Below are 68,167 nucleotides of genomic sequence, written 5' to 3'. Positions count from 1 at the left end.
GGTGGGTGAGTCGGTCGGTCTTGCTCCGGTCGCCGTGAGCCAGGAGAGGGTGGCGGACGGTGAGCGAGCGGGCGGGACTTAGAAAATTTCTATTCCCCCGCGCTGGGGGGTGTCTTGGGAGGGGGAGAGTACGTCTGTGTGCGCCGTAAGGTGAGGTAAGCTCGAGTGTAGTATCCGCCCGGGGTCCTGTTTGAAGATCGCCTGATTAAGCAACCGCCTGGGATCGAATCCTTTGCTCCCTGGGACCCGGTCTGATCCAGCCCTTTTTAGGGCTTCTGACACCAAAACTCTGCAATCAACAGCCTTATTTCTAGGCCCCTTGGAAACCGCTCCGGAGCCTTAAAGGCTCCAGTTGTGTGCGGTTTCTTTTTTTTAGCCTGGAAGGGATTTAAACCCCTACCGCGGTTTTTCTGCCGGCCGCTCTACAGCTGATCTGCAATCAGCTGTTCAGGCCCCGCCCAGGCACGTCCTTTGAGACTGCCTATTGGCGGAGGCTCTTCTGTTGCCTTAAAGCAACAGCTGCTCTTTCCTTTTTGCTGCACTGGATCCTCTGCTATCGGCTGTGGATCTGCTCCGTTGGATCTGGATCTGGATCTGGATCTGGACATTTGCTCTGCGTCTGCCTGGTCTACTGGCCCCCTGCCGCCCCCCCCTCCCCCGTCTGCTGCCCCCCCAGCAGACCAGGGAGACTCCGAGCAATGCTGCAGGGAGCAAAGCCACTCCGCGTCTCCCTGGTCCGCTGGGGGGAACCCCCAGCGGACCAGGGAGACGCGGAGCGTACTTTCTCGCTGCGGCATTGCTCTGCCTCTCCCTGGTCTCCTGGGGGAGGTTTTTCCAAAGGCAGCATTGGCAAGCCGCCGCTTTTTTTCATTTTCATTTTCCTTTTTTTTTTTTTTAAAATCAGGAACGGGAGTGAGGGCTCGGAAGAGCAGAGGCAAAGACAAAAAGACTGTGGGGAGAGGGGGCGGAGCCTGTCTGCAGATGAGCCCCGGGGGCTGCCGGGAAGGGAGGAAGGCAGGAGGGAGGGCGGGAGGAGAGCTGGGCGCCGCCCAGAGGGACCCCGGCGCCCCACCACCACCTGGGCCTCCCTGGGGCGAGGGAGGGTAGGCCGGAAGAGGCACGCGGGGTGGGTGAGTCGGTCGGTCTTGCTCCGGTCTTGCTCCGGTCGCCGTGAGCCAGGAGAGGGTGGCGGACGGTGAGCGAGCGGGCGGGACTTAGAAAATTTCTATTCCCCCGCGCTGGGGGGTGTCTTGGGAGGGGGAGAGTACGTCTGTGTGCGCCGTAAGGTGAGGTAAGCTCGAGTGTAGTATCCGCCCGGGGTCCTGTTTGAAGATCGCCTGATTAAGCAACCGCCTGGGATCGAATCCTTTGCTCCCTGGGACCCGGTCTGATCCAGCCCTTTTTAGGGCTTCTGACACCAAAACTCTGCAATCAACAGCCTTATTTCTAGGCCCCTTGGAAACCGCTCCGGAGCCTTAAAGGCTCCAGTTGTGTGCGGTTTCTTTTTTTTAGCCTGGAAGGGATTTAAACCCCTACCGCGGTTTTTCTGCCGGCCGCTCTACAGCTGATCTGCAATCAGCTGTTCAGGCCCCGCCCAGGCACGTCCTTTGAGACTGCCTATTGGCGGAGGCTCTTCTGTTGCCTTAAAGCAGCAGCTGCTCTTTCCTTTTTGCTGCACTGGATCCTCTGCTATCGGCTGTGGATCTGCTCCGTTGGATCTGGATCTGGATCTGGATCTGGACATTTGCTCTGCGTCTGCCTGGTCTACTGGCCCCCTGCCGCCCCCCCCCCCGTCTGCTGCCCCCCCAGCAGACCAGGGAGACTCCGAGCAATGCTGCAGGGAGCAAAGCCACTCCGCGTCTCCCTGGTCCGCTGGGGGGAACCCCCAGCGGACCAGGGAGACGCGGAGCGTACTTTCTCGCTGCGGCATTGCTCTCCCTGGTCTCCTGGGGGAGGTTTTTCCAATGGCAGCATTGGCAAGCCGCCGCTTTTTTTCATTTTCATTTTCCTTTTTTTTTTTTTTTTTTTTTTTAAATCAGGAACGGGAGTGAGGGCTCGGAAGAGCAGAGGCAAAGACAAAAAGACTGTGGGGAGAGGGGGCGGAGCCTGTCTGCAGATGAGCCCCGGGGGCTGCCGGGAAGGGAGGAAGGCAGGAGGGAGGGAGGGAGGAGAGCTGGGCGCCGCCCAGAGGGACCCCGGCGCCCCACCACCACCTGGGCCTCCCTGGGGCGAGGGAGGGTAGGCCGGAAGAGGCACGCGGGGTGGGTGAGTCGGTCGGTCTTGCTCCGGTCGCCGTGAGCCAGGAGAGGGTGGCGGACGGTGAGCGAGCGGGCGGGACTTAGAAAATTTCTATTCCCCCGCGCTGGGGGGTGTCTTGGGAGGGGGAGAGTACGTCTGTGTGCGCCGTAAGGTGAGGTAAGCTCGAGTGTAGTATCCGCCCGGGGTCCTGTTTGAAGATCGCCTGATTAAGCAACCGCCTGGGATCGAATCCTTTGCTCCCTGGGACCCGGTCTGATCCAGCCCTTTTTAGGGCTTCTGACACCAAAACTCTGCAATCAACAGCCTTATTTCTAGGCCCCTTGGAAACCGCTCCGGAGCCTTAAAGGCTCCAGTTGTGTGCGGTTTCTTTTTTTTAGCCTGGAAGGGATTTAAACCCCTACCGCGGTTTTTCTGCCGGCCGCTCTACAGCTGATCTGCAATCAGCTGTTCAGGCCCCGCCCAGGCACGTCCTTTGAGACTGCCTATTGGCGGAGGCTCTTCTGTTGCCTTAAAGCAACAGCTGCTCTTTCCTTTTTGCTGCACTGGATCCTCTGCTATCGGCTGTGGATCTGCTCCGTTGGATCTGGATCTGGATCTGGATCTGGACATTTGCTCTGCGTCTGCCTGGTCTACTGGCCCCCTGCCGCCCCCCCCCCCCCGTCTGCTGCCCCCCCAGCAGACCAGGGAGACTCCGAGCAATGCTGCAGGGAGCAAAGCCACTCCGCGTCTCCCTGGTCCGCTGGGGGAAACCCCCAGCGGACCAGGGAGACGCGGAGCGTACTTTCTCGCTGCGGCATTGCTCTGCCTCTCCCTGGTCTCCTGGGGGAGGTTTTTCCAAAGGCAGCATTGGCAAGCCGCCGCTTTTTTTCATTTTCATTTTCCTTTTTTTTTTTTTTTTAAATCAGGAACGGGAGTGAGGGCTCGGAAGAGCAGAGGCAAAGACAAAAAGACTGTGGGGAGAGGGGGCGGAGCCTGTCTGCAGATGAGCCCCGGGGGCTGCCGGGAAGGGAGGAAGGCAGGAGGGAGGGAGGGAGGAGAGCTGGGCGCCGCCCAGAGGGACCCCGGCGCCCCACCACCACCTGGGCCTCCCTGGGGCGAGGGAGGGTAGGCCGGAAGAGGCACGCGGGGTGGGTGAGTCGGTCGGTCTTGCTCCGGTCGCCGTGAGCCAGGAGAGGGTGGCGGACGGTGAGCGAGCGGGCGGGACTTAGAAAATTTCTATTCCCCCGCGCTGGGGGGTGTCTTGGGAGGGGGAGAGTACGTCTGTGTGCGCCGTAAGGTGAGGTAAGCTTGAGTGTAGTATCCGCCCGGGGTCCTGTTTGAAGATCGCCTGATTAAGCAACCGCCTGGGATCGAATCCTTTGCTCCCTGGGACCCGGTCTGATCCAGCCCTTTTTAGGGCTTCTGACACCAAAACTCTGCAATCAACAGCCTTATTTCTAGGCCCCTTGGAAACCGCTCCGGAGCCTTAAAGGCTCCAGTTGTGTGCGGTTTCTTTTTTTTAGCCTGGAAGGGATTTAAACCCCTACCGCGGTTTTTCTGCCGGCCGCTCTACAGCTGATCTGCAATCAGCTGTTCAGGCCCCGCCCAGGCACGTCCTTTGAGACTGCCTATTGGCGGAGGCTCTTCTGTTGCCTTAAAGCAACAGCTGCTCTTTCCTTTTTGCTGCACTGGATCCTCTGCTATCGGCTGTGGATCTGCTCCGTTGGATCTGGATCTGGATCTGGATCTGGACATTTGCTCTGCGTCTGCCTGGTCTACTGGCCCCCTGCCGCCCCCCCCCCCGTCTGCTGCCCCCCCAGCAGACCAGGGAGACTCCGAGCAATGCTGCAGGGAGCAAAGCCACTCCGCGTCTCCCTGGTCCGCTGGGGGGAACCCCCAGCGGACCAGGGAGACGCGGAGCGTACTTTCTCGCTGCGGCATTGCTCTGCCTCTCCCTGGTCTCCTGGGGGAGGTTTTTCCAAAGGCAGCATTGGCAAGCCGCCGCTTTTTTTCATTTTCATTTTCCTTTTTTTTTTTTTTTTTTTTTTTTTAAATCAGGAACGGGAGTGAGGGCTCGGAAGAGCAGAGGCAAAGACAAAAAGACTGTGGGGAGAGGGGGCGGAGCCTGTCTGCAGATGAGCCCCGGGGGCTGCCGGGAAGGGAGGAAGGCAGGAGGGAGGGAGGGAGGAGAGCTGGGCACCGCCCAGAGGGACGCCGGCGCCCCACCACCACCTGGGCCTCCCTGGGGCGAGGGAGGGTAGGCCGGAAGAGGCACGCGGGGTGGGTGAGTCGGTCGGTCTTGCTCCGGTCGCCGTGAGCCAGGAGAGGGTGGCGGACGGTGAGCGAGCGGGCGGGACTTAGAAAATTTCTATTCCCCCGCGCTGGGGGGTGTCTTGGGAGGGGGAGAGTACGTCTGTGTGCGCCGTAAGGTGAGGTAAGCTCGAGTGTAGTATCCGCCCGGGGTCCTGTTTGAAGATCGCCTGATTAAGCAACCGCCTGGGATCGAATCCTTTGCTCCCTGGGACCCGGTCTGATCCAGCCCTTTTTAGGGCTTCTGACACCAAAACTCTGCAATCAACAGCCTTATTTCTAGGCCCCTTGGAAACCGCTCCGGAGCCTTAAAGGCTCCAGTTGTGTGCGGTTTCTTTTTTTTAGCCTGGAAGGGATTTAAACCCCTACCGCGGTTTTTCTGCCGGCCGCTCTACAGCTGATCTGCAATCAGCTGTTCAGGCCCCGCCCAGGCACGTCCTTTGAGACTGCCTATTGGCGGAGGCTCTTCTGTTGCCTTAAAGCAGCAGCTGCTCTTTCCTTTTTGCTGCACTGGATCCTCTGCTATCGGCTGTGGATCTGCTCCGTTGGATCTGGATCTGGATCTGGATCTGGACATTTGCTCTGCGTCTGCCTGGTCTACTGGCCCCCTGCCGCCCCCCCCCCCCCCCGTCTGCTGCCCCCCCAGCAGACCAGGGAGACTCCGAGCAATGCTGCAGGGAGCAAAGCCACTCCGCGTCTCCCTGGTCCGCTGGGGGGAACCCCCAGCGGACCAGGGAGACGCGGAGCGTACTTTCTCGCTGCGGCATTGCTCTGCCTCTCCCTGGTCTCCTGGGGGAGGTTTTTCCAAAGGCAGCATTGGCAAGCCGCCGCTTTTTTTCATTTTCATTTTCCTTTTTTTTTTTTTTTTTTTTTAAATCAGGAACGGGAGTGAGGGCTCGGAAGAGCAGAGGCAAAGACAAAAAGACTGTGGGGAGAGGGGGCGGAGCCTGTCTGCAGATGAGCCCCGGGGGCTGCCGGGAAGGGAGGAAGGCAGGAGGGAGGGAGGGAGGAGAGCTGGGCGCCGCCCAGAGGGACCCCGGCGCCCCACCACCACCTGGGCCTCCCTGGGGCGAGGGAGGGTAGGCCGGAAGAGGCACGCGGGGTGGGTGAGTCGGTCGGTCTTGCTCCGGTCACCGTGAGCCAGGAGAGGGTGGCGGACGGTGAGCGAGCGGGCGGGACTTAGAAAATTTCTATTCCCCCGCGCTGGGGGGTGTCTTGGGAGGGGGAGAGTACGTCTGTGTGCGCCGTAAGGTGAGGTAAGCTCGAGTGTAGTATCCGCCCGGGGTCCTGTTTGAAGATCGCCTGATTAAGCAACCGCCTGGGATCGAATCCTTTGCTCCCTGGGACCCGGTCTGATCCAGCCCTTTTTAGGGCTTCTGACACCAAAACTCTGCAATCAACAGCCTTATTTCTAGGCCCCTTGGAAACCGCTCCGGAGCCTTAAAGGCTCCAGTTGTGTGCGGTTTCTTTTTTTTAGCCTGGAAGGGATTTAAACCCCTACCGCGGTTTTTCTGCCGGCCGCTCTACAGCTGATCTGCAATCAGCTGTTCAGGCCCCGCCCAGGCACGTCCTTTGAGACTGCCTATTGGCGGAGGCTCTTCTGTTGCCTTAAAGCAACAGCTGCTCTTTCCTTTTTGCTGCACTGGATCCTCTGCTATCGGCTGTGGATCTGCTCCGTTGGATCTGGATCTGGATCTGGATCTGGACATTTGCTCTGCGTCTGCCTGGTCTACTGGCCCCCTGCCGCCCCCCCCCCCCGTCTGCTGCCCCCCCAGCAGACCAGGGAGACTCCGAGCAATGCTGCAGGGAGCAAAGCCACTCCGCGTCTCCCTGGTCCGCTGGGGGGAACCCCCAGCGGACCAGGGAGACGCGGAGCGTACTTTCTCGCTGCGGCATTGCTCTGCCTCTCCCTGGTCTCCTGGGGGAGGTTTTTCCAAAGGCAGCATTGGCAAGCCGCCGCTTTTTTTCATTTTCATTTTCATTTTCCTTTTTTTTTTTTTTTTTTTTTTTTTTTAAATCAGGAACGGGAGTGAGGGCTCGGAAGAGCAGAGGCAAAGACAAAAAGACTGTGGGGAGAGGGGGCGGAGCCTGTCTGCAGATGAGCCCCGGGGGCTGCCGGGAAGGGAGGAAGGCAGGAGGGAGGGAGGGAGGAGAGCTGGGCGCCGCCCAGAGGGACCCCGGCGCCCCACCACCACCTGGGCCTCCCTGGGGCGAGGGAGGGTAGGCCGGAAGAGGCACGCGGGGTGGGTGAGTCGGTCGGTCTTGCTCCGGTCGCCGTGAGCCAGGAGAGGGTGGCGGACGGTGAGCGAGCGGGCGGGACTTAGAAAATTTCTATTCCCCCGCGCTGGGGGGTGTCTTGGGAGGGGGAGAGTACGTCTGTGTGCGCCGTAAGGTGAGGTAAGCTCGAGTGTAGTATCCGCCCGGGGTCCTGTTTGAAGATCGCCTGATTAAGCAACCGCCTGGGATCGAATCCTTTGCTCCCTGGGACCCGGTCTGATCCAGCCCTTTTTAGGGCTTCTGACACCAAAACTCTGCAATCAACAGCCTTATTTCTAGGCCCCTTGGAAACCGCTCCGGAGCCTTAAAGGCTCCAGTTGTGTGCGGTTTCTTTTTTTTAGCCTGGAAGGGATTTAAACCCCTACCGCGGTTTTTCTGCCGGCCGCTCTACAGCTGATCTGCAATCAGCTGTTCAGGCCCCGCCCAGGCACGTCCTTTGAGACTGCCTATTGGCGGAGGCTCTTCTGTTGCCTTAAAGCAACAGCTGCTCTTTCCTTTTTGCTGCACTGGATCCTCTGCTATCGGCTGTGGATCTGCTCCGTTGGATCTGGATCTGGATCTGGATCTGGACATTTGCTCTGCGTCTGCCTGGTCTACTGGCCCCCTGCCGCCCCCCCCCCCCCCCGTCTGCTGCCCCCCCAGCAGACCAGGGAGACTCCGAGCAATGCTGCAGGGAGCAAAGCCACTCCGCGTCTCCCTGGTCCGCTGGGGGGAACCCCCAGCGGACCAGGGAGACGCGGAGCGTACTTTCTCGCTGTGGCATTGCTCTGCCTCTCCCTGGTCTCCTGGGGGAGGTTTTTCCAAAGGCAGCATTGGCAAGCCGCCGCTTTTTTTCATTTTCATTTTCCTTTTTTTTTTTTTTTTTTTTTTTTTAAATCAGGAACGGGAGTGAGGGCTCGGAAGAGCAGAGGCAAAGACAAAAAGACTGTGGGGAGAGGGGGCGGAGCCTGTCTGCAGATGAGCCCCGGGGGCTGCCGGGAAGGGAGGAAGGCAGGAGGGAGGGAGGGAGGAGAGCTGGGCGCCGCCCAGAGGGACCCCGGCGCCCCACCACCACCTGGGCCTCCCTGGGGCGAGGGAGGGTAGGCCGGAAGAGGCACGCGGGGTGGGTGAGTCGGTCGGTCTTGCTCCGGTCGCCGTGAGCCAGGAGAGGGTGGCGGACGGTGAGCGAGCGGGCGGGACTTAGAAAATTTCTATTCCCCCGCGCTGGGGGGTGTCTTGGGAGGGGGAGAGTACGTCTGTGTGCGCCGTAAGGTGAGGTAAGCTCGAGTGTAGTATCCGCCCGGGGTCCTGTTTGAAGATCGCCTGATTAAGCAACCGCCTGGGATCGAATCCTTTGCTCCCTGGGACCCGGTCTGATCCAGCCCTTTTTAGGGCTTCTGACACCAAAACTCTGCAATCAACAGCCTTATTTCTAGGCCCCTTGGAAACCGCTCCGGAGCCTTAAAGGCTCCAGTTGTGTGCGGTTTCTTTTTTTTAGCCTGGAAGGGATTTAAACCCCTACCGCGGTTTTTCTGCCGGCCGCTCTACAGCTGATCTGCAATCAGCTGTTCAGGCCCCGCCCAGGCACGTCCTTTGAGACTGCCTATTGGCGGAGGCTCTTCTGTTGCCTTAAAGCAACAGCTGCTCTTTCCTTTTTGCTGCACTGGATCCTCTGCTATCGGCTGTGGATCTGCTCCGTTGGATCTGGATCTGGATCTGGATCTGGACATTTGCTCTGCGTCTGCCTGGTCTACTGGCCCCCTGCCGCCCCCCCCTCCCCCGTCTGCTGCCCCCCCAGCAGACCAGGGAGACTCCGAGCAATGCTGCAGGGAGCAAAGCCACTCCGCGTCTCCCTGGTCCGCTGGGGGGAACCCCCAGCGGACCAGGGAGACGCGGAGCGTACTTTCTCGCTGCGGCATTGCTCTGCCTCTCCCTGGTCTCCTGGGGGAGGTTTTTCCAAAGGCAGCATTGGCAAGCCGCCGCTTTTTTTCATTTTCATTTTCCTTTTTTTTTTTTTTAAAATCAGGAACGGGAGTGAGGGCTCGGAAGAGCAGAGGCAAAGACAAAAAGACTGTGGGGAGAGGGGGCGGAGCCTGTCTGCAGATGAGCCCCGGGGGCTGCCGGGAAGGGAGGAAGGCAGGAGGGAGGGCGGGAGGAGAGCTGGGCGCCGCCCAGAGGGACCCCGGCGCCCCACCACCACCTGGGCCTCCCTGGGGCGAGGGAGGGTAGGCCGGAAGAGGCACGCGGGGTGGGTGAGTCGGTCGGTCTTGCTCCGGTCTTGCTCCGGTCGCCGTGAGCCAGGAGAGGGTGGCGGACGGTGAGCGAGCGGGCGGGACTTAGAAAATTTCTATTCCCCCGCGCTGGGGGGTGTCTTGGGAGGGGGAGAGTACGTCTGTGTGCGCCGTAAGGTGAGGTAAGCTCGAGTGTAGTATCCGCCCGGGGTCCTGTTTGAAGATCGCCTGATTAAGCAACCGCCTGGGATCGAATCCTTTGCTCCCTGGGACCCGGTCTGATCCAGCCCTTTTTAGGGCTTCTGACACCAAAACTCTGCAATCAACAGCCTTATTTCTAGGCCCCTTGGAAACCGCTCCGGAGCCTTAAAGGCTCCAGTTGTGTGCGGTTTCTTTTTTTTAGCCTGGAAGGGATTTAAACCCCTACCGCGGTTTTTCTGCCGGCCGCTCTACAGCTGATCTGCAATCAGCTGTTCAGGCCCCGCCCAGGCACGTCCTTTGAGACTGCCTATTGGCGGAGGCTCTTCTGTTGCCTTAAAGCAGCAGCTGCTCTTTCCTTTTTGCTGCACTGGATCCTCTGCTATCGGCTGTGGATCTGCTCCGTTGGATCTGGATCTGGATCTGGATCTGGACATTTGCTCTGCGTCTGCCTGGTCTACTGGCCCCCTGCCGCCCCCCCCCCCGTCTGCTGCCCCCCCAGCAGACCAGGGAGACTCCGAGCAATGCTGCAGGGAGCAAAGCCACTCCGCGTCTCCCTGGTCCGCTGGGGGGAACCCCCAGCGGACCAGGGAGACGCGGAGCGTACTTTCTCGCTGCGGCATTGCTCTGCCTCTCCCTGGTCTCCTGGGGGAGGTTTTTCCAAAGGCAGCATTGGCAAGCCGCCGCTTTTTTTCATTTTCCTTTTCCTTTTTTTTTTTTTTTTTTTTTTTAAATCAGGAACGGGAGTGAGGGCTCGGAAGAGCAGAGGCAAAGACAAAAAGACTGTGGGGAGAGGGGGCGGAGCCTGTCTGCAGATGAGCCCCGGGGGCTGCCGGGAAGGGAGGAAGGCAGGAGGGAGGGAGGGAGGAGAGCTGGGCGCCGCCCAGAGGGACCCCGGCGCCCCACCACCACCTGGGCCTCCCTGGGGCGAGGGAGGGTAGGCCGGAAGAGGCACGCGGGGTGGGTGAGTCGGTCGGTCTTGCTCCGGTCGCCGTGAGCCAGGAGAGGGTGGCGGACGGTGAGCGAGCGGGCGGGACTTAGAAAATTTCTATTCCCCCGCGCTGGGGGGTGTCTTGGGAGGGGGAGAGTACGTCTGTGTGCGCCGTAAGGTGAGGTAAGCTCGAGTGTAGTATCCGCCCGGGGTCCTGTTTGAAGATCGCCTGATTAAGCAACCGCCTGGGATCGAATCCTTTGCTCCCTGGGACCCGGTCTGATCCAGCCCTTTTTAGGGCTTCTGACACCAAAACTCTGCAATCAACAGCCTTATTTCTAGGCCCCTTGGAAACCGCTCCGGAGCCTTAAAGGCTCCAGTTGTGTGCGGTTTCTTTTTTTTAGCCTGGAAGGGATTTAAACCCCTACCGCGGTTTTTCTGCCGGCCGCTCTACAGCTGATCTGCAATCAGCTGTTCAGGCCCCGCCCAGGCACGTCCTTTGAGACTGCCTATTGGCGGAGGCTCTTCTGTTGCCTTAAAGCAGCAGCTGCTCTTTCCTTTTTGCTGCACTGAATCCTCTGCTATCAGCTGTGGATCTGCTCCGTTGGATCTGGATCTGGATCTGGATCTGGACATTTGCTCTGCGTCTGCCTGGTCTACTGGCCCCCTGCCGCCCCCCCCCCCCGTCTGCTGCCCCCCCAGCAGACCAGGGAGACTCCGAGCAATGCTGCAGGGAGCAAAGCCACTCCGCGTCTCCCTGGTCCGCTGGGGGGAACCCCCAGCGGACCAGGGAGACGCGGAGCGTACTTTCTCGCTGCGGCATTGCTCTCCCTGGTCTCCTGGGGGAGGTTTTTCCAATGGCAGCATTGGCAAGCCGCCGCTTTTTTTCATTTTCATTTTCCTTTTTTTTTTTTTTTTTTTTTTTAAATCAGGAACGGGAGTGAGGGCTCGGAAGAGCAGAGGCAAAGACAAAAAGACTGTGGGGAGAGGGGGCGGAGCCTGTCTGCAGATGAGCCCCGGGGGCTGCCGGGAAGGGAGGAAGGCAGGAGGGAGGGAGGGAGGAGAGCTGGGCGCCGCCCAGAGGGACCCCGGCGCCCCACCACCACCTGGGCCTCCCTGGGGCGAGGGAGGGTAGGCCGGAAGAGGCACGCGGGGTGGGTGAGTCGGTCGGTCTTGCTCCGGTCGCCGTGAGCCAGGAGAGGGTGGCGGACGGTGAGCGAGCGGGCGGGACTTAGAAAATTTCTATTCCCCCGCGCTGGGGGGTGTCTTGGGAGGGGGAGAGTACGTCTGTGTGCGCCGTAAGGTGAGGTAAGTTCGAGTGTAGTATCCGCCCGGGGTCCTGTTTGAAGATCGCCTGATTAAGCAACCGCCTGGGATCGAATCCTTTGCTCCCTGGGACCCGGTCTGATCCAGCCCTTTTTAGGGCTTCTGACACCAAATCTCTGCAATCAACAGCCTTATTTCTAGGCCCCTTGGAAACCGCTCCGGAGCCTTAAAGGCTCCAGTTGTGTGCGGTTTCTTTTTTTTAGCCTGGAAGGGATTTAAACCCCTACCGCGGTTTTTCTGCCGGCCGCTCTACAGCTGATCTGCAATCAGCTGTTCAGGCCCCGCCCAGGCACGTCCTTTGAGACTGCCTATTGGCGGAGGCTCTTCTGTTGCCTTAAAGCAACAGCTGCTCTTTCCTTTTTGCTGCACTGGATCCTCTGCTATCGGCTGTGGATCTGCTCCGTTGGATCTGGATCTGGATCTGGATCTGGACATTTGCTCTGCGTCTGCCTGGTCTACTGGCCCCCTGCCGCCTCCCCCCCTCCCGTCTGCTGCCCCCCCAGCAGACCAGGGAGACTCCGAGCAATGCTGCAGGGAGCAAAGCCACTCCGCGTCTCCCTGGTCCGCTGGGGGAAACCCCCAGCGGACCAGGGAGACGCGGAGCGTACTTTCTCGCTGCGGCATTGCTCTGCCTCTCCCTGGTCTCCTGGGGGAGGTTTTTCCAAAGGCAGCATTGGCAAGCCGCCGCTTTTTTTCATTTTCATTTTCCTTTTTTTTTTTTTTTTAAATCAGGAACGGGAGTGAGGGCTCGGAAGAGCAGAGGCAAAGACAAAAAGACTGTGGGGAGAGGGGGCGGAGCCTGTCTGCAGATGAGCCCCGGGGGCTGCCGGGAAGGGAGGAAGGCAGGAGGGAGGGAGGGAGGAGAGCTGGGCGCCGCCCAGAGGGACCCCGGCGCCCCACCACCACCTGGGCCTCCCTGGGGCGAGGGAGGGTAGGCCGGAAGAGGCACGCGGGGTGGGTGAGTCGGTCGGTCTTGCTCCGGTCGCCGTGAGCCAGGAGAGGGTGGCGGACGGTGAGCGAGCGGGCGGGACTTAGAAAATTTCTATTCCCCCGCGCTGGGGGGTGTCTTGGGAGGGGGAGAGTACGTCTGTGTGCGCCATAAGGTGAGGTAAGCTCGAGTGTAGTATCCGCCCGGGGTCCTGTTTGAAGATCGCCTGATTAAGCAACCGCCTGGGATCGAATCCTTTGCTCCCTGGGACCCGGTCTGATCCAGCCCTTTTTAGGGCTTCTGACACCAAAACTCTGCAATCAACAGCCTTATTTCTAGGCCCCTTGGAAACCGCTCCGGAGCCTTAAAGGCTCCAGTTGTGTGCGGTTTCTTTTTTTTAGCCTGGAAGGGATTTAAACCCCTACCGCGGTTTTTCTGCCGGCCGCTCTACAGCTGATCTGCAATCAGCTGTTCAGGCCCCGCCCAGGCACGTCCTTTGAGACTGCCTATTGGCGGAGGCTCTTCTGTTGCCTTAAAGCAACAGCTGCTCTTTCCTTTTTGCTGCACTGGATCCTCTGCTATCGGCTGTGGATCTGCTCCGTTGGATCTGGATCTGGATCTGGATCTGGACATTTGCTCTGCGTCTGCCTGGTCTACTGGCCCCCTGCCGCCCCCCCCTCCCCCGTCTGCTGCCCCCCCAGCAGACCAGGGAGACTCCGAGCAATGCTGCAGGGAGCAAAGCCACTCCGCGTCTCCCTGGTCCGCTGGGGGGAACCCCCAGCGGACCAGGGAGACGCGGAGCGTACTTTCTCGCTGCGGCATTGCTCTGCCTCTCCCTGGTCTCCTGGGGGAGGTTTTTCCAAAGGCAGCATTGGCAAGCCGCCGCTTTTTTTCATTTTCATTTTCCTTTTTTTTTTTTTAAAATCAGGAACGGGAGTGAGGGCTCGGAAGAGCAGAGGCAAAGACAAAAAGACTGTGGGGAGAGGGGGCGGAGCCTGTCTGCAGATGAGCCCCGGGGGCTGCCGGGAAGGGAGGAAGGCAGGAGGGAGGGAGGGAGGAGAGCTGGGCGCCGCCCAGAGGGACCCCGGCGCCCCACCACCACCTGGGCCTCCCTGGGGCGAGGGAGGGTAGGCCGGAAGAGGCACGCGGGGTGGGTGAGTCGGTCGGTCTTGCTCCGGTCTTGCTCCGGTCGCCGTGAGCCAGGAGAGGGTGGCGGACGGTGAGCGAGCGGGCGGGACTTAGAAAATTTCTATTCCCCCGCGCTGGGGGGTGTCTTGGGAGGGGGAGAGTACGTCTGTGTGCGCCGTAAGGTGAGGTAAGCTCGAGTGTAGTATCCGCCCGGGGTCCTGTTTGAAGATCGCCTGATTAAGCAACCGCCTGGGATCGAATCCTTTGCTCCCTGGGACCCGGTCTGATCCAGCCCTTTTTAGGGCTTCTGACACCAAAACTCTGCAATCAACAGCCTTATTTCTAGGCCCCTTGGAAACCGCTCCGGAGCCTTAAAGGCTCCAGTTGTGTGCGGTTTCTTTTTTTTAGCCTGGAAGGGATTTAAACCCCTACCGTGGTTTTTCTGCCGGCCGCTCTACAGCTGATCTGCAATCAGCTGTTCAGGCCCCGCCCAGGCACGTCCTTTGAGACTGCCTATTGGCGGAGGCTCTTCTGTTGCCTTAAAGCAACAGCTGCTCTTTCCTTTTTGCTGCACTGGATCCTCTGCTATCGGCTGTGGATCTGCTCCGTTGGATCTGGATCTGGATCTGGATCTGGACATTTGCTCTGCGTCTGCCTGGTCTACTGGCCCCCTGCCGCCCCCCCCCCCCCGTCTGCTGCCCCCCCAGCAGACCAGGGAGACTCCGAGCAATGCTGCAGGGAGCAAAGCCACTCCGCGTCTCCCTGGTCCGCTGGGGGGAACCCCCAGCGGACCAGGGAGACGCGGAGCGTACTTTCTCGCTGCGGCATTGCTCTGCCTCTCCCTGGTCTCCTGGGGGAGGTTTTTCCAAAGGCAGCATTGGCAAGCCGCCGCTTTTTTTCATTTTCATTTTCCTTTTTTTTTTTTTTTTTTTTTTTTAAATCAGGAACGGGAGTGAGGGCTCGGAAGAGCAGAGGCAAAGACAAAAAGACTGTGGGGAGAGGGGGCGGAGCCTGTCTGCAGATGAGCCCCGGGGGCTGCCGGGAAGGGAGGAAGGCAGGAGGGAGGGAGGGAGGAGAGCTGGGCGCCGCCCAGAGGGACCCCGGCGCCCCACCACCACCTGGGCCTCCCTGGGGCGAGGGAGGGTAGGCCGGAAGAGGCACGCGGGGTGGGTGAGTCGGTCGGTCTTGCTCCGGTCGCCGTGAGCCAGGAGAGGGTGGCGGACGGTGAGCGAGCGGGCGGGACTTAGAAAATTTCTATTCCCCCGCGCTGGGGGGTGTCTTGGGAGGGGGAGAGTACGTCTGTGTGCGCCATAAGGTGAGGTAAGCTCGAGTGTAGTATCCGCCCGGGGTCCTGTTTGAAGATCGCCTGATTAAGCAACCGCCTGGGATCGAATCCTTTGCTCCCTGGGACCCGGTCTGATCCAGCCCTTTTTAGGGCTTCTGACACCAAAACTCTGCAATCAACAGCCTTATTTCTAGGCCCCTTGGAAACCGCTCCGGAGCCTTAAAGGCTCCAGTTGTGTGCGGTTTCTTTTTTTTAGCCTGGAAGGGATTTAAACCCCTACCGCGGTTTTTCTGCCGGCCGCTCTACAGCTGATCTGCAATCAGCTGTTCAGGCCCCGCCCAGGCACGTCCTTTGAGACTGCCTATTGGCGGAGGCTCTTCTGTTGCCTTAAAGCAACAGCTGCTCTTTCCTTTTTGCTGCACTGGATCCTCTGCTATCGGCTGTGGATCTGCTCCGTTGGATCTGGATCTGGATCTGGATCTGGACATTTGCTCTGCGTCTGCCTGGTCTACTGGCCCCCTGCCGCCCCCCCCTCCCCCGTCTGCTGCCCCCCCAGCAGACCAGGGAGACTCCGAGCAATGCTGCAGGGAGCAAAGCCACTCCGCGTCTCCCTGGTCCGCTGGGGGGAACCCCCAGCGGACCAGGGAGACGCGGAGCGTACTTTCTCGCTGCGGCATTGCTCTGCCTCTCCCTGGTCTCCTGGGGGAGGTTTTTCCAAAGGCAGCATTGGCAAGCCGCCGCTTTTTTTCATTTTCATTTTCCTTTTTTTTTTTTTAAAATCAGGAACGGGAGTGAGGGCTCGGAAGAGCAGAGGCAAAGACAAAAATACTGTGGGGAGAGGGGGCGGAGCCTGTCTGCAGATGAGCCCCGGGGGCTGCCGGGAAGGGAGGAAGGCAGGAGGGAGGGAGGGAGGAGAGCTGGGCGCCGCCCAGAGGGACCCCGGCGCCCCACCACCACCTGGGCCTCCCTGGGGCGAGGGAGGGTAGGCCGGAAGAGGCACGCGGGGTGGGTGAGTCGGTCGGTCTTGCTCCGGTCTTGCTCCGGTCGCCGTGAGCCAGGAGAGGGTGGCGGACGGTGAGCGAGCGGGCGGGACTTAGAAAATTTCTATTCCCCCGCGCTGGGGGGTGTCTTGGGAGGGGGAGAGTACGTCTGTGTGCGCCGTAAGGTGAGGTAAGCTCGAGTGTAGTATCCGCCCGGGGTCCTGTTTGAAGATCGCCTGATTAAGCAACCGCCTGGGATCGAATCCTTTGCTCCCTGGGACCCGGTCTGATCCAGCCCTTTTTAGGGCTTCTGACACCAAAACTCTGCAATCAACAGCCTTATTTCTAGGCCCCTTGGAAACCGCTCCGGAGCCTTAAAGGCTCCAGTTGTGTGCGGTTTCTTTTTTTTAGCCTGGAAGGGATTTAAACCCCTACCGTGGTTTTTCTGCCGGCCGCTCTACAGCTGATCTGCAATCAGCTGTTCAGGCCCCGCCCAGGCACGTCCTTTGAGACTGCCTATTGGCGGAGGCTCTTCTGTTGCCTTAAAGCAACAGCTGCTCTTTCCTTTTTGCTGCACTGGATCCTCTGCTATCGGCTGTGGATCTGCTCCGTTGGATCTGGATCTGGATCTGGATCTGGACATTTGCTCTGCGTCTGCCTGGTCTACTGGCCCCCTGCCGCCCCCCCCCCCCCGTCTGCTGCCCCCCCAGCAGACCAGGGAGACTCCGAGCAATGCTGCAGGGAGCAAAGCCACTCCGCGTCTCCCTGGTCCGCTGGGGGGAACCCCCAGCGGACCAGGGAGACGCGGAGCGTACTTTCTCGCTGCGGCATTGCTCTGCCTCTCCCTGGTCTCCTGGGGGAGGTTTTTCCAAAGGCAGCATTGGCAAGCCGCCGCTTTTTTTCATTTTCATTTTCCTTTTTTTTTTTTTTTTTTTTTTTTAAATCAGGAACGGGAGTGAGGGCTCGGAAGAGCAGAGGCAAAGACAAAAAGACTGTGGGGAGAGGGGGCGGAGCCTGTCTGCAGATGAGCCCCGGGGGCTGCCGGGAAGGGAGGAAGGCAGGAGGGAGGGAGGGAGGAGAGCTGGGCGCCGCCCAGAGGGACCCCGGCGCCCCACCACCACCTGGGCCTCCCTGGGGCGAGGGAGGGTAGGCCGGAAGAGGCACGCGGGGTGGGTGAGTCGGTCGGTCTTGCTCCGGTCGCCGTGAGCCAGGAGAGGGTGGCGGACGGTGAGCGAGCGGGCGGGACTTAGAAAATTTCTATTCCCCCGCGCTGGGGGGTGTCTTGGGAGGGGGAGAGTACGTCTGTGTGCGCCGTAAGGTGAGGTAAGCTCGAGTGTAGTATCCGCCCGGGGTCCTGTTTGAAGATCGCCTGATTAAGCAACCGCCTGGGATCGAATCCTTTGCTCCCTGGGACCCGGTCTGATCCAGCCCTTTTTAGGGCTTCTGACACCAAAACTCTGCAATCAACAGCCTTATTTCTAGGCCTCTTGGAAACCGCTCCGGAGCCTTAAAGGCTCCAGTTGTGTGCGGTTTCTTTTTTTTAGCCTGGAAGGGATTTAAACCCCTACCGCGGTTTTTCTGCCGGCCGCTCTACAGCTGATCTGCAATCAGCTGTTCAGGCCCCGCCCAGGCACGTCCTTTGAGACTGCCTATTGGCGGAGGCTCTTCTGTTGCCTTAAAGCAGCAGCTGCTCTTTCCTTTTTGCTGCACTGGATCCTCTGCTATCGGCTGTGGATCTGCTCCGTTGGATCTGGATCTGGATCAGGATCTGGACATTTGCTCTGCGTCTGCCTGGTCTACTGGCCCCCTGCCGCCCCCCCCCCCCCCCGTCTGCTGCCCCCCCAGCAGACCAGGGAGACTCCGAGCAATGCTGCAGGGAGCAAAGCCACTCCGCGTCTCCCTGGTCCGCTGGGGGGAACCCCCAGCGGACCAGGGAGACGCGGAGCGTACTTTCTCGCTGCGGCATTGCTCTGCCTCTCCCTGGTCTCCTGGGGGAGGTTTTTCCAAAGGCAGCATTGGCAAGCCGCCGCTTTTTTTCATTTTCATTTTCCTTTTTTTTTTTTTTTTTTTTTAAATCAGGAACGGGAGTGAGGGCTCGGAAGAGCAGAGGCAAAGACAAAAAGACTGTGGGGAGAGGGGGCGGAGCCTGTCTGCAGATGAGCCCCGGGGGCTGCCGGGAAGGGAGGAAGGCAGGAGGGAGGGAGGGAGGAGAGCTGGGCGCCGCCCAGAGGGACCCCGGCGCCCCACCACCACCTGGGCCTCCCTGGGGCGAGGGAGGGTAGGCCGGAAGAGGCACGCGGGGTGGGTGAGTCGGTCGGTCTTGCTCCGGTCACCGTGAGCCAGGAGAGGGTGGCGGACGGTGAGCGAGCGGGCGGGACTTAGAAAATTTCTATTCCCCCGCGCTGGGGGGTGTCTTGGGAGGGGGAGAGTACGTCTGTGTGCGCCGTAAGGTGAGGTAAGCTCGAGTGTAGTATCCGCCCGGGGTCCTGTTTGAAGATCGCCTGATTAAGCAACCGCCTGGGATCGAATCCTTTGCTCCCTGGGACCCGGTCTGATCCAGCCCTTTTTAGGGCTTCTGACACCAAAACTCTGCAATCAACAGCCTTATTTCTAGGCCCCTTGGAAACCGCTCCGGAGCCTTAAAGGCTCCAGTTGTGTGCGGTTTCTTTTTTTTAGCCTGGAAGGGATTTAAACCCCTACCGCGGTTTTTCTGCCGGCCGCTCTACAGCTGATCTGCAATCAGCTGTTCAGGCCCCGCCCAGGCACGTCCTTTGAGACTGCCTATTGGCGGAGGCTCTTCTGTTGCCTTAAAGCAGCAGCTGCTCTTTCCTTTTTGCTGCACTGGATCCTCTGCTATCGGCTGTGGATCTGCTCCGTTGGATCTGGATCTGGATCTGGATCTGGACATTTGCTCTGCGTCTGCCTGGTCTACTGGCCCCCTGCCGCCCCCCCCCCCCCGTCTGCTGCCCCCCCAGCAGACCAGGGAGACTCCGAGCAATGCTGCAGGGAGCAAAGCCACTCCGCGTCTCCCTGGTCCGCTGGGGGGAACCCCCAGCGGACCAGGGAGACGCGGAGCGTACTTTCTCGCTGCGGCATTGCTCTGCCTCTCCCTGGTCTCCTGGGGGAGGTTTTTCCAATGGCAGCATTGGCAAGCCGCCGCTTTTTTTCATTTTCATTTTCCTTTTTTTTTTTTTTTTTTTTTTTAAATCAGGAACGGGAGTGAGGGCTCGGAAGAGCAGAGGCAAAGACAAAAAGACTGTGGGGAGAGGGGGCGGAGCCTGTCTGCAGATGAGCCCCGGGGGCTGCCGGGAAGGGAGGAAGGCAGGAGGGAGGGAGGGAGGAGAGCTGGGCGCCGCCCAGAGGGACCCCGGCGCCCCACCACCACCTGGGCCTCCCTGGGGCGAGGGAGGGTAGGCCGGAAGAGGCACGCGGGGTGGGTGAGTCGGTCGGTCTTGCTCCGGTCGCCGTGAGCCAGGAGAGGGTGGCGGACGGTGAGCGAGCGGGCGGGACTTAGAAAATTTCTATTCCCCCGCGCTGGGGGGTGTCTTGGGAGGGGGAGAGTACGTCTGTGTGCGCCGTAAGGTGAGGTAAGCTCGAGTGTAGTATCCGCCCGGGTCCTGTTTGAAGATCGCCTGATTAAGCAACCGCCTGGGATCGAATCCTTTGCTCCCTGGGACCCGGTCTGATCCAGCCCTTTTTAGGGCTTCTGACACCAAAACTCTGCAATCAACAGCCTTATTTCTAGGCCCCTTGGAAACCGCTCCGGAGCCTTAAAGGCTCCAGTTGGGTGCGGTTTCTTTTTTTTAGCCTGGAAGGGATTTAAACCCCTACCGCGGTTTTTCTGCCGGCCGCTCTACAGCTGATCTGCAATCAGCTGTTCAGGCCCCGCCCAGGCACGTCCTTTGAGACTGCCTATTGGCGGAGGCTCTTCTGTTGCCTTAAAGCAGCAGCTGCTCTTTCCTTTTTGCTGCACTGGATCCTCTGCTATCGGCTGTGGATCTGCTCCGTTGGATCTGGATCTGGATCTGGATCTGGACATTTGCTCTGCGTCTGCCTGGTCTACTGGCCCCCTGCCGCCCCCCCCCCCCGTCTGCTGCCCCCCCAGCAGACCAGGGAGACTCCGAGCAATGCTGCAGGGAGCAAAGCCACTCCGCGTCTCCCTGGTCCGCTGGGGGGAACCCCCAGCGGACCAGGGAGACGCGGAGCGTACTTTCTCGCTGCGGCATTGCTCTGCCTCTCCCTGGTCTCCTGGGGGAGGTTTTTCCAATGGCAGCATTGGCAAGCCGCCGCTTTTTTTCATTTTCATTTTCCTTTTTTTTTTTTTTTTTTTTTTTAAATCAGGAACGGGAGTGAGGGCTCGGAAGAGCAGAGGCAAAGACAAAAAGACTGTGGGGAGAGGGGGCGGAGCCTGTCTGCAGATGAGCCCCGGGGGCTGCCGGGAAGGGAGGAAGGCAGGAGGGAGGGAGGGAGGAGAGCTGGGCGCCGCCCAGAGGGACCCCGGCGCCCCACCACCACCTGGGCCTCCCTGGGGCGAGGGAGGGTAGGCCGGAAGAGGCACGCGGGGTGGGTGAGTCGGTCGGTCTTGCTCCGGTCGCCGTGAGCCAGGAGAGGGTGGCGGACGGTGAGCGAGCGGGCGGGACTTAGAAAATTTCTATTCCCCCGCGCTGGGGGGTGTCTTGGGAGGGGGAGAGTACGTCTGTGTGCGCCGTAAGGTGAGGTAAGCTCGAGTGTAGTATCCGCCCGGGGTCCTGTTTGAAGATCGCCTGATTAAGCAACCGCCTGGGATCGAATCCTTTGCTCCCTGGGACCCGGTCTGATCCAGCCCTTTTTAGGGCTTCTGACACCAAAACTCTGCAATCAACAGCCTTATTTCTAGGCCCCTTGGAAACCGCTCCGGAGCCTTAAAGGCTCCAGTTGTGTGCGGTTTCTTTTTTTTAGCCTGGAAGGGATTTAAACCCCTACCGCGGTTTTTCTGCCGGCCGCTCTACAGCTGATCTGCAATCAGCTGTTCAGGCCCCGCCCAGGCACGTCCTTTGAGACTGCCTATTGGCGGAGGCTCTTCTGTTGCCTTAAAGCAACAGCTGCTCTTTCCTTTTTGCTGCACTGGATCCTCTGCTATCGGCTGTGGATCTGCTCCGTTGGATCTGGATCTGGATCTGGATCTGGACATTTGCTCTGCGTCTGCCTGGTCTACTGGCCCCCTGCCACCCCCCCCCCCCGTCTGCTGCCCCCCCAGCAGACCAGGGAGACTCCGAGCAATGCTGCAGGGAGCAAAGCCACTCCGCGTCTCCCTGGTCCGCTGGGGGGAACCCCCAGCGGACCAGGGAGACGCGGAGCGTACTTTCTCGCTGCGGCATTGCTCTGCCTCTCCCTGGTCTCCTGGGGGAGGTTTTTCCAATGGCAGCATTGGCAAGCCGCCGCTTTTTTCATTTTCATTTTCATTTTCCTTTTTTTTTTTTTTTTTTTTTTTTTTTTTAAATCAGGAACGGGAGTGAGGGCTCGGAAGAGCAGAGGCAAAGACAAAAAGACTGTGGGGAGAGGGGGCGGAGCCTGTCTGCAGATGAGCCCCGGGGGCTGCAGGGAAGGGAGGAAGGCAAGAGGGAGGGAGGGAGGAGAGCTGGGCGCCGCCCAGAGGGACCCCGGCGCCCCACCACCACCTGGGCCTCCCTGGGGCGAGGGAGGGTAGGCCGGAAGAGGCACGCGGGGTGGGTGAGTCGGTCGGTCTTGCTCCGGTCGCCGTGAGCCAGGAGAGGGTGGCGGACGGTGAGCGAGCGGGCGGGACTTAGAAAATTTCTATTCCCCCGCGCTGGGGGGTGTCTTGGGAGGGGGAGAGTACGTCTGTGTGCGCCGTAAGGTGAGGTAAGCTCGAGTGTAGTATCCGCCCGGGGTCCTGTTTGAAGATCGCCTGATTAAGCAACCGCCTGGGATCGAATCCTTTGCTCCCTGGGACCCGGTCTGATCCAGCCCTTTTTAGGGCTTCTGACACCAAAACTCTGCAATCAACAGCCTTATTTCTAGGCCCCTTGGAAACCGCTCCGGAGCCTTAAAGGCTCCAGTTGTGTGCGGTTTCTTTTTTTTAGCCTGGAAGGGATTTAAACCCCTACCGCGGTTTTTCTGCCGGCCGCTCTACAGCTGATCTGCAATCAGCTGTTCAGGCCCCGCCCAGGCACGTCCTTTGAGACTGCCTATTGGCGGAGGCTCTTCTGTTGCCTTAAAGCAACAGCTGCTCTTTCCTTTTTGCTGCACTGGATCCTCTGCTATCGGCTGTGGATCTGCTCCGTTGGATCTGGATCTGGATCTGGATCTGGACATTTGCTCTGCGTCTGCCTGGTCTACTGGCCCCCTGCCGCCTCCCCCCCCCCCCGTCTGCTGCCCCCCCAGCAGACCAGGGAGACTCCGAGCAATGCTGCAGGGAGCAAAGCCACTCCGCGTCTCCCTGGTCCGCTGGGGGGAACCCCCAGCGGACCAGGGAGACGCGGAGCGTACTTTCTCGCTGCGGCATTGCTCTGCCTCTCCCTGGTCTCCTGGGGGAGGTTTTTCCAAAGGCAGCATTGGCAAGCCGCCGCTTTTTTTCATTTTCATTTTCCTTTTTTTTTTTTTTTTTTTTTTTTAAATCAGGAACGGGAGTGAGGGCTCGGAAGAGCAGAGGCAAAGACAAAAAGACTGTGGGGAGAGGGGGCGGAGCCTGTCTGCAGATGAGCCCCGGGGGCTGCCGGGAAGGGAGGAAGGCAGGAGGGAGGGAGGGAGGAGAGCTGGGCGCCGCCCAGAGGGACCCCGGCGCCCCACCACCACCTGGGCCTCCCTGGGGCGAGGGAGGGTAGGCCGGAAGAGGCACGCGGGGTGGGTGAGTCGGTCGGTCTTGCTCCGGTCGCCGTGAGCCAGGAGAGGGTGGCGGACGGTGAGCGAGCGGGCGGGACTTAGAAAATTTCTATTCCCCCGCGCTGGGGGGTGTCTTGGGAGGGGGAGAGTACGTCTGTGTGCGCCGTAAGGTGAGGTAAGCTCGAGTGTAGTATCCGCCCGGGGTCCTGTTTGAAGATCGCCTGATTAAGCAACCGCCTGGGATCGAATCCTTTGCTCCCTGGGACCCGGTCTGATCCAGCCCTTTTTAGGGCTTCTGACACCAAAACTCTGCAATCAACAGCCTTATTTCTAGGCCCCTTGGAAACCGCTCCGGAGCCTTAAAGGCTCCAGTTGTGTGCGGTTTCTTTTTTTTAGCCTGGAAGGGATTTAAACCCCTACCGCGGTTTTTCTGCCGGCCGCTCTACAGCTGATCTGCAATCAGCTGTTCAGGCCCCGCCCAGGCACGTCCTTTGAGACTGCCTATTGGCGGAGGCTCTTCTGTTGCCTTAAAGCAACAGCTGCTCTTTCCTTTTTGCTGCACTGGATCCTCTGCTATCGGCTGTGGATCTGCTCCGTTGGATCTGGATCTGGATCTGGATCTGGACATTTGCTCTGCGTCTGCCTGGTCTACTGGCCCCCTGCCGCCCCCCACTCCCCCGTCTGCTGCCCCCCCAGCAGACCAGGGAGACTCCGAGCAATGCTGCAGGGAGCAAAGCCACTCCGCGTCTCCCTGGTCCGCTGGGGGGAACCCCCAGCGGACCAGGGAGACGCGGAGCGTACTTTCTCGCTGCGGCATTGCTCTGCCTCTCCCTGGTCTCCTGGGGGAGGTTTTTCCAAAGGCAGCATTGGCAAGCCGCCGCTTTTTTTCATTTTCATTTTCCTTTTTTTTTTTTTTAAAATCAGGAACGGGAGTGAGGGCTCGAAAGAGCAGAGGCAAAGACAAAAAGACTGTGGGGAGAGGGGGCGGAGCCTGTCTGCAGATGAGCCCCGGGGGCTGCCGGGAAGGGAGGAAGGCAGGAGGGAGGGAGGGAGGAGAGCTGGGCGCCGCCCAGAGGGACCCCGGCGCCCCACCACCACCTGGGCCTCCCTGGGGCGAGGGAGGGTAGGCCGGAAGAGGCACGCGGGGTGGGTGAGTCGGTCGGTCTTGCTCCGGTCGCCGTGAGCCAGGAGAGGGTGGCGGACGGTGAGCGAGCGGGCGGGACTTAGAAAATTTCTATTCCCCCGCGCTGGGGGGTGTCTTGGGAGGGGGAGAGTACGTCTGTGTGCGCCGTAAGGTGAGGTAAGCTCGAGTGTAGTATCCGCCCGGGGTCCTGTTTGAAGATCGCCTGATTAAGCAACCGCCTGGGATCGAATCCTTTGCTCCCTGGGACCCGGTCTGATCCAGCCCTTTTTAGGGCTTCTGACACCAAAACTCTGCAATCAACAGCCTTATTTCTAGGCCCCTTGGAAACCGCTCCGGAGCCTTAAAGGCTCCAGTTGTGTGCGGTTTCTTTTTTTTAGCCTGGAAGGGATTTAAACCCCTACCGCGGTTTTTCTGCCGGCCGCTCTACAGCTGATCTGCAATCAGCTGTTCAGGCCCCGCCCAGGCACGTCCTTTGAGACTGCCTATTGGCGGAGGCTCTTCTGTTGCCTTAAAGCAACAGCTGCTCTTTCCTTTTTGCTGCACTGGATCCTCTGCTATCGGCTGTGGATCTGCTCCGTTGGATCTGGATCTGGATCTGGATCTGGACATTTGCTCTGCGTCTGCCTGGTCTACTGGCCCCCTGCCGCCCCCCCCCCCATCTGCTGCCCCCCCAGCAGACCAGGGAGACTCCGAGCAATGCTGCAGGGAGCAAAGCCACTCCGCGTCTCCCTGGTCCACTGGGGGGAACCCCCAGCGGACCAGGGAGACGCGGAGCGTACTTTCTCGCTGCGGCATTGCTCTGCCTCTCCCTGGTCTCCTGGGGGAGGTTTTTCCAAGGGCAGCATTGGCAAGCCGCCGCTTTTTTTCATTTTCATTTTCCTTTTTTTTTTTTTTTAAATCAGGAACGGGAGTGAGGGCTCGGAAGAGCAGAGGCAAAGACAAAAAGACTGTGGGGAGAGGGGGCGGAGCCTGTCTGCAGATGAGCCCCGGGGGCTGCCGGGAAGGGAGGAAGGCAGGAGGGAGGGAGGGAGGAGAGCTGGGCGCCGCCCAGAGGGACCCCGGCGCCCCACCACCACCTGGGCCTCCCTGGGGCGAGGGAGGGTAGGCCGGAAGAGGCACGCGGGGTGGGTGAGTCGGTCGGTCTTGCTCCGGTCTTGCTCCGGTCGCCGTGAGCCAGGAGAGGGTGGCGGACGGTGAGCGAGCGGGCGGGACTTAGAAAATTTCTATTCCCCCGCGCTGGGGGGTGTCTTGGGAGGGGGAGAGTACGTCTGTGTGCGCCGTAAGGTGAGGTAAGCTCGAGTGTAGTATCCGCCCGGGGTCCTGTTTGAAGATCGCCTGATTAAGCAACCGCCTGGGATCGAATCCTTTGCTCCCTGGGACCCGGTCTGATCCAGCCCTTTTTAGGGCTTCTGACACCAAAACTCTGCAATCAACAGCCTTATTTCTAGGCCCCTTGGAAACCGCTCCGGAGCCTTAAAGGCTCCAGTTGTGTGCGGTTTCTTTTTTTTAGCCTGGAAGGGATTTAAACCCCTACCGCGGTTTTTCTGCCGGCCGCTCTACAGCTGATCTGCAATCAGCTGTTCAGGCCCCGCCCAGGCACGTCCTTTGAGACTGCCTATTGGCGGAGGCTCTTCTGTTGCCTTAAAGCAACAGCTGCTCTTTCCTTTTTGCTGCACTGGATCCTCTGCTATCGGCTGTGGATCTGCTCCGTTGGATCTGGATCTGGATCTGGATCTGGACATTTGCTCTGCGTCTGCCTGGTCTACTGGCCCCCTGCCGCCCCCCCCCCCCGTCTGCTGCCCCCCCAGCAGACCAGGGAGACTCCGAGCAATGCTGCAGGGAGCAAAGCCACTCCGCGTCTCCCTGGTCCGCTGGGGGGAACCCCCAGCGGACCAGGGAGACGCGGAGCGTACTTTCTCGCTGCGGCATTGCTCTGCCTCTCCCTGGTCTCCTGGGGGAGGTTTTTCCAAAGGCAGCATTGGCAAGCCGCCGCTTTTTTTCATTTTCATTTTCCTTTTTTTTTTTTTTTTTTTTTTTTTTAAATCAGGAACGGGAGTGAGGGCTCGGAAGAGCAGAGGCAAAGACAAAAAGACTGTGGGGAGAGGGGGCGGAGCCTGTCTGCAGATGAGCCCCGGGGGCTGCCGGGAAGGGAGGAAGGCAGGAGGGAGGGAGGGAGGAGAGCTGGGCGCCGCCCAGAGGGACCCCGGCGCCCCACCACCACCTGGGCCTCCCTGGGGCGAGGGAGGGTAGGCCGGAAGAGGCACGCGGGGTGGGTGAGTCGGTCGGTCTTGCTCCGGTCGGCGTGAGCCAGGAGAGGGTGGCGGACGGTGAGCGAGCGGGCGGGACTTAGAAAATTTCTATTCCCCCGCGCTGGGGGGTGTCTTGGGAGGGGGAGAGTACGTCTGTGTGCGCCGTAAGGTGAGGTAAGCTCGAGTGTAGTATCCGCCCGGGGTCCTGTTTGAAGATCGCCTGATTAAGCAACCGCCTGGGATCGAATCCTTTGCTCCCTGGGACCCGGTCTGATCCAGCCCTTTTTAGGGCTTCTGACACCAAAACTCTGCAATCAACAGCCTTATTTCTAGGCCCCTTGGAAACCGCTCCGGAGCCTTAAAGGCTCCAGTTGTGTGCGGTTTCTTTTTTTTAGCCTGGAAGGGATTTAAACCCCTACCGCGGTTTTTCTGCCGGCCGCTCTACAGCTGATCTGCAATCAGCTGTTCAGGCCCCGCCCAGGCACGTCCTTTGAGACTGCCTATTGGCGGAGGCTCTTCTGTTGCCTTAAAGCAACAGCTGCTCTTTCCTTTTTGCTGCACTGGATCCTCTGCTATCGGCTGTGGATCTGCTCCGTTGGATCTGGATCTGGATCTGGATCTGGACATTTGCTCTGCGTCTGCCTGGTCTACTGGCCCCCTGCCGCCCCCCCCCCCCCCCGTCTGCTGCCCCCCCAGCAGACCAGGGAGACTCCGAGCAATGCTGCAGGGAGCAAAGCCACTCCGCGTCTCCCTGGTCCGCTGGGGGGAACCCCCAGCGGACCAGGGAGACGCGGAGCGTACTTTCTCGCTGCGGCATTGCTCTGCCTCTCCCTGGTCTCCTGGGGGAGGTTTTTCCAAAGGCAGCATTGGCAAGCCGCCGCTTTTTTTCATTTTCATTTTCCTTTTTTTTTTTTTTTTTTTTTTTTTTTAAATCAGGAACGGGAGTGAGGGCTCGGAAGAGCAGAGGCAAAGACAAAAAGACTGTGGGGAGAGGGGGCGGAGCCTGTCTGCAGATGAGCCCCGGGGGCTGCCGGGAAGGGAGGAAGGCAGGAGGGAGGGAGGGAGGAGAGCTGGGCGCCGCCCAGAGGGACCCCGGCGCCCCACCACCACCTGGGCCTCCCTGGGGCGAGGGAGGGTAGGCCGGAAGAGGCACGCGGGGTGGGTGAGTCGGTCGGTCTTGCTCCGGTCGGCGTGAGCCAGGAGAGGGTGGCGGACGGTGAGCGAGCGGGCGGGACTTAGAAAATTTCTATTCCCCCGCGCTGGGGGGTGTCTTGGGAGGGGGAGAGTACGTCTGTGTGCGCCGTAAGGTGAGGTAAGCTCGAGTGTAGTATCCGCCCGGGGTCCTGTTTGAAGATCGCCTGATTAAGCAACCGCCTGGGATCGAATCCTTTGCTCCCTGGGACCCGGTCTGATCCAGCCCTTTTTAGGGCTTCTGACACCAAAACTCTGCAATCAACAGCCTTATTTCTAGGCCCCTTGGAAACCGCTCCGGAGCCTTAAAGGCTCCAGTTGTGTGCGGTTTCTTTTTTTTAGCCTGGAAGGGATTTAAACCCCTACCGCGGTTTTTCTGCCGGCCGCTCTACAGCTGATCTGCAATCAGCTGTTCAGGCCCCGCCCAGGCACGTCCTTTGAGACTGCCTATTGGCGGAGGCTCTTCTGTTGCCTTAAAGCAACAGCTGCTCTTTCCTTTTTGCTGCACTGGATCCTCTGCTATCGGCTGTGGATCTGCTCCGTTGGATCTGGATCTGGATCTGGATCTGGACATTTGCTCTGCGTCTGCCTGGTCTACTGGCCCCCTGCCGCCCCCCCCCCCCCCCGTCTGCTGCCCCCCCAGCAGACCAGGGAGACTCCGAGCAATGCTGCAGGGAGCAAAGCCACTCCGCGTCTCCCTGGTCCGCTGGGGGGAACCCCCAGCGGACCAGGGAGACGCGGAGCGTACTTTCTCGCTGCGGCATTGCTCTGCCTCTCCCTGGTCTCCTGGGGGAGGTTTTTCCAAAGGCAGCATTGGCAAGCCGCCGCTTTTTTTCATTTTCATTTTCCTTTTTTTTTTTTTTTTTTTTTTTTTTTTTTTAAATCAGGAACGGGAGTGAGGGCTCGGAAGAGCAGAGGCAAAGACAAAAAGACTGTGGGGAGAGGGGGCGGAGCCTGTCTGCAGATGAGCCCCGGGGGCTGCCGGGAAGGGAGGAAGGCAGGAGGGAGGGAGGGAGGAGAGCTGGGCGCCGCCCAGAGGGACCCCGGCGCCCCACCACCACCTGGGCCTCCCTGGGGCGAGGGAGGGTAGGCCGGAAGAGGCACGCGGGGTGGGTGAGTCGGTCGGTCTTGCTCCGGTCGCCGTGAGCCAGGAGAGGGTGGCGGACGGTGAGCGAGCGGGCGGGACTTAGAAAATTTCTATTCCCCCGCGCTGGGGGGTGTCTTGGGAGGGGGAGAGTACGTCTGTGTGCGCCGTAAGGTGAGGTAAGCTCGAGTGTAGTATCCGCCCGGGGTCCTGTTTGAAGATCGCCTGATTAAGCAACCGCCTGGGATCGAATCCTTTGCTCCCTGGGACCCGGTCTGATCCAGCCCTTTTTAGGGCTTCTGACACCAAAACTCTGCAATCAACAGCCTTATTTCTAGGCCCCTTGGAAACCGCTCCGGAGCCTTAAAGGCTCCAGTTGTGTGCGGTTTCTTTTTTTTAGCCTGGAAGGGATTTAAACCCCTACCGCGGTTTTTCTGCCGGCCGCTCTACAGCTGATCTGCAATCAGCTGTTCAGGCCCCGCCCAGGCACGTCCTTTGAGACTGCCTATTGGCGGAGGCTCTTCTGTTGCCTTAAAGCAACAGCTGCTCTTTCCTTTTTGCTGCACTGGATCCTCTGCTATCGGCTGTGGATCTGCTCCGTTGGATCTGGATCTGGATCTGGATCTGGACATTTGCTCTGCGTCTGCCTGGTCTACTGGCCCCCTGCCGCCCCCCCCCCCCCGTCTGCTGCCCCCCCAGCAGACCAGGGAGACTCCGAGCAATGCTGCAGGGAGCAAAGCCACTCCGCGTCTCCCTGGTCCGCTGGGGGGAACCCCCAGCGGACCAGGGAGACGCGGAGCGTACTTTCTCGCTGCGGCATTGCTCTGCCTCTCCCTGGTCTCCTGGGGGAGGTTTTTCCAAAGGCAGCATTGGCAAGCCGCCGCTTTTTTTCATTTTCATTTTCCTTTTTTTTTTTTTTAAAATCAGGAACGGGAGTGAGGGCTCGGAAGAGCAGAGGCAAAGACAAAAAGACTGTGGGGAGAGCTGGGAGGCCAGGGAGACGCGGAGCGTACTTTCTCGCTGCGGCATTGCTCTGCCTCTCCCTGGTCTCCTGGGGGAGGTTTTTCCAATGGCAGCATTGGCAAGCCGCCGCTTTTTTTCATTTTCATTTTCATTTTCCTTTTTTTTTTTTTTTTTTTTTTTTTTTTTTAAATCAGGAACGGGAGTGAGGGCTCGGAAGAGCAGAGGCAAAGACAAAAAGACTGTGGGGAGAGGGGGCGGAGCCTGTCTGCAGATGAGCCCCGGGGGCTGCCGGGAAGGGAGGAAGGCAGGAGGGAGGGAGGGAGGAGAGCTGGGCGCCGCCCAGAGGGACCCCGGCGCCCCACCACCACCTGGGCCTCCCTGGGGCGAGGGAGGGTAGGCCGGAAGAGGCACGCGGGGTGGGTGAGTCGGTCGGTCTTGCTCCGGTCGCCGTGAGCCGGGAGAGGGTGGCGGACGGTGAGCGAGCGGGCGGGACTTAGAAAATTTCTATTCCCCCGCGCTGGGGGGTGTCTTGGGAGGGGGAGAGTACGTCTGTGTGCGCCGTAAGGTGAGGTAAGCTCGAGTGTAGTATCCGCCCGGGGTCCTGTTTGAAGATCGCCTGATTAAGCAACCGCCTGGGATCGAATCCTTTGCTCCCTGGGACCCGGTCTGATCCAGCCCTTTTTAGGGCTTCTGACACCAAAACTCTGCAATCAACAGCCTTATTTCTAGGCCCCTTGGAAACCGCTCCGGAGCCTTAAAGGCTCCAGTTGTGTGCGGTTTCTTTTTTTTAGCCTGGAAGGGATTTAAACCCCTACCGCGGTTTTTCTGCCGGCCGCTCTACAGCTGATCTGCAATCAGCTGTTCAGGCCCCGCCCAGGCACGTCCTTTGAGACTGCCTATTGGCGGAGGCTCTTCTGTTGCCTTAAAGCAACAGCTGCTCTTTCCTTTTTGCTGCACTGGATCCTCTGCTATCGGCTGTGGATCTGCTCCGTTGGATCTGGATCTGGATCTGGATCTGGACATTTGCTCTGCGTCTGCCTGGTCTACTGGCCCCCTGCCGCCCCCCCCCCCCCCCGTCTGCTGCCCCCCCAGCAGACCAGGGAGACTCCGAGCAATGCTGCAGGGAGCAAAGCCACTCCGCGTCTCCCTGGTCCGCTGCGGGGAACCCCCAGCGGACCAGGGAGACGCGGAGCGTACTTTCTCACTGCGGCATTGCTCTGCCTCTCCCTGGTCTCCTGGGGGAGGTTTTTCCAAAGGCAGCATTGGCAAGCCGCCGCTTTTTTTCATTTTCATTTTCCTTTTTTTTTTTTTTTAAATCAGGAACGGGAGTGAGGGCTCGGAAGAGCAGAGGCAAAGACAAAAAGACTGTGGGGAGAGCTGGGAGGCCAGGGAGACGCGGAGCGTACTTTCTCGCTGCGGCATTGCTCTGCCTCTCCCTGGTCTCCTGGGGGAGGTTTTTCCAAAGGCAGCATTGGCAAGCCGCCGCTTTTTTTCATTTTCATTTTCCTTTTTTTTTTTTTTTTAAATCAGGAACGGGAGTGAGGGCTCGGAAGAGCAGAGGCAAAGACAAAAAGACTGTGGGGAGAGGGGGCGGAGCCTGTCTGCAGATGAGCCCCGGGGGCTGCCGGGAAGGGAGGAAGGCAGGAGGGAGGGAGGGAGGAGAGCTGGGCGCCGCCCAGAGGGACCCCGGCGCCCCACCACCACCTGGGCCTCCCTGGGGCGAGGGAGGGTAGGCCGGAAGAGGCACGCGGGGTGGGTGAGTCGGTCGGTCTTGCTCCGGTCGCCGTGAGCCAGGAGAGGGTGGCGGACGGTGAGCGAGCGGGCGGGACTTAGAAAATTTCTATTCCCCCGCGCTGGGGGGTGTCTTGGGAGGGGGAGAGTACGTCTGTGTGCGCCGTAAGGTGAGGTAAGCTCGAGTGTAGTATCCGCCCGGGGTCCTGTTTGAAGATCGCCTGATTAAGCGACCGCCTGGGATCGAATCCTTTGCTCCCTGGGACCCGGTCTGATCCAGCCCTTTTTAGGGCTTCTGACACCAAAACTCTGCAATCAACAGCCTTATTTCTAGGCCCCTTGGAAACCGCTCCGGAGCCTTAAAGGCTCCAGTTGTGTGCGGTTTCTTTTTTTTAGCCTGGAAGGGATTTAAACCCCTACCGCGGTTTTTCTGCCGGCCGCTCTACAGCTGATCTGCAATCAGCTGTTCAGGCCCCGCCCAGGCACGTCCTTTGAGACTGCCTATTGGCGGAGGCTCTTCTGTTGCCTTAAAGCAACAGCTGCTCTTTCCTTTTTGCTGCACTGGATCCTCTGCTATCGGCTGTGGATCTGCTCCGTTGGATCTGGATCTGGATCTGGATCTGGACATTTGCTCTGCGTCTGCCTGGTCTACTGGCCCCCTGCCGCCCCCCCCCCGTCTGCTGCCCCCCCAGCAGACCAGGGAGACTCCGAGCAATGCTGCAGGGAGCAAAGCCACTCCGCGTCTCCCTGGTCCGCTGGGGGGAACCCCCAGCGGACCAGGGAGACGCGGAGCGTACTTTCTCGCTGCGGCATTGCTCTGCCTCTCCCTGGTCTCCTGGGGGAGGTTTTTCCAAAGGCAGCATTGGCAAGCCGCCGCTTTTTTTCATTTTCATTTTCCTTTTTTTTTAAATCAGGAACGGGAGTGAGGGCTCGGAAGAGCAGAGGCAAAGACAAAAAGACTGTGGGGAGAGGGGGCGGAGCCTGTCTGCAGATGAGCCCCGGGGGCTGCCGGGAAGGGAGGAAGGCAGGAGGGAGGGAGGGAGGAGAGCTGGGCGCCGCCCAGAGGGACCCCGGCGCCCCACCACCACCTGGGCCTCCCTAGGGCGAGGGAGGGTAGGCCGGAAGAGGCACGCGGGGTGGGTGAGTCGGTCGGTCTTGCTCCGGTCGCCGTGAGCCAGGAGAGGGTGGCGGACGGTGAGCGAGCGGGCGGGACTTAGAAAATTTCTATTCCCCCGCGCTGGGAGGTGTCTTGGGAGGGGGAGAGTACGTCTGTGTGCGCCGTAAGGTGAGGTAAGCTCGAGTGTAGTATCCGCCCGGGGTCCTGTTTGAAGATCGCCTGATTAAGCGACCGCCTGGGATCGAATCCTTTGCTCCCTGGGACCCGGTCTGATCCAGCCCTTTTTAGGGCTTCTGACACCAAAACTCTGCAATCAACAGCCTTATTTCTAGGCCCCTTGGAAACCGCTCCGGAGCCTTAAAGGCTCCAGTTGTGTGCGGTTTCTTTTTTTTAGCCTGGAAGGGATTTAAACCCCTACCGCGGTTTTTCTGCCGGCCGCTCTACAGCTGATCTGCAATCAGCTGTTCAGGCCCCGCCCAGGCACGTCCTTCGAGACTGCCTATTGGCGGAGGCTCTTCTGTTGCCTTAAAGCAACAGCTGCTCTTTCCTTTTTGCTGCACTGGATCCTCTGCTATCGGCTGTGGATCTGCTCCGTTGGATCTGGATCTGGATCTGGACATTTGCTCTGCGTCTGCCTGGTCTACTGGCCCCCTGCCGCCCTCCCCCCCCCCGTCTGCTGCCCCCCCAGCAGACCAGGGAGACTCCGAGCAATGCTGCAGGGAGCAAAGCCACTCCGCGTCTCCCTGGTCCGCTGGGGGGAACCCCCAGCGGACCAGGGAGACGCGGAGCGTACTTTCTCGCTGCGGCATTGCTCTGCCTCTCCCTGGTCTCCTGGGGGAGGTTTTTCCAAAGGCAGCATTGGCAAGCCGCCGCTTTTTTTCATTTTCCTTTTTTTTTTAAATCAGGAACGGGAGTGAGGGCTCGGAAGAGCAGAGGCAAAGACAAAAAGACTGTGGGGAGAGGGGGCGGAGCCTGTCTGCAGATGAGCCCCGGGGGCTGCCGGGAAGGGAGGAAGGCAGGAGGGAGGGAGGGAGGAGAGCTGGGCGCCGCCCAGAGGGACCCCGGCGCCCCACCACCACCTGGGCCTCCCTGGGGCGAGGGAGGGTAGGCCGGAAGAGGCACGCGGGGTGGGTGAGTCGGTCGGTCTTGCTCCGGTCGCCGTGAGCCAGGAGAGGGTGGCGGACGGTGAGCGAGCGGGCGGGACTTAGAAAATTTCTATTCCCCCGCACTGGGGGGTGTCTTGGGAGGGGGAGAGTACGTCTGTGTGCGCCGTAAGGTGAGGTAAGCTCGAGTGTAGTATCCGCCCGGGGTCCTGTTTGAAGATCGCCTTATTAAGCGACCGCCTGGGATCGAATCCTTTGCTCTCTGGGACCCGGTCTGATCCAGCCCTTTTTAGGGCTTCTGACACCAAAACTCTGCAATCAACAGCCTTATTTCTAGGCCCCTTGGAAACCGCTCCGGAGCCTTAAAGGCTCCAGTTGTGTGCGGTTTCTTTTTTTTAGCCTGGAAGGGATTTAAACCCCTACCGCGGTTTTTCTGCCGGCCGCTCTACAGCTGATCTGCAATCAGCTGTTCAGGCCCCGCCCAGGCACGTCCTTTGAGACTGCCTATTGGCGGAGGCTCTTCTGTTGCCTTAAAGCAACAGCTGCTCTTTCCTTTTTGCTGCACTGGATCCTCTGCTATCGGCTGTGGATCTGCTCCGTTGGATCTGGATCTGGATCTGGATCTGGACATTTGCTCTGCGTCTGCCTGGTCTACTGGCCCCCTGCCGCCCCCCCCCCGTCTGCTGCCCCCCCCCAGCAGACCAGGGAGACTCCGAGCAATGCTGCAGGGAGCAAAGCCACTCCGCGTCTCCCTGGTCCGCTGGGGGGAACCCCCAGCGGACCAGGGAGACGCGGAGCGTACTTTCTCGCTGCGGCATTGCTCTGCCTCTCCCTGGTCTCCTGGGGGAGGTTTTTCCAAAGGCAGCATTGGCAAGCCGCCGCTTTTTTTCATTTTCCATTTTTTTTTTTTTTAAATCAGGAACGGGAGTGAGGGCTCGGAAGAGCAGAGGCAAAGACAAAAAGACTGTGGGGAGAGGGGGCGGAGCCTGTCTGCAGATGAGCCCCGGGGGCTGCCGGGAAGGGAGGAAGGCAGGAGGGAGGGAGGGAGGAGAGCTGGGCGCCGCCCAGAGGGACCCCGGCGCCCCACCACCACCTGGGCCTCCCTGGGGCGAGGGAGGGTAGGCCGGAAGAGGCACGCGGGGTGGGTGAGTCGGTCGGTCTTGCTCCGGTCGCCGTGAGCCAGGAGAGGGTGGCGGACGGTGAGCGAGCGGGCGGGACTTAGAAAATTTCTATTCCCCCGCGCTGGGGGGTGTCTTGGGAGGGGGAGAGTACGTCTGTGTGCGCCGTAAGGTGAGGTAAGCTCGAGTGTAGTATCCGCCCGGGGTCCTGTTTGAAGATCGCCCCTGATTAAGCAACCGCCTGGGATCGAATCCTTTGCTCCCTGGGACCCGGTCTGATCCAGCCCTTTTTAGGGCTTCTGACACCAAAACTCTGCAATCAACAGCCTTATTTCTAGGCCCCTTGGAAACCGCTCCGGAGCCTTAAAGGCTCCAGTTGTGTGCGGTTTCTTTTTTTTAGCCTGGAAGGGATTTAAACCCCTACCGCGGTTTTTCTGCCGGCCGCTCTACAGCTGATCTGCAATCAGCTGTTCAGGCCCCGCCCAGGCACGTCCTTTGAGACTGCCTATTGGCGGAGGCTCTTCTGTTGCCTTAAAGCAACAGCTGCTCTTTCCTTTTTGCTGCACTGGATCCTCTGCTATCGGCTGTGGATCTGCTCCGTTGGATCTGGATCTGGATCTGGATCTGGACATTTGCTCTACGTCTGCCTGGTCTACTGGCCCCCTGCCGCCCCCCCCCCCCGTCTGCTGCCCCCCCAGCAGACCAGGGAGACTCCGAGCAATGCTGCAGGGAGCAAAGCCACTCCGCGTCTCCCTGGTCCGCTGGGGGGAACCCCCAGCGGACCAGGGAGACGCGGAGCGTACTTTCTCGCTGCGGCATTGCTCTGCCTCTCCCTGGTCTCCTGGGGGAGGTTTTTCCAAAGGCAGCATTGGCAAGCCGCCGCTTTTTTTCATTTTCATTTTCCTTTTTTTTTTTTTTTTTTTTTTTTAAATCAGGAACGGGAGTGAGGGCTCGGAAGAGCAGAGGCAAAGACAAAAAGACTGTGGGGAGAGGGGGCGGAGCCTGTCTGCAGATGAGCCCCGGGGGCTGCCGGGAAGGGAGGAAGGCAGGAGGGAGGGAGGGAGGAGAGCTGGGCGCCGCCCAGAGGGACCCCGGCGCCCCACCACCACCTGGGCCTCCCTGGGGCGAGGGAGGGTAGGCCGGAAGAGGCACGCGGGGTGGGTGAGTCGGTCGGTCTTGCTCCGGTCGCCGTGAGCCAGGAGAGGGTGGCGGACGGTGAGCGAGCGGGCGGGACTTAGAAAATTTCTATTCCCCCGCGCTGGGGGGTGTCTTGGGAGGGGGAGAGTACGTCTGTGTGCGCCGTAAGGTGAGGTAAGCTCGAGTGTAGTATCCGCCCGGGGTCCTGTTTGAAGATCGCCTGATTAAGCAACCGCCTGGGATCGAATCCTTTGCTCCCTGGGACCCGGTCTGATCCAGCCCTTTTTAGGGCTTCTGACACCAAAACTCTGCAATCAACAGCCTTATTTCTAGGCCCCTTGGAAACCGCTCCGGAGCCTTAAAGGCTCCAGTTGTGTGCGGTTTCTTTTTTTTAGCCTGGAAGGGATTTAAACCCCTACCGCGGTTTTTCTGCCGGCCGCTCTACAGCTGATCTGCAATCAGCTGTTCAGGCCCCGCCCAGGCACGTCCTTTGAGACTGCCTATTGGCGGAGGCTCTTCTGTTGCCTTAAAGCAACAGCTGCTCTTTCCTTTTTGCTGCACTGGATCCTCTGCTATCGGCTGTGGATCTGCTCCGTTGGATCTGGATCTGGATCTGGATCTGGACATTTGCTCTGCGTCTGCCTGGTCTACTGGCCCCCTGCCGCCCCCCCCCCCCCCCGTCTGCTGCCCCCCCAGCAGACCAGGGAGACTCCGAGCAATGCTGCAGGGAGCAAAGCCACTCCGCGTCTCCCTGGTCCGCTGGGGGGAACCCCCAGCGGACCAGGGAGACGCGGAGCGTACTTTCTCGCTGCGGCATTGCTCTGCCTCTCCCTGGTCTCCTGGGGGAGGTTTTTCCAAAGGCAGCATTGGCAAGCCGCCGCTTTTTTTCATTTTCATTTTCCCTTTTTTTTTTTTTTTTTTTTTTAAATCAGGAACGGGAGTGAGGGCTCGGAAGAGCAGAGGCAAAGACAAAAAGACTGTGGGGAGAGGGGGCGGAGCCTGTCTGCAGATGAGCCCCGGGGGCTGCCGGGAAGGGAGGAAGGCAGGAGGGAGGGAGGGAGGAGAGCTGGGCGCCGCCCAGAGGGACCCCGGCGCCCCACCACCACCTGGGCCTCCCTGGGGCGAGGGAGGGTAGGCCGGAAGAGGCACGCGGGGTGGGTGAGTCGGTCGGTCTTGCTCCGGTCGCCGTGAGCCAGGAGAGGGTGGCGGACGGTGAGCGAGCGGGCGGGACTTAGAAAATTTCTATTCCCCCGCGCTGGGGGGTGTCTTGGGAGGGGGAGAGTACGTCTGTGTGCGCCGTAAGGTGAGGTAAGCTCGAGTGTAGTATCCGCCCGGGGTCCTGTTTGAAGATCGCCTGATTAAGCAACCGCCTGGGATCGAATCCTTTGCTCCCTGGGACCCGGTCTGATCCAGCCCTTTTTAGGGCTTCTGACACCAAAACTCTGCAATCAACAGCCTTATTTCTAGGCCCCTTGGAAACCGCTCCGGAGCCTTAAAGGCTCCAGTTGTGTGCGGTTTCTTTTTTTTAGCCTGGAAGGAATTTAAACCCCTACCGCGGTTTTTCTGCCAGCCGCTCTACAGCTGATCTGCAATCAGCTGTTCAGGCCCCGCCCAGGCACGTCCTTTGAGACTGCCTATTGGCGGAGGCTCTTCTGTTGCCTTAAAGCAACAGCTGCTCTTTCCTTTTTGCTGCACTGGATCCTCTGCTATCGGCTGTGGATCTGCTCCGTTGGATCTGGATCTGGATCTGGATCTGGACATTTGCTCTGCGTCTGCCTGGTCTACTGGCCCCCTGCCGCCCCCCCCCCGTCTGCTGCCCCCCCAGCAGACCAGGGAGACGCGGAGCGTACTTTCTCGCTGCGGCATTGCTCTGCCTCTCCCTGGTCTCCTGGGGGAGGTTTTTCCAAAGGCAGCATTGGGAAGCCGCCGCTTTTTTTCATTTTCATTTTCCTTTTTTTTTTTTTTTTTTTTTTTTTTTTTTTTAAATCAGGAACGGGAGTGAGGGCTCGGAAGAGCAGAGGCAAAGACAAAAAGACTGTGGGGAGAGGGGGCGGAGCCTGTCTGCAGATGAGCCCCGGGGGCTGCCGGGAAGGGAGGAAGGCAGGAGGGAGGGAGGGAGGAGAGCTGGGCGCCGCCCAGAGGGACCCCGGCGCCCCACCACCACCTGGGCCTCCCTGGGGCGAGGGAGGGTAGGCCGGAAGAGGCACGCGGGGTGGGTGAGTCGGTCGGTCTTGCTCCGGTCGCCGTGAGCCAGGAGAGGGTGGCGGACGGTGAGCGAGCGGGCGGGACTTAGAAAATTTCTATTCCCCCGCGCTGGGGGGTGACTTGGGAGGGGGAGAGTACGTCTGTGTGCGCCGTAAGGTGAGGTAAGCTCGAGTGTAGTATCCGCCCGGGGTCCTGTTTGAAGATCGCCTGATTAAGCAACCGCCTGGGATCGAATCCTTTGCTCCCTGGGACCCGGTCTGATCCAGCCCTTTTTAGGGCTTCTGACACCAAAACTCTGCAATCAACAGCCTTATTTCTAGGCCCCTTGGAAACCGCTCCGGAGCCTTAAAGGCTCCAGTTGTGTGTGGTTTCTTTTTTTTAGCCTGGAAGGGATTTAAACCCCTACCGCGGTTTTTCTGCCGGCCGCTCTACAGCTGATCTGCAATCAGCTGTTCAGGCCCCGCCCAGGCACGTCCTTTGAGACTGCCTATTGGCGGAGGCTCTTCTGTTGCCTTAAAGCAACAGCTGCTCTTTCCTTTTTGCTGCACTGGATCCTCTGCTATCGGCTGTGGATCTGCTCCCTTGGATCTGGATCTGGATCTGGATCTGGACATTTGCTCTGCGTCTGCCTGGTCTACTGGCCCCCTGCCGCCCCCCCCCCCCCCCCGTCTGCTGCCTCCCCAGCAGACCAGGGAGACTCCGAGCAATGCTGCAGGGAGCAAAGCCACTCCGCGTCTCCCTGGTCCGCTGGGGGTTCCCCCCAGCGGACCAGGGAGACGCGGAGCGTACTTTCTCGCTGCGGCATTGCTCTGCCTCTCCCTGGTCTCCTGGGGGAGGTTTTTCCAAAGGCAGCATTGGCAAGCCGCCGCTTTTTTTCATTTTCATTTTCATTTTCCTTTTTTTTTTTTTTTTTTTTTTTTTAATCAGGAACGGGAGTGAGGGCTCGGAAGAGCAGAGGCAAAGACAAAAAGACTGTGGGGAGAGGGGGCGGAGCCTGTCTGCAGATGAGCCCCGGGGGCTGCCGGGAAGGGAGGAAGGCAGGAGGGAGGGAGGGAGGAGAGCTGGGCGCCGCCCAGAGGGACCCCGGCGCCCCACCACCACCTGGGCCTCCCTGGGGCGAGGGAGGGTAGGCCGGAAGAGGCACGCGGGGTGGGTGAGTCGGTCGGTCTTGCTCCGGTCGCCGTGAGCCAGGAGAGGGTGGCGGACGGTGAGCGAGCGGGCGGGACTTAGAAAATTTCTATTCCCCCGCGCTGGGGGGTGTCTTGGGAGGGGGAGAGTACGTCTGTGTGCGCCGTAAGGTGAGGTAAGCTCGAGTGTAGTATCCGCCCGGGGTCCTGTTTGAAGATCGCCCCTGATTAAGCAACCGCCTGGGATCGAATCCTTTGCTCCCTGGGACCCGGTCTGATCCAGCCCTTTTTAGGGCTTCTGACACCAAAACTCTGCAATCAACAGCCTTATTTCTAGGCCCCTTGGAAACCGCTCCGGAGCCTTAAAGGCTCCAGTTGTGTGCGGTTTCTTTTTTTTAGCCTGGAAGGGATTTAAACCCCTACCGCGGTTTTTCTGCCGGCCGCTCTACAGCTGATCTGCAATCAGCTGTTCAGGCCCCGCCCAGGCACGTCCTTTGAGACTGCCTATTGGCGGAGGCTCTTCTGTTGCCTTAAAGCAACAGCTGCTCTTTCCTTTTTGCTGCACTGGATCCTCTGCTATCGGCTGTGGATCTGCTCCGTTGGATCTGGATCTGGATCTGGATCTGGACATTTGCTCTACGTCTGCCTGGTCTACTGGCCCCCTGCCGCCCCCCCCCCCCGTCTGCTGCCCCCCCAGCAGACCAGGGAGACTCCGAGCAATGCTGCAGGGAGCAAAGCCACTCCGCGTCTCCCTGGTCCGCTGGGGGGAACCCCCAGCGGACCAGGGAGACGCGGAGCGTACTTTCTCGCTGCGGCATTGCTCTGCCTCTCCCTGGTCTCCTGGGGGAGGTTTTTCCAAAGGCAGCATTGGCAAGCCGCCGCTTTTTTTCATTTTCATTTTCCTTTTTTTTTTTTTTTTTTTTTTTTAAATCAGGAACGGGAGTGAGGGCTCGGAAGAGCAGAGGCAAAGACAAAAAGACTGTGGGGAGAGGGGGCGGAGCCTGTCTGCAGATGAGCCCCGGGGGCTGCCGGGAAGGGAGGAAGGCAGGAGGGAGGGAGGGAGGAGAGCTGGGCGCCGCCCAGAGGGACCCCGGCGCCCCACCACCACCTGGGCCTCCCTGGGGCGAGGGAGGGTAGGCCGGAAGAGGCACGCGGGGTGGGTGAGTCGGTCGGTCTTGCTCCGGTCGCCGTGAGCCAGGAGAGGGTGGCGGACGGTGAGCGAGCGGGCGGGACTTAGAAAATTTCTATTCCCCCGCGCTGGGGGGTGTCTTGGGAGGGGGAGAGTACGTCTGTGTGCGCCGTAAGGTGAGGTAAGCTCGAGTGTAGTATCCGCCCGGGGTCCTGTTTGAAGATCGCCTGATTAAGCAACCGCCTGGGATCGAATCCTTTGCTCCCTGGGACCCGGTCTGATCCAGCCCTTTTTAGGGCTTCTGACACCAAAACTCTGCAATCAACAGCCTTATTTCTAGGCCCCTTGGAAACCGCTCCGGAGCCTTAAAGGCTCCAGTTGTGTGCGGTTTCTTTTTTTTAGCCTGGAAGGGATTTAAACCCCTACCGCGGTTTTTCTGCCGGCCGCTCTACAGCTGATCTGCAATCAGCTGTTCAGGCCCCGCCCAGGCACGTCCTTTGAGACTGCCTATTGGCGGAGGCTCTTCTGTTGCCTTAAAGCAACAGCTGCTCTTTCCTTTTTGCTGCACTGGATCCTCTGCTATCGGCTGTGGATCTGCTCCGTTGGATCTGGATCTGGATCTGGATCTGGACATTTGCTCTGCGTCTGCCTGGTCTACTGGCCCCCTGCCGCCCCCCCCCCCCCGTCTGCTGCCCCCCCAGCAGACCAGGGAGACTCCGAGCAATGCTGCAGGGAGCAAAGCCACTCCGCGTCTCCCTGGTCCGCTGGGGGGAACCCCCAGCGGACCAGGGAGACGCGGAGCGTACTTTCTCGCTGCGGCATTGCTCTGCCTCTCCCTGGTCTCCTGGGGGAGGTTTTTCCAAAGGCAGCATTGGCAAGCCGCCGCTTTTTTTCATTTTCATTTTCCCTTTTTTTTTTTTTTTTTTTTTAAATCAGGAACGGGAGTGAGGGCTCGGAAGAGCAGAGGCAAAGACAAAAAGACTGTGGGGAGAGGGGGCGGAGCCTGTCTGCAGATGAGCCCCGGGGGCTGCCGGGAAGGGAGGAAGGCAGGAGGGAGGGAGGGAGGAGAGCTGGGCGCCGCCCAGAGGGACCCCGGCGCCCCACCACCACCTGGGCCTCCCTGGGGCGAGGGAGGGTAGGCCGGAAGAGGCACGCGGGGTGGGTGAGTCGGTCGGTCTTGCTCCGGTCGCCGTGAGCCAGGAGAGGGTGGCGGACGGTGAGCGAGCGGGCGGGACTTAGAAAATTTCTATTCCCCCGCGCTGGGGGGTGTCTTGGGAGGGGGAGAGTACGTCTGTGTGCGCCGTAAGGTGAGGTAAGCTCGAGTGTAGTATCCGCCCGGGGTCCTGTTTGAAGATCGCCTGATTAAGCAACCGCCTGGGATCGAATCCTTTGCTCCCTGGGACCCGGTCTGATCCAGCCCTTTTTAGGGCTTCTGACACCAAAACTCTGCAATCAACAGCCTTATTTCTAGGCCCCTTGGAAACCGCTCCGGAGCCTTAAAGGCTCCAGTTGTGTGCGGTTTCTTTTTTTTAGCCTGGAAGGAATTTAAACCCCTACCGCGGTTTTTCTGCCAGCCGCTCTACAGCTGATCTGCAATCAGCTGTTCAGGCCCCGCCCAGGCACGTCCTTTGAGACTGCCTATTGGCGGAGGCTCTTCTGTTGCCTTAAAGCAACAGCTGCTCTTTCCTTTTTGCTGCACTGGATCCTCTGCTATCGGCTGTGGATCTGCTCCGTTGGATCTGGATCTGGATCTGGATCTGGACATTTGCTCTGCGTCTGCCTGGTCTACTGGCCCCCTGCCGCCCCCCCCCCCGTCTGCTGCCCCCCCAGCAGACCAGGGAGACGCGGAGCGTACTTTCTCGCTGCGGCATTGCTCTGCCTCTCCCTGGTCTCCTGGGGGAGGTTTTTCCAAAGGCAGCATTGGGAAGCCGCCGCTTTTTTTCATTTTCATTTTCCTTTTTTTTTTTTTTTTTTTTTTTTTTTTTTTTAAATCAGGAACGGGAGTGAGGGCTCGGAAGAGCAGAGGCAAAGACAAAAAGACTGTGGGGAGAGGGGGCGGAGCCTGTCTGCAGATGAGCCCAGGGGGCTGCCGGGAAGGGAGGAAGGCAGGAGGGAGGGAGGGAGGAGAGCTGGGCGCCGCCCAGAGGGACCCCGGCGCCCCACCACCACCTGGGCCTCCCTGGGGCGAGGGAGGGTAGGCCGGAAGAGGCACGCGGGGTGGGTGAGTCGGTCGGTCTTGCTCCGGTCGCCGTGAGCCAGGAGAGGGTGGCGGACGGTGAGCGAGCGGGCGGGACTTAGAAAATTTCTATTCCCCCGCGCTGGGGGGTGTCTTGGGAGGGGGAGAGTACGTCTGTGTGCGCCGTAAGGTGAGGTAAGCTCGAGTGTAGTATCCGCCCGGGGTCCTGTTTGAAGATCGCCTGATTAAGCAACTGCCTGGGATCGAATCCTTTGCTCCCTGGGACCCGGTCTGATCCAGCCCTTTTTAGGGCTTCTGACACCAAAACTCTGCAATCAACAGCCTTATTTCTAGGCCCCTTGGAAACCGCTCCGGAGCCTTAAAGGCTCCAGTTGTGTGCGGTTTCTTTTTTTTAGCCTGGAAGGGATTTAAACCCCTACCGCGGTTTTTCTGCCGGCCGCTCTACAGCTGATCTGCAATCAGCTGTTCAGGCCCCGCCCAGGCACGTCCTTTGAGACTGCCTATTGGCGGAGGCTCTTCTGTTGCCTTAAAGCAACAGCTGCTCTTTCCTTTTTGCTGCACTGGATCCTCTGCTATCGGCTGTGGATCTGCTCCGTTGGATCTGGATCTGGATCTGGATCTGGACATTTGCTCTGCGTCTGCCTGGTCTACTGGCCCCCTGCCGCCCCCCCCCCCCGTCTGCTGCCCCCCCAGCAGACCAGGGAGACTCCGAGCAATGCTGCAGGGAGCAAAGCCACTCCGCGTCTCCCTGGTCCGCTGGGGGGAACCCCCAGCGGACCAGGGAGACGCGGAGCGTACTTTCTCGCTGCGGCATTGCTCTGCCTCTCCCTGGTCTCCTGGGGGAGGTTTTTCCAAAGGCAGCATTGGCAAGCCGCCGCTTTTTTTCATTTTCATTTTCCTTTTTTTTTTTTTTTTTTTTTTTTAAATCAGGAACGGGAGTGAGGGCTCGGAAGAGCAGAGGCAAAGACAAAAAGACTGTGGGGAGAGGGGGCGGAGCCTGTCTGCAGATGAGCCCCGGGGGCTGCCGGGAAGGGAGGAAGGCAGGAGGGAGGGAGGGAGGAGAGCTGGGCGCCGCCCAGAGGGACCCCGGCGCCCCACCACCACCTGGGCCTCCCTGGGGCGAGGGAGGGTAGGCCGGAAGAGGCACGCGGGGTGGGTGAGTCGGTCGGTCTTGCTCCGGTCGCCGTGAGCCAGGAGAGGGTGGCGGACGGTGAGCGAGCGGGCGGGACTTAGAAAATTTCTATTCCCCCGCGCTGGGGGGTGTCTTGGGAGGGGGAGAGTACGTCTGTGTGCGCCGTAAGGTGAGGTAAGCTCGAGTGTAGTATCCGCCCGGGGTCCTGTTTGAAGATCGCCTGATTAAGCAACCGCCTGGGATCGAATCCTTTGCTCCCTGGGACCCGGTCTGATCCAGCCCTTTTTAGGGCTTCTGACACCAAAACTCTGCAATCAACAGCCTTATTTCTAGGCCCCTTGGAAACCGCTCCGGAGCCTTAAAGGCTCCAGTTGTGTGCGGTTTCTTTTTTTTAGCCTGGAAGGGATTTAAACCCCTACCGCGGTTTTTCTGCCGGCCGCTCTACAGCTGATCTGCAATCAGCTGTTCAGGCCCCGCCCAGGCACGTCCTTTGAGACTGCCTATTGGCGGAGGCTCTTCTGTTGCCTTAAAGCAACAGCTGCTCTTTCCTTTTTGCTGCACTGGATCCTCTGCTATCGGCTGTGGATCTGCTCCGTTGGATCTGGATCTGGATCTGGATCTGGACATTTGCTCTGCGTCTGCCTGGTCTACTGGCCCCCTGCCGCCCCCCCCCCCCCGTCTGCTGCCCCCCCAGCAGACCAGGGAGACTCCGAGCAATGCTGCAGGGAGCAAAGCCACTCCGCGTCTCCCTCGTCCGCTGGGGGGAACCCCCAGCGGACCAGGGAGACGCGGAGCGTACTTTCTCGCTGCGGCATTGCTCTGCCTCTCCCTGGTCTCCTGGGGGAGGTTTTTCCAAAGGCAGCATTGGCAAGCCGCCGCTTTTTTTCATTTTCATTTTCCTTTTTTTTTTTTTTTTTTTTTTTAAATCAGGAACGGGAGTGAGGGCTCGGAAGAGCAGAGGCAAAGACAAAAAGACTGTGGGGAGAGGGGGCGGAGCCTGTCTGCAGATGAGCCCCGGGGGCTGCCGGGAAGGGAGGAAGGCAGGAGGGAGGGAGGGAGGAGAGCTGGGCGCCGCCCAGAGGGACCCCGGCGCCCCACCACCACCTGGGCCTCCCTGGGGCGAGGGAGGGTAGGCCGGAAGAGGCACGCGGGGTGGGTGAGTCGGTCGGTCTTGCTCCGGTCGCCGTGAGCCAGGAGAGGGTGGCGGACGGTGAGCGAGCGGGCGGGACTTAGAAAATTTCTATTCCCCCGCGCTGGGGGGTGTCTTGGGAGGGGGAGAGTACGTCTGTGTGCGCCGTAAGGTGAGGTAAGCTCGAGTGTAGTATCCGCCCGGGGTCCTGTTTGAAGATCGCCTGATTAAGCAACCGCCTGGGATCGAATCCTTTGCTCCCTGGGACCCGGTCTGATCCAGCCCTTTTTAGGGCTTCTGACACCAAAACTCTGCAATCAACAGCCTTATTTCTAGGCCCCTTGGAAACCGCTCCGGAGCCTTAAAGGCTCCAGTTGTGTGCGGTTTCTTTTTTTTAGCCTGGAAGGGATTTAAACCCCTACCGCGGTTTTTCTGCCAGCCGCTCTACAGCTGATCTGCAATCAGCTGTTCAGGCCCCGCCCAGGCACGTCCTTTGAGACTGCCTATTGGCGGAGGCTCTTCTGTTGCCTTAAAGCAACAGCTGCTCTTTCCTTTTTGCTGCACTGGATCCTCTGCTATCGGCTGTGGATCTGCTCCGTTGGATCTGGATCTGGATCTGGATCTGGACATTTGCTCTGCGTCTGCCTGGTCTACTGGCCCCCTGCCGCCCCCCCCCCCCCCGTCTGCTGCCCCCCCAGCAGACCAGGGAGACGCGGAGCGTACTTTCTCGCTGCGGCATTGCTCTGCCTCTCCCTGGTCTCCTGGGGGAGGTTTTTCCAAAGGCAGCATTGGGAAGCCGCCGCTTTTTTTCATTTTCATTTTCCTTTTTTTTTTTTTTTTTTTTTTTTTTTTTTTAAATCAGGAACGGGAGTGAGGGCTCGGAAGAGCAGAGGCAAAGACAAAAAGACTGTGGGGAGAGGGGGCGGAGCCTGTCTGCAGATGAGCCCCGGGGGCTGCCGGGAAGGGAGGAAGGCAGGAGGGAGGGAGGGAGGAGAGCTGGGCGCCGCCCAGAGGGACCCCGGCGCCCCACCACCACCTGGGCCTCCCTGGGGCGAGGGAGGGTAGGCCGGAAGAGGCACGCGGGGTGGGTGAGTCGGTCGGTCTTGCTCCGGTCGCCGTGAGCCAGGAGAGGGTGGCGGACGGTGAGCGAGCGGGCGGGACTTAGAAAATTTCTATTCCCCCGCGCTGGGGGGTGTCTTGGGAGGGGGAGAGTACGTCTGTGTGCGCCGTAAGGTGAGGTAAGCTCGAGTGTAGTATCCGCCCGGGGTCCTGTTTGAAGATCGCCTGATTAAGCAACCGCCTGGGATCGAATCCTTTGCTCCCTGGGACCCGGTCTGATCCAGCCCTTTTTAGGGCTTCTGACACCAAAACTCTGCAATCAACAGCCTTATTTCTAGGCCCCTTGGAAACCGCTCCGGAGCCTTAAAGGCTCCAGTTGTGTGCGGTTTCTTTTTTTTAGCCTGGAAGGGATTTAAACCCCTACCGCGGTTTTTCTGCCGGCCGCTCTACAGCTGATCTGCAATCAGCTGTTCAGGCCCCGCCCAGGCACGTCCTTTGAGACTGCCTATTGGCGGAGGCTCTTCTGTTGCCTTAAAGCAACAGCTGCTCTTTCCTTTTTGCTGCACTGGATCCTCTGCTATCGGCTGTGGATCTGCTCCGTTGGATCTGGATCTGGATCTGGATCTGGACATTTGCTCTGCGTCTGCCTGGTCTACTGGCCCCCTGCCGCCCCCCCCCCCGTCTGCTGCCCCCCCAGCAGACCAGGGAGACTCCGAGCAATGCTGCAGGGAGCAAAGCCACTCCGCGTCTCCCTGGTCCGCTGGGGGGAACCCCCAGCGGACCAGGGAGACGCGGAGCGTACTTTCTCGCTGCGGCATTGCTCTGCCTCTCCCTGGTCTCCTGGGGGAGGTTTTTCCAAAGGCAGCATTGGCAAGCCGCCGCTTTTTTTCATTTTCATTTTCCTTTTTTTTTTTTTTTTTTTTTTTTAAATCAGGAACGGGAGTGAGGGCTCGGAAGAGCAGAGGCAAAGACAAAAAGACCGTGGGGAGAGGGGGCGGAGCCTGTCTGCAGATGAGCCCCGGGGGCTGCCGGGAAGGGAGGAAGGCAGGAGGGAGGGAGGGAGGAGAGCTGGGCGCCGCCCAGAGGGACCCCGGCGCCCCACCACCACCTGGGCCTCCCTGGGGCGAGGGAGGGTAGGCCGGAAGAGGCACGCGGGGTGGGTGAGTCGGTCGGTCTTGCTCCGGTCGCCGTGAGCCAGGAGAGGGTGGCGGACGGTGAGCGAGCGGGCGGGACTTAGAAAATTTCTATTCCCCCGCGCTGGGGGGTGTCTTGGGAGGGGGAGAGTACGTCTGTGTGCGCCGTAAGGTGAGGTAAGCTCGAGTGTAGTATCCGCCCGGGGTCCTGTTTGAAGATCGCCTGATTAAGCAACCGCCTGGGATCGAATCCTTTGCTCCCTGGGACCCGGTCTGATCCAGCCCTTTTTAGGGCTTCTGACACCAAAACTCTGCAATCAACAGCCTTATTTCTAGGCCCCTTGGAAACCGCTCCGGAGCCTTAAAGGCTCCAGTTGTGTGCGGTTTCTTTTTTTTAGCCTGGAAGGGATTTAAACCCCTACCGCGGTTTTTCTGCCGGCCGCTCTACAGCTGATCTGCAATCAGCTGTTCAGGCCCCGCCCAGGCACGTCCTTTGAGACTGCCTATTGGCGGAGGCTCTTCTGTTGCCTTAAAGCAACAGCTGCTCTTTCCTTTTTGCTGCACTGGATCCTCTGCTATCGGCTGTGGATCTGCTCCGTTGGATCTGGATCTGGATCTGGATCTGGACATTTTCTCTGCGTCTGCCTGGTCTACTGGCCCCCTGCCGCCCCCCCCCCCCCCGTCTGCTGCCCCCCCAGCAGACCAGGGAGACTCCGAGCAATGCTGCAGGGAGCAAAGCCACTCCGCGTCTCCCTGGTCCGCTGGGGGGAACCCCCAGCGGACCAGGGAGACGCGGAGCGTACTTTCTCGCTGCGGCATTGCTCTGCCTCTCCCTGGTCTCCTGGGGGAGGTTTTTCCAAAGGCAGCATTGGCAAGCCGCCGCTTTTTTTCATTTTCATTTTCCTTTTTTTTTTTTTTTTTTTTTTTTAAATCAGGAACGGGAGTGAGGGCTCGGAAGAGCAGAGGCAAAGACAAAAAGACCGTGGGGAGAGGGGGCGGAGCCTGTCTGCAGATGAGCCCCGGGGGCTGCCGGGAAGGGAGGAAGGCAGGAGGGAGGGAGGGAGGAGAGCTGGGCGCCGCCCAGAGGGACCCCGGCGCCCCACCACCACCTGGGCCTCCCTGGGGCGAGGGAGGGTAGGCCGGAAGAGGCACGCGGGGTGGGTGAGTCGGTCGGTCTTGCTCCGGTCGCCGTGAGCCAGGAGAGGGTGGCGGACGGTGAGCGAGCGGGCGGGACTTAGAAAATTTCTATTCCCCCGCGCTGGGGGGTGTCTTGGGAGGGGGAGAGTACGTCTGTGTGCGCCGTAAGGTGAGGTAAGCTCGAGTGTAGTATCCGCCCGGGGTCCTGTTTGAAGATCGCCTGATTAAGCAACCGCCTGGGATCGAATCCTTTGCTCCCTGGGACCCGGTCTGATCCAGCCCTTTTTAGGGCTTCTGACACCAAAACTCTGCAATCAACAGCCTTATTTCTAGGCCCCTTGGAAACCGCTCCGGAGCCTTAAAGGCTCCAGTTGTGTGCGGTTTCTTTTTTTTAGCCTGGAAGGGATTTAAACCCCTACCGCGGTTTTTCTGCCGGCCGCTCTACAGCTGATCTGCAATCAGCTGTTCAGGCCCCGCCCAGGCACGTCCTTTGAGACTGCCTATTGGCGGAGGCTCTTCTGTTGCCTTAAAGCAACAGCTGCTCTTTCCTTTTTGCTGCACTGGATCCTCTGCTATCGGCTGTGGATCTGCTCCGTTGGATCTGGATCTGGATCTGGATCTGGACATTTGCTCTGCGTCTGCCTGGTCTACTGGCCCCCTGCCGCCCCCCCCGCCCCGTCTGCTGCCCCCCCAGCAGACCAGGGAGACTCCGAGCAATGCTGCAGGGAGCAAAGCCACTCCGCGTCTCCCTGGTCCGCTGGGGGGAACCCCCAGCGGACCAGGGAGACGCGGAGCGTACTTTCTCGCTGCGGCATTGCTCTGCCTCTCCCTGGTCTCCTGGGGGAGGTTTTTCCAAAGGCAGCATTGGCAAGCCGCCGCTTTTTTTCATTTTCATTTTCCTTTTTTTTTTTTTTTTTTTTTTTTTTAAATCAGGAACGGGAGTGAGGGCTCGGAAGAGCAGAGGCAAAGACAAAAAGACTGTGGGGAGAGGGGGCGGAGCCTGTCTGCAGATGAGCCCCGGGGGCTGCCGGGAAGGGAGGAAGGCAGGAGGGAGGGAGGGAGGAGAGCTGGGCGCCGCCCAGAGGGACCCCGGCGCCCCACCACCACCTGGGCCTCCCTGGGGCGAGGGAGGGTAGGCCGGAAGAGGCACGCGGGGTGGGTGAGTCGGTCGGTCTTGCTCCGGTCGCCGTGAGCCAGGAGAGGGTGGCGGACGGTGAGCGAGCGGGCGGGACTTAGAAAATTTCTATTCCCCCGCGCTGGGGGGTGTCTTGGGAGGGGGAGAGTACGTCTGTGTGCGCCGTAAGGTGAGGTAAGCTCGAGTGTAGTATCCACCCGGGGTCCTGTTTGAAGATCGCCTGATTAAGCAACCGCCTGGGATCGAATCCTTTGCTCCCTGGGACCCGGTCTGATCCAGCCCTTTTTAGGGCTTCTGACACCAAAACTCTGCAATCAACAGCCTTATTTCTAGGCCCCTTGGAAACCGCTCCGGAGCCTTAAAGGCTCCAGTTGTGTGCGGTTTCTTTTTTTTAGCCTGGAAGGGATTTAAACCCCTACCGCGGTTTTTCTGCCGGCCGCTCTACAGCTGATCTGCAATCAGCTGTTCAGGCCCCGCCCAGACACGTCCTTTGAGACTGCCTATTGGCTGTTGCCTTAAAGCAACAGCTGCTCTTTCCTTTTTGCTGCACTGGATCCTCTGCTATCGGCTGTGGATCTGCTCCGTTGGATCTGGATCTGGATCTGGACATTTGCTCTGCGTCTGCCTGGTCTACTGGCCCCCTGCCGCCCCCCCCCCCGTCTGCTGCCCCCCCAGCAGACCAGGGAGACTCCGAGCAATGCTGCAGGGAGCAAAGCCACTCCGCGTCTCCCTGGTCCGCTGGGGGGAACCCCCAGCGGACCAGGGAGACGCGGAGCGTACTTTCTCGCTGCGGCATTGCTCTGCCTCTCCCTGGTCTCCTGGGGGAGGTTTTTCCAAAGGCAGCATTGGCAAGCCGCCGCTTTTTTTCATTTTCATTTTCATTTTCCTTTTTTTTTTTTTTTTTTTTTTTTTAAAATCAGGAACGGGAGTGAGGGCTCGGAAGAGCAGAGGCAAAGACAAAAAGACTGTGGGGAGAGGGGGCGGAGCCTGTCTGCAGATGAGCCCCGGGGGCTGCCGGGAAGGGAGGAAGGCAGGAGGGAGGGAGGGAGGAGAGCTGGGCGCCGCCCAGAGGGACCCCGGCGCCCCACCACCACCTGGGCCTCCCTGGGGCGAGGGAGGGTAGGCCGGAAGAGGCACGCGGGGTGGGTGAGTCGGTCGGTCTTGCTCCGGTCGCCGTGAGCCAGGAGAGGGTGGCGGACGGTGAGCGAGCGGGCGGGACTTAGAAAATTTCTATTCCCCCGCGCTGGGGGGTGTCTTGGGAGGGGGAGAGTACGTCTGTGTGCGCCGTAAGGTGAGGTAAGCTCGAGTGTAGTATCCGCCCGGGGTCCTGTTTGAAGATCGCCTGATTAAGCAACCGCCTGGGATCGAATCCTTTGCTCCCTGGGACCCGGTCTGATCCAGCCCTTTTTAGGGCTTCTGACACCAAAACTCTGCAATCAACAGCCTTATTTCTAGGCCCCTTGGAAACCGCTCCGGAGCCTTAAAGGCTCCAGTTGTGTGCGGTTTCTTTTTTTTAGCCTGGAAGGGATTTAAACCCCTACCGCGGTTTTTCTGCCGGCCGCTCTACAGCTGATCTGCAATCAGCTGTTCAGGCCCCGCCCAGGCACGTCCTTTGAGACTGCCTATTGGCTGTTGCCTTAAAGCAACAGCTGCTCTTTCCTTTTTGCTGCACTGGATCCTCTGCTATCGGCTGTGGATCTGCTCCGTTGGATCTGGATCTGGATCTGGACATTTGCTCTGCGTCTGCCTGGTCTACTGGCCCCCTGCCGCCCCCCCCCCCCCCCGTCTGCTGCCCCCCCAGCAGACCAGGGAGACTCCGAGCAATGCTGCAGGGAGCAAAGCCACTCCGCGTCTCCCTGGTCCGCTGGGGGGAACCCCCAGCGGACCAGGGAGACGCGGAGCGTACTTTCTCGCTGCGGCATTGCTCTGCCTCTCCCTGGTCTCCTGGGGGAGGTTTTTCCAAAGGCAGCATTGGCAAGCCGCCGCTTTTTTTCATTTTCATTTTCATTTTCCTTTTTTTTTTTTTTTTTTTTTTTTTTTTTTAAATCAGGAACGGGAGTGAGGGCTCGGAAGAGCAGAGGCAAAGACAAAAAGACTGTGGGGAGAGGGGGCGAAGCCTGTCTGCAGATGAGCCCCGGGGGCTGCCGGGAAGGGAGGAAGGCAGGAGGGAGGGAGGGAGGAGAGCTGGGCGCCGCCCAGAGGGACCCCGGCGCCCCACCACCACCTGGGCCTCCCTGGGGCGAGGGAGGGTAGGCCGGAAGAGGCACGCGGGGTGGGTGAGTCGGTCGGTCTTGCTCCGGTCGCCGTGAGCCAGGAGAGGGTGGCGGACGGTGAGCGAGCGGGCGGGACTTAGAAAATTTCTATTCCCCCGCGCTGGGGGATGCCTTGGGAGGGGGAGAGTACGTCTGTGTGCGCCGTAAGGTGAGGTAAGCTCGAGTGTAGTATCCGCCCGGGGTCCTGTTTGAAGATCGCCTGATTAAGCGACCGCCTGGGATCGAATCCTTTGTTCCCTGGGACCCGGTCTGATCCAGCCCTTTTTAGGGCTTCTGACACCAAAACTCTGCAATCAACAGCCTTATTTCTAGGCCCCTTGGAAACCGCTCCGGAGCCTTAAACGCTCCAGTTGGGTGCGGTTTCTTTTTTTTTCGCCTGGAAGGGATTTAAACCCCTACCGCGGTTTTTCTGCCGGCCGCTCTACAGCTGATCTGCAATCAGCTGTTCAGGCCCCGCCCAGGCACGTCCTTTGAGACTGCCTATTGGCGGAGGCTCTTCTGTTGCCTTAAAGCAACAGCTGCTCTTTCCTTTTTGCTGCACTGGATCCTCTGCTATCGGCTGTGGATCTGCTCCGTTGGATCTGGATCTGGATCTGGATCTGGACATTTGCTCTGCGTCTGCCTGGTCTACTGGCCCCCTGCCGCCGCCCCCCCCCCCCCCGTCTGCTGCCCCCCCAGCAGACCAGGGAGACTCCGAGCAATGCTGCAGGGAGCAAAGCCACTCCGCGTCTCCCTGGTCCGCTGGGGGGAACCCCCAGCGGACCAGGGAGACGCGGAGCGTACTTTCTCGCTGCGGCATTGCTCTGCCTCTCCCTGGTCTCCTGGGGGAGGTTTTTCCAAAGGCAGCATTGGCAAGCCGCCGCTTTTTTTCATTTTCATTTTCCTTTTTTTTTTTTTTTTTTAAATCAGGAACGGGAGTGAGGGCTCGGAAGAGCAGAGGCAAAGACAAAAAGACTGTGGGGAGAGGGGGCGGAGCCTGTCTGCAGATGAGCCCCGGGGGCTGCCGGGAAGGGAGGAAGGCAGGAGGGAGGGAGGGAGGAGAGCTGGGCGCCGCCCTGAGGGACCCCGGCGCCCCACCACCACCTGGGCCTCCCTGGGGCGAGGGAGGGTAGGCCGGAAGAGGCACGCGGGGTGGGTGAGTCGGTCGGTCTTGCTCCGGTCGCCGTGAGCCAGGAGAGGGTGGCGGACGGTGAGCGAGCGGGCGGGACTTAGAAAATTTCTATTCCCCCGCGCTGGGGGATGTCTTGGGAGGGGGAGAGTACGTCTGTGTGCGCCGTAAGGTGAGGTAAGCTCGAGTGTAGTATCCGCCCGGGGTCCTGTTTGAAGATCGCCTGATTAAGCGACCGCCGGGGATCGAATCCTTTGCTCCCTGGGACCCGGTCTGATCCAGCCCTTTTTAGGGCTTCTGACACCAAAACTCTGCAATCAACAGCCTTATTTCTAGGCCCCTTGGAAACCGCTCCGGAGCCTTAAACGCTCCAGTTGGGTGCGGTTTCTTTTTTTTTCGCCTGGAAGGGATTTAAACCCCTACCGGGGTTTTTCTGCAGGCCGCTCTACAGCTGATCTGCAATCAGCTGTTCAGGCCCCGCCCAGGCACGTCCTTTGAGACTGCCTATTGGCGGAGGCTCTTCTGTTGCCTTAAAGCAACAGCTGCTCTTTCCTTTTTGCTGCACTGGATCCTCTGCTATCGGCTGTGGATCTGCTCCGTTGGATCTGGATCTGGATCTGGATCTGGACATTTGCTCTGCGTCTGCCTGGTCTACTGGCCCCCTGCCGCCGCCCCCCCCCCCCCGTCTGCTGCCCCCCCAGCAGACCAGGGAGACTCCGAGCAATGCTGCAGGGAGCAAAGCCACTCCGCGTCTCCCTGGTCCGCTGGGGGGAACCCCCAGCGGACCAGGGAGACGCGGAGCGTACTTTCTCGCTGCGGCATTGCTCTGCCTCTCCCTGGTCTCCTGGGGGAGGTTTTTCCAAAGGCAGCATTGGCAAGCCGCCGCTTTTTTTCATTTTCCTTTTTTTTTTTTTTTTTAATCAGGAACGGGAGTGAGGGCTCGGAAGAGCAGAGGCAAAGACAAAAAGACTGTGGGGAGAGGGGGCGGAGCCTATCTGCAGATGAGCCCCGGGGGCTGCCGGGAAGGGAGGAAGGCAGGAGGGAGGGAGGGAGGAGAGCTGGGCGCTGCCCAGAGGGACCCCGGCGCCCCACCACCACCTGGGCCTCCCTGGGGCGAGGGAGGGTAGGCCGGAAGAGGCACGCGGGGTGGGTGAGTCGGTCGGTCTTGCTCCGGTCGCCGTGAGCCAGGAGAGGGTGGCGGACGGTGAGCGAGCGGGCGGGACTTAGAAAATTTCTATTCCCCCGCGCTGGGGGATGTCTTGGGAGGGGGAGAGTATGTCTGTGTGCGCCGTAAGGTGAGGTAAGCTCGAGTGTAGTATCCGCCCGGGGTCCTGTTTGAAGATCGCCTGATTAAGCGACCGCCTGGGATCGAATCCTTTGCTCCCTGGGACCCGGTCTGATCCAGCCCTTTTTAGGGCTTCTGACACCAAAACTCTGCAATCAACAGCCTTATTTCTAGGCCCCTTGGAAACCGCTCCGGAGCCTTAAAGGCTCCAGTTGTGTGCGGTTTCTTTTTTTTAGCCTGGAAGGGATTTAAACCCCTACCGCGGTTTTTCTGCCGGCCGCTCTACAGCTGATCTGCAATCAGCTGTTCAGGCCCCGCCCAGGCACGTCCTTTGAGACTGCCTATTGGCGGAGGCTCTTCTGTTGCCTTAAAGCAACAGCTGCTCTTTCCTTTTTGCTGCACTGGATCCTCTGCTATCGGCTGTGGATCTGCTCCGTTGGATCTGGATCTGGATCTGAATCTGGACATTTGCTCTGCGTCTGCCTGGTCTACTGGCCCCCTGCCGCCCCCCCCCCCCGTCTGCTGCCCCCCCAGCAGACCAGGGAGACTCCGAGCAATGCTGCAGGGAGCAAAGCCACTCCGCGTCTCCCTGGTCCGCTGGGGGGAACCCCCAGCGGACCAGGGAGACGCGGAGCGTACTTTCTCGCTGCGGCATTGCTCTGCCTCTCCCTGGTCTCCTGGGGGAGGTTTTTCCAAAGGCAGCATTGGCAAGCCGCCGCTTTTTTTCATTTTCATTTTCCTTTTTTTTTTTTTTTTTTTTTTTTAAATCAGGAACGGGAGTGAGGGCTCGGAAGAGCAGAGGCAAAGACAAAAAGACTGTGGGGAGAGGGGGCGGAGCCTGTCTGCAGATGAGCCCCGGGGGCTGCCGGGAAGGGAGGAAGGCAGGAGGGAGGGAGGGAGGAGAGCTGGGCGCCGCCCAGAGGGACCCCGGCGCCCCACCACCACCTGGGCCTCCCTGGGGCGAGGGAGGGTAGGCCGGAAGAGGCACGCGGGGTGGGTGAGTCGGTCGGTCTTGCTCCGGTCGCCGTGAGCCAGGAGAGGGTGGCGGACGGTGAGCGAGCGGGCGGGACTTAGAAAATTTCTATTCCCCCGCGCTGGGGGGTGTCTTGGGAGGGGGAGAGTACGTCTGTGTGCGCCGTAAGGTGAGGTAAGCTCGAGTGTAGTATCCGCCCGGGGTCCTGTTTGAAGATCGCCTGATTAAGCAACCGCCTGGGATCGAATCCTTTGCTCCCTGGGACCCGGTCTGATCCAGCCCTTTTTAGGGCTTCTGACACCAGAACTCTGCAATCAACAGCCTTATTTCTAGCCCCTTGGAAACCGCTCCGGAGCCTTAAAGGCTCCAGTTGTGTGCGGTTTCTTTTTTTTAGCCTGGAAGGGATTTAAACCCCTACCGCGGTTTTTCTGCCGGCCGCTCTACAGCTGATCTGCAATCAGCTGTTCAGGCCCCGCCCAGGCACGTCCTTTGAGACTGCCTATTGGCGGAGGCTCTTCTGTTGCCTTAAAGCAACAGCTGCTCTTTCCTTTTTGCTGCACTGGATCCTCTGCTATCGGCTGTGGATCTGCTCCGTTGGATCTGGATCTGGATCTGGATCTGGACATTTGCTCTGCGTCTGCCTGGTCTACTGGCCCCCTGCCGCCCCCCCCCCCCCCGTCTGCTGCCCCCCCAGCAGACCAGGGAGACTCCGAGCAATGCTGCAGGGAGCAAAGCCACTCCGCGTCTCCCTGGTCCGCTGGGGGGAACCCCCAGCGGACCAGGGAGACGCGGAGCGTACTTTCTCGCTGCGGCATTGCTCTGCCTCTCCCTGGTCTCCTGGGGGAGGTTTTTCCAAAGGCAGCATTGGCAAGCCGCCGCTTTTTTTCATTTTCATTTTCCTTTTTTTTTTTTTTTTTTTTTTTTTAAATCAGGAACGGGAGTGAGGGCTCGGAAGAGCAGAGGCAAAGACAAAAAGACTGTGGGGAGAGGGGGCGGAGCCTGTCTGCAGATGAGCCCCGGGGGCTGCCGGGAAGGGAGGAAGGCAGGAGGGAGGGAGGGAGGAGAGCTGGGCGCCGCCCAGAGGGACCCCGGCGCCCCACCACCACCTGGGCCTCCCTGGGGCGAGGGAGGGTAGGCCGGAAGAGGCACGCGGGGTGGGTGAGTCGGTCGGTCTTGCTCCGGTCGCCGTGAGCCAGGAGAGGGTGGCGGACGGTGAGCGAGCGGGCGGGACTTAGAAAATTTCTATTCCCCCGCGCTGGGGGGTGTCTTGGGAGGGGGAGAGTACGTCTGTGTGCGCCGTAAGGTGAGGTAAGCTCGAGTGTAGTATCCGCCCGGGGTCCTGTTTGAAGATCGCCTGATTAAGCAACCGCCTGGGATCGAATCCTTTGCTCCCTGGGACCCGGTCTGATCCAGCCCTTTTTAGGGCTTCTGACACCAAAACTCTGCAATCAACAGCCTTATTTCTAGGCCCCTTGGAAACCGCTCCGGAGCCTTAAAGGCTCCAGTTGTGTGCGGTTTCTTTTTTTTAGCCTGGAAGGGATTTAAACCCCTACCGCGGTTTTTCTGCCGGCCGCTCTACAGCTGATCTGCAATCAGCTGTTCAGGCCCCGCCCAGGCACGTCCTTTGAGACTGCCTATTGGCGGAGGCTCTTCTGTTGCCTTAAAGCAACAGCTGCTCTTTCCTTTTTGCTGCACTGGATCCTCTGCTATCGGCTGTGGATCTGCTCCGTTGGATCTGGATCTGGATCTGGACATTTGCTCTGCGTCTGCCTGGTCTACTGGCCCCCTGCCGCCCCCCCCCGTCTGCTGCCCCCCCAGCAGACCAGGGAGACTCCGAGCAATGCTGCAGGGAGCAAAGCCACTCCGCGTCTCCCTGGTCCGCTGGGGGGAACCCCCAGCGGACCAGGGAGACGCGGAGCGTACTTTCTCGCTGCGGCATTGCTCTGCCTCTCCCTGGTCTCCTGGGGGAGGTTTTTCCAAAGGCAGCATTGGCAAGCCGCCGCTTTTTTTCATTTTCATTTTCCGTTTTTTTTTTTTTTTTTTTTTTAAATCAGGAACGGGAGTGAGGGCTCGGAAGAGCAGAGGCAAAGACAAAAAGACTGTGGGGAGAGGGGGCGGAGCCTGTCTGCAGATGAGCCCCGGGGGCTGCCGGGAAGGGAGGAAGGCAGGAGGGAGGGAGGGAGGGAGGAGAGCTGGGCGCCGCCCAGAGGGACCCCGGCGCCCCACCACCACCTGGGCCTCCCTGGGGCGAGGGAGGGTAGGCCGGAAGAGGCACGCGGGGTGGGTGAGTCGGTCGGTCTTGCTCCGGTCGCCGTGAGCCAGGAGAGGGTGGCGGACGGTGAGCGAGCGGGCGGGACTTAGAAAATTTCTATTCCCCCGCGCTGGGGGGTGTCTTGGGAGGGGGAGAGTACGTCTGTGTGCGCCGTAAGGTGAGGTAAGCTCGAGTGTAGTATCCGCCCGGGGTCCTGTTTGAAGATCGCCTGATTAAGCGACCGCCTGGGATCGAATCCTTTGCTCCCTGGGACCCGGTCTGATCCAGCCCTTTTTAGGGCTTCTGACACCAAAACTCTGCAATCAACAGCCTTATTTCTAGGCCCCTTGGAAACCGCTCCGGAGCCTTAAAGGCTCCAGTTGTGTGCGGTTTCTTTTTTTTAGCCTGGAAGGGATTTAAACCCCTACCGCGGTTTTTCTGCCGGCCGCTCTACAGCTGATCTGCAATCAGCTGTTCAGGCCCCGCCCAGGCACGTCCTTTGAGACTGCCTATTGGCGGAGGCTCTTCTGTTGCCTTAAAGCAACAGCTGCTCTTTCCTTTTTGCTGCACTGGATCCTCTGCTATCGGCTGTGGATCTGCTCCGTTGGATCTGGATCTGGATCTGGATCTGGACATTTGCTCTGCGTCTGCCTGGTCTACTGGCCCCCTGCCGCCCCCCCCCCCCCCGTCTGCTGCCCCCCCAGCAGACCAGGGAGACTCCGAGCAATGCTGCAGGGAGCAAAGCCACTCCGCGTCTCCCTGGTCCGCTGGGGGGAACCCCCAGCGGACCAGGGAGACGCGGAGCGTACTTTCTCGCTGCGGCATTGCTCTGCCTCTCCCTGGTCTCCTGGGGGAGGTTTTTCCAAAGGCAGCATTGGCAAGCCGCCGCTTTTTTTCATTTTCATTTTCCTTTTTTTTTTTTTTTTTTTTTAAATCAGGAACGGGAGTGAGGGCTCGGAAGAGCAGAGGCAAAGACAAAAAGACTGTGGGGAGAGGGGGCGGAGCCTGTCTGCAGATGAGCCCCGGGGGCTGCCGGGAAGGGAGGAAGGGAGGAGGGATGGAGGGAGGAGAGCTGGGCGCCGCCCAGAGGGACCCCGGCGCCCCACCACCACCTGGGCCTCCCTGGGGCGAGGGAGGGTAGGCCGGAAGAGGCACGCGGGGTGGGTGAGTCGGTCGGTCTTGCTCCGGTCGCCGTGAGCCAGGAGAGGGTGGCGGACGGTGAGCGAGCGGGCGGGACTTAGAAAATTTCTATTCCCCCGCGCTGGGGGGTGTCTTGGGAGGGGGAGAGTACGTCTGTGTGCGCCGTAAGGTGAGGTAAGCTCGAGTGTAGTATCCGCCCGGGGTCCTGTTTGAAGATCGCCTGATTAAGCAACCGCCTGGGATCGAATCCTTTGCTCCCTGGGACCCGGTCTGATCCAGCCCTTTTTAGGGCTTCTGACACCAAAACTCTGCAATCAACAGCCTTATTTCTAGGCCCCTTGGAAACCGCTCCGGAGCCTTAAAGGCTCCAGTTGTGTGCGGTTTCTTTTTTTTAGCCTGGAAGGGATTTAAACCCCTACCGCGGTTTTTCTGCCAGCCGCTCTACAGCTGATCTGCAATCAGCTGTTCAGGCCCCGCCCAGGCACGTCCTTTGAGACTGCCTATTGGCGGAGGCTCTTCTGTTGCCTTAAAGCAACAGCTGCTCTTTCCTTTTTGCTGCACTGGATCCTCTGCTATCGGCTGTGGATCTGCTCCGTTGGATCTGGATCTGGATCTGGATCTGGACATTTGCTCTGCGTCTGCCTGGTCTACTGGCCCCCTGCCGCCCCCCCCCCCCGTCTGCTGCCCCCCCAGCAGACCAGGGAGACTCCGAGCAATGCTGCAGGGAGCAAAGCCACTCCGCGTCTCCCTGGTCCGCTGGGGGGAACCCCCAGCGGACCAGGGAGACGCGGAGCGTACTTTCTCGCTGCGGCATTGCTCTGCCTCTCCCTGGTCTCCTGGGGGAGGTTTTTCCAAAGGCAGCATTGGCAAGCCGCCGCTTTTTTTCATTTTCATTTTCCTTTTTTTTTTTTTTTTTTTTTAAATCAGGAACGGGAGTGAGGGCTCGGAAGAGCAGAGGCAAAGACAAAAAGACTGTGGGGAGAGGGGGCGGAGCCTGTCTGCAGATGAGCCCCGGGGGCTGCCGGGAAGGGAGGAAGGCAGGAGGGAGGGAGGGAGGAGAGCTGGGCGCCGCCCAGAGGGACCCCGGCGCCCCACCACCACCTGGGCCTCCCTGGGGCGAGGGAGGGTAGGCCGGAAGAGGCACGCGGGGTGGGTGAGTCGGTCGGTCTTGCTCCGGTCGCCGTGAGCCAGGAGAGGGTGGCGGACGGTGAGCGAGCGGGCGGGACTTAGAAAATTTCTATTCCCCCGCGCTGGGGGGTGTCTTGGGAGGGGGAGAGTACGTCTGTGTGCGCCGTAAGGTGAGGTAAGCTCGAGTGTAGTATCCGCCCGGGGTCCTGTTTGAAGATCGCCTGATTAAGCAACCGCCTGGGATCGAATCCTTTGCTCCCTCGGATCCGGTCTGATCCAGCCCTTTTTAGGGCTTCTGACACCAAAACTCTGCAATCAACAGCCTTATTTCTAGGCCCCTTGGAAACCGCTTCGGAGCCTTAAAGGCTCCAGTTGTGTGCGGTTTCTTTTTTTTAGCCTGGAAGGGATTTAAACCCCTACCGCGGTTTTTCTGCCGGCCGCTCTACAGCTGATCTGCAATCAGCTGTTCAGGCCCCGCCCAGGCACGTCCTTTGAGACTGCCTATTGGCGGAGGCTCTTCTGTTGCCTTAAAGCAACAGCTGCTCTTTCCTTTTTGCTGCACTGGATCCTCTGCTATCGGCTGTGGATCTGCTCCGTTGGATCTGGATCTGGATCTGGACATTTGCTCTGCGTCTGCCTGGTCTACTGGCCCCCTGCCGCCCCCCCCCCGTCTGCTGCCCCCCCAGCAGACCAGGGAGACTCCGAGCAATGCTGCAGGGAGCAAAGCCACTCCGCGTCTCCCTGGTCCGCTAGGGGGAACCCCCAGCGGACCAGGGAGACGCGGAGCGTACTTTCTCGCTGCGGCATTGCTCTGCCTCTCCCTGGTCTCCTGGGGGAGGTTTTTCCAAAGGCAGCATTGGCAAGCCGCCGCTTTTTTTCATTTTCATTTTCCTTTTTTTTTTTTTTTTTTTTTTTTAAATCAGGAACGGGAGTGAGGGCTCGGAAGAGCAGAGGCAAAGACAAAAAGACTGTGGGGAGAGGGGGCGGAGCCTGTCTGCAGATGAGCCCCGGGGGCTGCCGGGAAGGGAGGAAGGCAGGAGGGAGGGAGGGAGGAGAGCTGGGCGCCGCCCAGAGGGACCCCGGCGCCCCACCACCACCTGGGCCTCCCTGGGGCGAGGGAGGGTAGGCCGGAAGAGGCACGCGGGGTGGGTGAGTCGGTCGGTCTTGCTCCGGTCGCCGTGAGCCAGGAGAGGGTGGCGGATGGTGAGCGAGCGGGCGGGACTTAGAAAATTTCTATTCCCCCGCGCTGGGGGGTGTCTTGGGAGGGGGAGAGTACGTCTGTGTGCGCCGTAAGGTGAGGTAAGCTCGAGTGTAGTATCCGCCCGGGGTCCTGTTTGAAGATCGCCTGATTAAGCAACCGCCTGGGATCGAATCCTTTGCTCCCTGGGACCCGGTCTGATCCAGCCCTTTTTAGGGCTTCTGACACCAAAACTCTGCAATCAACAGCCTTATTTCTAGGCCCCTTGGAAACCGCTCCGGAGCCTTAAAGGCTCCAGTTGTGTGCGGTTTCTTTTTTTTAGCCTGGAAGGGATTTAAACCCCTACCGCGGTTTTTCTGCCGGCCGCTCTACAGCTGATCTGCAATCAGCTGTTCAGGCCCCGCCCAGGCACGTCCTTTGAGACTGCCTATTGGCGGAGGCTCTTCTGTTGCCTTAAAGCAACAGCTGCTCTTTCCTTTTTGCTGCACTGGATCCTCTGCTATCGGCTGTGGATCTGCTCCGTTGGATCTGGATCTGGATCTGGATCTGGACATTTGCTCTGCGTCTGCCTGGTCTACTGGCCCCCTGCCGCCCCCCCCCCCCGTCTGCTGCCCCCCCAGCAGACCAGGGAGACTCCGAGCAATGCTGCAGGGAGCAAAGCCACTCCGCGTCTCCCTGGTCCGCTGGGGGGAACCCCCAGCGGACCAGGGAGACGCGGAGCGTACTTTCTCGCTGCGGCATTGCTCTGCCTCTCCCTGGTCTCCTGGGGGAGGTTTTTCCAAAGGCAGCATTGGCAAGCCGCCGCTTTTTTTCATTTTCATTTTCATTTTCATTTTCCTTTTTTTTTTTTTTTTTTTTTTTTAAATCAGGAACGGGAGTGAGGGCTCGGAAGAGCAGAGGCAAAGACAAAAAGACTGTGGGGAGAGGGGGCGGAGCCTGTCTGCAGATGAGCCCCGGGGGCTGCCGGGAAGGGAGGAAGGCAGGAGGGAGGGAGGGAGGAGAGCTGGGCGCCGCCCAGAGGGACCCCGGCGCCCCACCACCACCTGGGCCTCCCTGGGGCGAGGGAGGGTAGGCCGGAAGAGGCACGCGGGGTGGGTGAGTCGGTCGGTCTTGCTCCGGTCGCCGTGAGCCAGGAGAGGGTGGCGGACGGTGAGCGAGCGGGCGGGACTTAGAAAATTTCTATTCCCCCGCGCTGGGGGGTGTCTTGGGAGGGGGAGAGTACGTCTGTGTGCGCCGTAAGGTGAGGTAAGCTCGAGTGTAGTATCCGCCCGGGGTCCTGTTTGAAGATCGCCTGATTAAGCAACCGCCTGGGATCGAATCCTTTGCTCCCTGGGATCCGGTCTGATCCAGCCCTTTTTAGGGCTTCTGACACCAAAACTCTGCAATCAACAGCCTTATTTCTAGGCCCCTTGGAAACCGCTCCGGAGCCTTAAAGGCTCCAGTTGTGTGCGGTTTCTTTTTTTTAGCCTGGAAGGGATTTAAACCCCTACCGCGGTTTTTCTGCCGGCCGCTCTACAGCTGATCTGCAATCAGCTGTTCAGGCCCCGCCCAGGCACGTCCTTTGAGACTGCCTATTGGCGGAGGCTCTTCTGTTGCCTTAAAGCAACAGCTGCTCTTTCCTTTTTGCTGCACTGGATCCTCTGCTATCGGCTGTGGATCTGCTCCGTTGGATCTGGATCTGGATCTGGATCTGGATCTGGACATTTGCTCTGCGTCTGCCTGGTCTACTGGCCCCCTGCCGCCCCCCCCCCCACCGTCTGCTGCCCCCCCAGCAGACCAGGGAGACTCCGAGCAATGCTGCAGGGAGCAAAGCCACTCCGCGTCTCCCTGGTCCGCTGGGGGGAACCCCCAGCGGACCAGGGAGACGCGGAGCGTACTTTCTCGCTGCGGCATTGCTCTGCCTCTCCCTGGTCTCCTGGGGGAGGTTTTTCCAAAGGCAGCATTGGCAAGCCGCCGCTTTTTTTCATTTTCATTTTCCTTTTTTTTTTTTTTTTTTTTTTAAATCAGGAACGGGAGTGAGGGCTCGGAAGAGCAGAGGCAAAGACAAAAAGACTGTGGGGAGAGGGGGCGGAGCCTGTCTGCAGATGAGCCCTGGGGGCTGCCGGGAAGGGAGGAAGGCAGGAGGGAGGGAGGGAGGAGAGCTGGGCGCCGCCCAGAGGGACCCCGGCGCCCCACCACCACCTGGGCCTCCCTGGGGTGAGGGACGGTTAGGCCGGAAGAGGCACGCGGGGTGGGTGAGTCGGTCGGTCTTGCTCCGGTCGCCGTGAGCCAGGAGAGGGTGGCGGACGGTGAGCGAGCGGGCGGGACTTAGAAAATTTCTATTCCCCCGCGCTGGGGGGTGTCTTGGGAGGGGGAGAGTACGTCTGTGTGCGCTGTAAGGTGAGGTAAGCTCGAGTGTAGTATCCGCCCGGGGTCCTGTTTGAAGATCGCCTGATTAAGCAACCGCCTGGGATCGAATCCTTTGCTCCCTGGGACCCGGTCTGATCCAGCCCTTTTTAGGGCTTCTGACACCAAAACTCTGCAATCAACAGCCTTATTTCTAGGCCCCTTGGAAACCGCTCCGGAGCCTTAAAGGCTCCAGTTGTGTGCGGTTTCTTTTTTTTAGCCTGGAAGGGATTTAAACCCCTACCGCGGTTTTTCTGCCAGCCGCTCTACAGCTGATCTGCAATCAGCTGTTCAGGCCCCGCCCAGGCACGTCCTTTGAGACTGCCTATTGGCGGAGGCTCTTCTGTTGCCTTAAAGCAACAGCTGCTCTTTCCTTTTTGCTGCACTGGATCCTCTGCTATCGGCTGTGGATCTGCTCCGTTGGATCTGGATCTGGATCTGGATCTGGACATTTGCTCTGCGTCTGCCTGGTCTACTGGCCCCCTGCCGCCCCCCCCCCCGTCTGCTGCCCCCCCAGCAGACCAGGGAGACTCCGAGCAATGCTGCAGGGAGCAAAGCCACTCCGCGTCTCCCTGGTCCGCTGGGGGGAACCCCCAGCGGACCAGGGAGACGCGGAGCGTACTTTCTCGCTGCGGCATTGCTCTGCCTCTCCCTGGTCTCCTGGGGGAGGTTTTTCCAAAGGCAGCATTGGCAAGCCGCCGCTTTTTTTCATTTTCCTTTTCCTTTTTTTTTTTTTTTTTTTTTTTAAATCAGGAACGGGAGTGAGGGCTCGGAAGAGCAGAGGCAAAGACAAAAAGACTGTGGGGAGAGGGGGCGGAGCCTGTCTGCAGATGAGCCCCGGGGGCTGCCGGGAAGGGAGGAAGGCAGGAGGGAGGGAGGGAGGAGAGCTGGGCGCCGCCCAGAGGGACCCCGGCGCCCCACCACCACCTGGGCCTCCCTGGGGCGAGGGAGGGTAGGCCGGAAGAGGCACGCGGGGTGGGTGAGTCGGTCGGTCTTGCTCCGGTCGCCGTGAGCCAGGAGAGGGTGGCGGACGGTGAGCGAGCGGGCGGGACTTAGAAAATTTCTATTCCCCCGCGCTGGGGGGTGTCTTGGGAGGGGGAGAGTACGTCTGTGTGCGCCGTAAGGTGAGGTAAGCTCGAGTGTAGTATCCGCCCGGGGTCCTGTTTGAAGATCGCCTGATTAAGCAACCGCCTGGGATCGAATCCTTTGCTCCCTGGGATCCGGTCTGATCCAGCCCTTTTTAGGGCTTCTGACACCAAAACTCTGCAATCAACAGCCTTATTTCTAGGCCCCTTGGAAACCGCTCCGGAGCCTTAAAGGCTCCAGTTGTGTGCGGTTTCTTTTTTTTAGCCTGGAAGGGATTTAAACCCCTACCGCGGTTTTTCTGCCGGCCGCTCTACAGCTGATCTGCAATCAGCTGTTCAGGCCCCGCCCAGGCACGTCCTTTGAGACTGCCTATTGGCGGAGGCTCTTCTGTTGCCTTAAAGCAACAGCTGCTCTTTCCTTTTTGCTGCACTGGATCCTCTGCTATCGGCTGTGGATCTGCTCCGTTGGATCTGGATCTGGATCTGGATCTGGATCTGGATCTGGACATTTGCTCTGCGTCTGCCTGGTCTACTGGCCCCCTGCCGCCCCCCCCCCCCGTCTGCTGCCCCCCCAGCAGACCAGGGAGACTCCGAGCAATGCTGCAGGGAGCAAAGCCACTCCGCGTCTCCCTGGTCCGCTGGGGGGAACCCCCAGCGGACCAGGGAGACGCGGAGCGTACTTTCTCGCTGCGGCATTGCTCTGCCTCTCCCTGGTCTCCTGGGGGAGGTTTTTCCAAAGGCAGCATTGGCAAGCCGCCGCTTTTTTTCATTTTCATTTTCCTTTTTTTTTTTTTTTTTTTTTAAATCAGGAACGGGAGTGAGGGCTCGGAAGAGCAGAGGCAAAGACAAAAAGACTGTGGGGAGAGGGGGCGGAGCCTGTCTGCAGATGAGCCCTGGGGGCTGCCGGGAAGGGAGGAAGGCAGGAGGGAGGGAGGGAGGAGAGCTGGGCGCCGCCCAGAGGGACCCCGGCGCCCCACCACCACCTGGGCCTCCCTGGGGTGAGGGACGGTTAGGCCGGAAGAGGCACGCGGGGTGGGTGAGTCGGTCGGTCTTGCTCCGGTCGCCGTGAGCCAGGAGAGGGTGGCGGACGGTGAGCGAGCGGGCGGGACTTAGAAAATTTCTATTCCCCCGCGCTGGGGGGTGTCTTGGGAGGGGGAGAGTACGTCTGTGTGCGCTGTAAGGTGAGGTAAGCTCGAGTGTAGTATCCGCCCGGGGTCCTGTTTGAAGATCGCCTGATTAAGCAACCGCCTGGGATCGAATCCTTTGCTCCCTGGGACCCGGTCTGATCCAGCCCTTTTTAGGGCTTCTGACACCAAAACTCTGCAATCAACAGCCTTATTTCTAGGCCCCTTGGAAACCGCTCCGGAGCCTTAAAGGCTCCAGTTGTGTGCGGTTTCTTTTTTTTAGCCTGGAAGGGATTTAAACCCCTACCGCGGTTTTTCTGCCAGCCGCTCTACAGCTGATCTGCAATCAGCTGTTCAGGCCCCGCCCAGGCACGTCCTTTGAGACTGCCTATTGGCGGAGGCTCTTCTGTTGCCTTAAAGCAACAGCTGCTCTTTCCTTTTTGCTGCACTGGATCCTCTGCTATCGGCTGTGGATCTGCTCCGTTGGATCTGGATCTGGATCTGGATCTGGACATTTGCTCTGCGTCTGCCTGGTCTACTGGCCCCCTGCCGCCCCCCCCCCCCGTCTGCTGCCCCCCCAGCAGACCAGGGAGACTCCGAGCAATGCTGCAGGGAGCAAAGCCACTCCGCGTCTCCCTGGTCCGCTGGGGGGAACCCCCAGCGGACCAGGGAGACGCGGAGCGTACTTTCTCGCTGCGGCATTGCTCTGCCTCTCCCTGGTCTCCTGGGGGAGGTTTTTCCAAAGGCAGCATTGGCAAGCCGCCGCTTTTTTTCATTTTCCTTTTCCTTTTTTTTTTTTTTTTTTTTTTTAAATCAGGAACGGGAGTGAGGGCTCGGAAGAGCAGAGGCAAAGACAAAAAGACTGTGGGGAGAGGGGGCGGAGCCTGTCTGCAGATGAGCCCCGGGGGCTGCCGGGAAGGGAGGAAGGCAGGAGGGAGGGAGGGAGGAGAGCTGGGCGCCGCCCAGAGGGACCCCGGCGCCCCACCACCACCTGGGCCTCCCTGGGGCGAGGGAGGGTAGGCCGGAAGAGGCACGCGGGGTGGGTGAGTCGGTCGGTCTTGCTCCGGTCGCCGTGAGCCAGGAGAGGGTGGCGGACGGTGAGCGAGCGGGCGGGACTTAGAAAATTTCTATTCCCCCGCGCTGGGGGGTGTCTTGGGAGGGGGAGAGTACGTCTGTGTGCGCCGTAAGGTGAGGTAAGCTCGAGTGTAGTATCCGCCCGGGGTCCTGTTTGAAGATCGCCTGATTAAGCAACCGCCTGGGATCGAATCCTTTGCTCCCTGGGACCCGGTCTGATCCAGCCCTTTTTAGGGCTTCTGACACCAAAACTCTGCAATCAACAGCCTTATTTCTAGGCCCCTTGGAAACCGCTCCGGAGCCTTAAAGGCTCCAGTTGTGTGCGGTTTCTTTTTTTTAGCCTGGAAGGGATTTAAACCCCTACCGCGGTTTTTCTGCCGGCCGCTCTACAGCTGATCTGCAATCAGCTGTTCAGGCCCCGCCCAGGCACGTCCTTTGAGACTGCCTATTGGCGGAGGCTCTTCTGTTGCCTTAAAGCAACAGCTGCTCTTTCCTTTTTGCTGCACTGGATCCTCTGCTATCGGCTGTGGATCTGCTCCGTTGGATCTGGATCTGGATCTGGACATTTGCTCTGCGTCTGCCTGGTCTACTGGCCCCCTGCCGCCCTCCCCCCCCCCGTCTGCTGCCCCCCCAGCAGACCAGGGAGACTCCGAGCAATGCTGCAGGGAGCAAAGCCACTCCGCGTCTCCCTGGTCCGCTGGGGGGAACCCCCAGCGGACCAGGGAGACGCGGAGCGTACTTTCTCGCTGCGGCATTGCTCTGCCTCTCCCTGGTCTCCTGGGGGAGGTTTTTCCAAAGGCAGCATTGGCAAGCCGCCGCTTTTTTTCATTTTCATTTTCCTTTTTTTTTAAATCAGGAACGGGAGTGAGGGCTCGGAAGAGCAGAGGCAAAGACAAAAAGACTGTGGGGAGAGGGGGCGGAGCCTGTCTGCAGATGAGCCCCGGGGGCTGCCGGGAAGGGAGGAAGGCAGGAGGGAGGGAGGGAGGAGAGCTGGGCGCCGCCCAGAGGGACCCCGGCGCCCCACCACCACCTGGGCCTCCCTGGGGCGAGGGAGGGTAGGCCGGAAGAGGCACGCGGGGTGGGTGAGTCGGTCGGTCTTGCTCCGGTCGCCGTGAGCCAGGAGAGGGTGGCGGACGGTGAGCGAGCGGGCGGGACTTAGAAAATTTCTATTCCCCCGCACTGGGGGGTGTCTTGGGAGGGGGAGAGTACGTCTGTGTGCGCCGTAAGGTGAGGTAAGCTCGAGTGTAGTATCCGCCCGGGGTCCTGTTTGAAGATCGCCTGATTAAGCGACCGCCTGGGATCGAATCCTTTGCTCCCTGGGACCCGGTCTGATCCAGCCCTTTTTAGGGCTTCTGACACCAAAACTCTGCAATCAACAGCCTTATTTCTAGGCCCCTTGGAAACCGCTCCGGAGCCTTAAAGGCTCCAGTTGTGTGCGGTTTCTTTTTTTTAGCCTGGAAGGGATTTAAACCCCTACCGCGGTTTTTCTGACGGCCGCTCTACAGCTGATCTGCAATCAGCTGTTCAGGCCCCGCCCAGGCACGTCCTTTGAGACTGCCTATTGGCGGAGGCTCTTCTGTTGCCTTAAAGCAACAGCTGCTCTTTCCTTTTTGCTGCACTGGATCCTCTGCTATCGGCTGTGGATCTGCTCCGTTGGATCTGGATCTGGATCTGGATCTGGACATTTGCTCTGCGTCTGCCTGGTCTACTGGCCCCCTGCCACCCCACCCCCCGTCTGCTGCCCCCCCAGCAGACCAGGGAGACTCCGAGCAATGCTGCAGGGAGCAAAGCCACTCCGCGTCTCCCTGGTTTGCTGGGGGGAACCCCCAGCGGACCAGGGAGACGCGGAGCGTACTTTCTCGCTGCGGCATTGCTCTGCCTCTCCCTGGTCTCCTGGGGGAGGTTTTTCCAAAGGCAGCATTGGCAAGCCGCCGCTTTTTTTCATTTTCATTTTCCTTTTTTTTTAAATCAGGAACGGGAGTGAGGGCTCGGAAGAGCAGAGGCAAAGACAAAAAGACTGTGGGGAGAGGGGGCGGAGCCTGTCTGCAGATGAGCCCCGGGGGCTGCCGGGAAGGGAGGAAGGCAGGAGGGAGGGAGGGAGGAGAGCTGGGCGCCGCCCAGAGGGACCCCGGCGCCCCACCACCACCTGGGCCTCCCTGGGGCGAGGGAGGGTAGGCCGGAAGAGGCACGCGGGGTGGGTGAGTCGGTCGGTCTTGCTCCGGTCGCCGTGAGCCAGGAGAGGGTGGCGGACGGTGAGCGAGCGGGCGGGACTTAGAAAATTTCTATTCCCCCG

Source organism: Pelodiscus sinensis, chromosome 4 (genome assembly GCF_049634645.1).
Source record: "Pelodiscus sinensis isolate JC-2024 chromosome 4, ASM4963464v1, whole genome shotgun sequence".
Lineage (NCBI taxonomy): Eukaryota > Metazoa > Chordata > Testudines > Trionychidae > Pelodiscus > Pelodiscus sinensis.
This window is presented reverse-complemented; position numbering follows the sequence as displayed.